Here is a 72,089-nt window from a genome sequence, read left to right on the forward strand (position 1 = left end):
CAATGGAGAGTGCATTGGACTTCTAGACCTTGATAGAATGAAGTCATTCAAAGGTTGTGGGTTCGAGTCCCACCAGAGTCATGTAACATTTTGATTCAACCTTTCAAAATCCTCTAGGGATTAGTGTTGATCAAGTCAAATAAAGGACTTCTTAAGAGTCCACAGTTGAAAATGAAACAGCAGCCACAAGAAACAAACACTGCAATCGCATGATAAACGCCATTTCTCATCCTTTCTCTTAGTGTCGGAGCTACTATTATATGCAAAGGAGGCAACGTGACAATGAAATCTTAAAGAAAGTCTTCATGAAGGTGTGCGTCGGCAAGCTCTCCACTGGCAATTGACTGGGCTTGTGAAGAAATCAATCTCATTCAACAACCATACAAATTGCACAGCTTAAGGCACATGAAGTGAAATCTGTGAGCAGATTGACACAAAACAATGTCACTTCACATTATCTGCAAAGTTGTTTTGCTTGTCTGACCACCTCTTCCTACTTTACAGTGAGCACATATATTTCAGTTTCTTTCTCCCATGTGGAGATGTATCCACTGCCAAAACTACTGTCTGATTATTAAAATTATCTGTAAAACTGTTACATGTCTTCATCTAATTGTAAATGTATAAGACGGTCTATGAGACATTTGTGAGAGTAGCTGAATCCCAGGACTGGTATGGAATCACACACAGACAGGTCATCTGTGTGATCTGAGTCCCACTGCTCAGAGCTACAGACTGGTCAAATGGTCACTATTGTAGACACGACCATCGGACCATCGGCTACAAATAATCAATATACTGATCATAGTGTCACTATTGGTGTTTATTACATAAATACTATATATAAATAATAAGATAATTCCACAGTCATATGTGTTATAAAACATTTATAAACATTTTGGGAGGCTGACATACAGTAAAGAAAGTAATACTGAAGGGCTGGAAGTTCTGGAAAGCGTTAATAGAACCATCTTGCTTTCGACCTGGATCAGAACCCACAACTGCCAAATCAGTGACCCCTGAGCCCAGTTCACAGAGAGGAGAACCAGGAGCTCTTTTATGTCTCTAAGAGGGCTGGGAGGAAGGATAAAATGGGGAAATGTGACATGAGTCCAGGCTGTTCTGTCTGATATTGTTCATATAGCAGCACTGATTGTCTGAATATCTTCTGGTTTGGGATTGTGAGGATAGAGAGCAGTACGGAGTTGAGATCCTGTCTGAGCTGTGAATCTGACTGAGAAGAAAATAATTTTTTTATTCTGCCTGAGAATTTTCCTGAGAATTTTTCTTCTTTTCCAAGTGGTTTTACATCTCCTTCAGATACTCTGCACAGACTGCCAGAGTGAGAGAAGAGGAGAGAGAGATGGACAGATAAGAGCACATACAGCAAGAGACACATACGTCTTGATTTACTTTGAAGCAAGTGTTCATTTCTTTACTGGAACAAGTTGTTTCTGAACTTCAAGAAATTCATACAATTTCTGAAAGATAAAATACAAATCTTGCTTCTCAGGACAGAAAAAAAGCTGCAAAAAAATGCCAGTGATTTGTGAAAAGCAACGGGAATGTGTCCTTGTGCAGCTGTTAAACAAAGGGCTGGTGGGTCAAACGCACTCAGGGATGCGCTTCAGATTGTGATGATTTAAACATAATCTCCGCTAAAAATTGAAGGGATTTCTTTGCAAACCCTCTTGAATGTTGCAGGAAATCTTCATGTTTTACTCGTGTGCAACTACAACAAGTAAACAATTAAGTACCTAAGTCAATGTCCAAGAAAACCATCTTCACGTGTGGAATTTAACTGGCTGTTGGGAGAATTCATTTATACACCCGTTGTATCCTTAGCAAAAATATTTTAAAATTAGAACACAGATTTGTTGGAGAACCTGACAATCCTTGACAATCATTATTAAATGAGCATTATACAAATGTGTGTTGATATTTTTAATATGTACCTTAATTGTAATATATATACATAATTGCTTTGATATGGATGTTCATTTGAAGGAATTGAGAAAGCTATGAAAGATCGCAGAACAACCAAAGATACACTTGGGCATCTGCTATTGGTAAAGATGAAAGAGTACCTTAAGTGTAAAGCTTGCATACACACAAGAGAAAAAAACAGTTTTAATGCACTTCATTAAATTGATGGTGTCCTTATCAATCGTGCATAAAGTGTACATAGCAGAGGATGGTTTCGATCCATCGACCTCTGGGTGATGGGCCCAGCACGCTTCCGCTGCGCCACTCTGCTGACAGCTGTTATGGGGTGATTCAACACAACTGCTCTATCTTTGCTTTCTAAAAGTGCGCCCAAGATGAAAAGTCTAAACGGTAAACGCAGACGTCACTTTGAGCACTTGGTCTTTTATAGTACAAAACATCACCCGCTGCTCTACATGGGCGTGTCTTCAATATCGTTGAGAACCAAACCTTCTGCTTTCCGAGGCAACTGATTCTTTCGTCGTTAATTCCCAAATCTTCAATGAGAATCAGTGAAACGAAAATCAATCACATGTACACACTCGCGTCCTAACCTGAAAGAAAAATCTACACCCACTTTATAATACTGAAAATGATTCAGGAAGTACAGCAAAGTACTAAAACCAGCGAATGCATCTGCATACATAAAATGTCAATTTTTCAAAAGTAAAATCTTCAGCTTTGAAAGATTGTCATCCATATATTTTCGTTTTTCTCTTTTTTTACATAACACGCTTTCGAGAAACAAACTGTCTTTTAATTAAGGCTTCATTAGAAAATGTGTATCTTGGTTTGCTAAGTTAAAATCGGCACATCCCAGTGGGCAAAAGATGTAGAATATACGACTATTAAACGCTTACCTTAGACGTGTAAATGTGCTCCGTAACTGGTCTAGAATGAAATTCTAATATACGTATATCGTTATACGTCAATTAGACATCTATGATTATATGTTTATTATACATAAATGGTTGGAGTTCTATTATACGGATAAATTTAGAAGACTATAATACATATATAGTTAAAGGTCTATTATACATCAAAGAAAGATTTTTATAGGTGTAGAAACTAGTAAAATAAAGCCAATGATTTATTTTAGAAATGTATTCTTAAAATATACAATTATTCACACCTGAAAAATATGTAGTTCAAATTATAGATTATATACAATATTGTAATCAACAAATGTCTAATCATCATAAAAAACACAACTAGTAAACTTCAGTTACAAATTCTAGTAACATGGCAATATATATATAGTAATGACAAACACAAACTAATTACATGAACACGCTAATATTTAACTCAAAACCACATTTCGATTCAAATATAAATTTTAAAATTTACAACTTCTTTATTTCCACAAAAATATTATTAATGTAGCACAAACGCTACTTTATAATAAAGACAGAAAGAAACTGTTTGTTTTGTGGCTCATGGTGATCCTCCTCTCGATACTAATGAAATGTTTAATATGATCTCTCGAGAAAAAAAGGAGTCAATTTCCGCCTGGAATGATTGATGCCCCATCAAACATTTTGTAATATCCCTGGTAGTTTATACAGTAGAATCCTGGTTCGTGGCTTAAATTCAAGGTAAACAAGACTAAGGAAACGAGTTGGAAACTTGATGTCGGAGTGGGATTTAAATCACCCGGAACATTTCACTACATTCGGCAGCATGTGCCAGAGAGCAATATCTGACATTCCTTCGATAGCTCAGTTGGTATAGCAGAAGAGTGTAGTAGAATCAGTGGCAACCCTTAGGTTGCTGGTTCGATTCTGGTGCGAAGGAAGGTGCTTTTCTGTACCTTAACCAAAGAGATAAAAAAGTGAATCTGTTTCATTCAGACATTGATCAAAAGCTCAATAAACGACGAAGCAGAGGCTCCTGTTCCGAATTCAGCCCACGTTTGATTGTTTTGTTTTGGCCAAGATCTGATCTTTGAATTAAGGGACTACACTGCATGCGTTGTAATTCAAAAATTCATACAAATGTCAAGTTTTTTTGTAGATATAAAGGTGTTCTCTGTTTTCAAAGGATAGTTACTTAATTGGCATAATGATTTGGTATTGATTTTGTATCGTTGTATTATAAAGTTTGTGCTTTCTGTGTTTTTATCGTATTGTGAACTTATTTTTTAAACAAATGCTTACAAAAGCAAACACGGCACACATCTGTTTATACCAGCGGTGAATTGTACATTTTTATTAAGTACAAGCTACTGTGCACTTCTGGGAGTATAACAGGTTCGATATAAAGTGGCAAAAATATAAAAGGGGAAAATACCCCACACTGCGTGTAAACCCTCGTTGTGACTGTTTTAGATAAAAATGGCGTACTGTGCACGAAATGTTGCAGAAACACAATCTGATATTTTGATAATTATTATTTTAATAATTTGATCAAATTGAGGCCCAGGATCCAAATCTTCAGTTCTGATTTTTTTAAGTGATATCTTTCCTTCCTGTCGTGGAAGTCACAAGATGTGAGCAATTGTTTTTTTACGTTACGATCCAAAGAGCCTCAGACGCACTGTAACCAAACCAGGATGGATTGTGCTGGGAGCCGGACTGAGCTCATTCTCACTCCCTGTGCTAAAAACAGAATTAGCTTTTCCCCGAACACCGTCTACAGCTGCTGGATGGTGCTCTGCGTCCTACTGCTCCGGCAATTACTTTGACGAAAGACAGCTCACTCGGGCGCTTTTAACCTTCTCGCAGCTACGGGCGAGATTGACGCTCGCGATATGAAGGCGCTGGTACACATTCTCTAACTTTCACAATCGCGACAGTCTTCGCTTTTTTAAAAAAAAAGTAGATATAGCCCTGAAAAAAGCATTAGCTTTATCAGTTTTTACATTAATCTATTTTGAATCAAAGTTTGATATTTTTTTTTATTTTTTATTGCATTTTACATAATAATAATAATTATTATTATTATTGCTTACACTTATATAGCGCTGTTCTGGATACTCCACTCAATGCGCTTTACAGGTAATGGGGACTCCCCTCCACCATTCTCCTGAATGATCGCAGAGAGTCAGGACCTCGGTTTTACGTCTCAGCCGAAGGACGGCACCTGTTTACAGTTTAGTGTTCCCGTCATTGTACTGGCGTATCAGGACCCGCATGGACCGCAGGGTGTGCGCCCAGCGACAGAAACCAGACGTGTGTCGGGCTCGGCTGCGAGCAGGACAATGACGTCACGGGGACAAAGTAGAGGAAATCAAAACGGTTCTATAAAAGACCTGTGTCAGCTGTTGGTTTGCAGTCTGGACTCTAAATCCTCCGATCCGATTTTAAATCTCTCTAATACCTGAGCTGCGGCTTCTTTCGAGTATTTATTCGTATACTTATTATGTGTAAGTGTATAGATGAAACCTTTCATATATTGTTCAGTTTAAATCAAAATGCTTTACTAATACAAGAGAGAAGTATAGTATGAAGGATGTGACAAATTTATGATTTCTTGAAACAAAACGGTTTTTATTTGCATTCGAAATGAAGCGGAATTTTAGCGCGACACACAAACCCTTTGTCTTTTTTAGAGTGATTTTTAAACAGACATAAATGTAGAAAACGTGTTTTTTTTAGTACTACAATTGCAGGGTCAGTGGTGTAATGAATAACGCGTCAGGCCTCGCGTCAGAAAATTATAGGTTGGACTGCCGTCTGGCTTGTTGAGTTTATACCACTTACATTCTTTTATATAAATGAACTGCACCTGAAAGCTATAGAAAACACTTTGGGTAAGTTGTCTGCAGTCTCATGCGAATTTCGACAACTTACCCAAAACACTGTACTGTCTGGAGATCAGCTCCAGCTCTGAACTCAATTGCAATGAAAAAAACATGTGTAACAAAACTGGAGAACAGCTGAACTTGTGCTCAGTTCGGTGATGAGGGTTCAGAACTGTCATTGCTGTAATTAGCACGAGCTGCACAGGCTCTGAATCAGACCATGTCAATTAGTCTGATCAGTGTAGGACACGTTAATGTAGAATTATTAATACGTTTATTAGTTAGTTCAGGTTTACCCACCTGAACTAATGTAGAATTATTACTTGGTCTGTCTCTTGTTTGTATATAAATGAATGTCTCTGACAACTTAATGTTAGTTTTACGATGTAGGTCAGGCGTTGACATATGCACGAGTATACGAAATGGCTCACTCCTGATTCAACTCATGTTCTATAGGAGATTGGCGATTCCTCCTGTTTCTCGTACAACCATATCAGAACAGAAGCCCGTGTCACCCAGCTGTGATTCAAGATCGACTCGCATCTTTATCCCTTTTTTGTTCGTGATCATTATATTCTTTAGTTATGATCAATATTGAACTTTTTCGAAATGAAATGACAATAATCAAACATGCAGGCAGATTTTTGAAAAGTATTCGGAATTGACAGGGTGCACCTTTGGAATAGTCGTCAGAAAATGTGAGAAAAGGAAAGTTATGTAAGCTCTCACACAAAGCATTGAAGATTGGAATCTTGAGTGTAAAAAAGCTACCCGTCTCCCAATGATAGGCAGGGATACACACCATGACACTAACTAGGAGCGCTTGTCAGCTGTTAGGAGGCATTTCCTCTTAACACTACTATTGTTTCGGGTTTCGGGTTTTACAACAGAATAACAAAACGGCTTCAATTACGTCGATTAGACTCAGCGAAACTTTAACACCTATGATATTACGAGTGCTTTGCACATGTCGAACTTCAAGAAGGAACTACTACAACAGTTGTGGACATAATTCAATACCACCGGCAAAGTCCAATGCCGGCAACGTCTGAGAAAATAATGTTCACTCATGGAATTTGGTCTTTGAATGGCTGGTGGGAAAATTCATTTATACTCCTGTTGCACCCTCAGCAGATTTGTTGGAGAACCTGACAAGAATTATTGGGATAGCACTGTATGTATTCTGGTTTATTAACTTTAATTTTAATATAAATGTAAACATGCATGCTGTATAATCTAATGTAATTTTAAAATATGTTAGCTGAGGATGCGAGGGGGGCTATTACACCTTGTGAAACACAGAAGGAACTGTAAAAAAGGCTGGTATTTGAATAAAATTGGCGATCACAAGAAAACCACAATTTATGTGGTATTATCATCAATATCCTTCAAAATCGACGTTCAAATGAAGGATTTGAAGAAACTATGAAAAAAGCAACAGTAGTAGCAAAGGATTTTGATTTTTGTTCTTGCATCACCGTAGAGTTGCACCCCTACAAACAGCACAAAGGATGAATCCCACCTCCTTTGTTATTGCTACGTTTGTGCCGGTGAAAGTAGCGTTTGTGCTATTGAAAGCATTTCGGAAGATGAAGGTGCAGTCACTTCCACATGTCATGATATCATTAGATCGGACGACAAGAGCTGATGCCCCCCAGTCCAAGCCAGCAATGTGAGAAAGATGAGGATGGAGGACAGTAGTGTGGCCGAGTGGTCTAAGGTGCTGGATTTTAGGTTCCAGTCTCTCTTGGGGTGTGGGTTTGAATCCCACTGCTGCCAAATGTTAGTATTTTAAGACCTGCAATACGATCAGTAAAAGCGCTTTTTGTTAGGCTGCGGGAGGTGCTTAGAGATAGACTTTCTAAAAGACAGGCTGTCAGCTTAACATCAAGGCAGAAGAAATATTTTGTTTTCTCAACAGAAATTCTCTTTGGCATGTTCAGCTTTATGTAGGGAACAACGTCTGCCGAGATCACTTTTGAGGCAGTGCACATGATAGTGTTCCGGCAAGCACATTTAATATTGGCTGTGGCGGTGAGCTGCTTTTGTCTGTGAAACTTTTAATTCTTAGCGCCGAATCGTTGGCAGGGGAAAAGCTTATTAAACCTTTTAACAAAGCGCTCCATCAGAAATACTTTGTTCATGATCAAAAGAGATCAGAGGATTAACTTCATGAATTCACATAGCATAACTTACAGGAAAGATTTAAAAGGGGAATTGATTGTGCTTCCTGATGTTGTTCCTGTGGTTTCTTTGGATACAAAGGTGAATGTTCTTTGACGTTCTGCTAGAGTATCCACTGGGTGGGCTTTATCAATTAGCTCGGATAGGTCATCAGTGCTCCATCTCCGGAAAATAATAAGCACTGTCGTTTTTTCCTGTGCTGTCTTTTAAAACATAAAAGATCACGAGTTTATAGATTTCTCCAAATAACAACTATACATTTTAACCCAGCAGTTAGCATTCCTTCAATCCAATAGTTTTACTCTGGGTAAAAAGCAGCGCAATATACAGAGAGATGATATTCAAATATTTCAACGTTCTTATTGGATTACCTGTATGGAGATATCGCTCAGAATTCCTAATATGATTTTGAGTTCAGTTTTGCTTTACTACTTTCAGAGTCTTTTATTGACCTTGCTGAAGCAGAGAAGTGACATAATCACAAATGCGACCTACCTGTGCTGCTGTTTCTGGTTAATAATGATTATTGCGAGGAAAAAAAAAACAGCTCCTTGCATTAAGAGCAAGAGCAACCAACGCGCTCGCTTGTTGAGTTGGGTTTTATTCCGTGGTGCTCTTCCTCAGATGCAAAGTTATTTGGCGAGCAAGGACCTCTGAGAAGGAGCCTGAATCCATCAAGAACTCAGAAATTCTAATATCGCACTGCCGTCTTGTGTACAGAGATCTGCTTCTTCCTTTTTGAGTGTTTTGGTGTTTAAGAGCATGCTTCCTACCTCGAATGTTTGTTTCAGGAGATGTGTTACCAGATCACAGATCATCTTGAAAAGATTTGGGATGCACTGGCTCAGTTATTTGAAGGAACCTATACCACCAACGCACTTCTGAGAAGCACCTGCACATTTTCGCAATCCTCTCTCTCACCTACAAAGTTATGAAGACACAGACGACCAACAACAACTGATTTGATTCACTCAAGGCTTCACTCTTCTGTTGTGATGTCGTTTTAATTAGTGTTAGCTGTGATGAGGTGTTGTTTCCGCCTCTTAAAGTTTAAGAGTCTGCTCCTTTCTTCCTGGTATAGAAATAACATGTTCCATCTTTGTTTACAAACACCACTGTAAATTATTTGTCCATCTCTAAAGCCTGTGTGTATTGACAAGGCAATTCAAAAGCACATATTAAATAAGAACACGATCCTTCTTGTTACCATTCACGTGGTTGGAGCGTTGTTTCGCCCTTTAACGTTCTTCTACAATATTTACAGACAGGGCTTTATCACTGGAGTTGTGTGCATCGGTCCATGAACATCAACTGTACTGGTGTTTTTCTATGCGTAATTTAATCGCAAGCACTTAAAAGATGCAAAAAGGTTTCAAGGAAAACATAATTGAAAGACAATCGAGTAAGGAGGTAGAAAAACGCACCCCCCCCCCCCCCGTTGAAGAATCAACCACCGTCGCCCATGTGACTGGATATAAAAATAAATTATTCATTTTGCCCAGTCTCTGGAAGCTTCGATGCGATTATTTTCCCTTCCTTATTTCTTCATTCCCATTAATTTACTTTGTAGTAGAAGAAACGCGAAAGTGGGAAACTGCAAGCATTCTTCGTGAAGGGTGGATTGTGTTCAGTAAACATATGAACATCTTTACGTCAGTTCCACCATCGGTAGGCTAGGGGATGTAGCTCAGTGGTAGAGCGCATCCTTCGCATGTATGAGGTCCCGGGTTTAATCCCCGGCTTCTCCAGGTGTCTTATGTTACTGTGCTCACATCGCAATCTTCTGGTGAGTGAGAACTCTTTGCTCGTGTTCATAGAGAGCCAGGTTTACACAATTAATTTCAGTCACACACGAAGTGCTACAGTGTTGCTCTGCTGTTTTAAATGTACCTCCAAAGCATTTCGTTCTGTTAACTACCAAATGATTTGAACTAATTTAACGTCATATTCAGAAAATCCAGAGAAGGTCATCAGACTTTTAGTGGCTGTTGAGATAACACCTGTTGAATCTTACCAGGGATTTCTTGAGAGATCATTCAGCGAGCGAGTCCTCCCTCTGGACTCCAAACATTTTTAGTTAAACTGTTATTCACATACTCTAACGAAGAGAAACGTTAGTGTCTTCCGGTGTGTGAGCCCATTTCTCAAAAAAAAGTTATATAAATTTAATTGTTCTACTTTTTAGGCTTGCATAGTCTTATTAATATTTCAGTTAAATTTTAACTGTAGTTTTTTTCTGTAGTAACATCAATTGATATTAATATTAGTCCTGATTTATATGTTTTTGTCATGGTTGATCTTAAGTAATTTTGTAATTAGTTTCAGTTTTGAAAAATCGCGCAGAGAAGCTACCAAACCTGGTAATGTTCATATAATGTGTAATGCAATAGCAGCATTTTGGGTTGAAAACAAAAAGTATATCTTGGTATGAATCCTAACACATCATAGGCAGTGTTCTAGGACTTCTCGCTTCAGATAAAGTTGTCAATACATCATAGATTTCTACTCAATCAATATCAGCAGTTTTATCGGTACCGAACGCTAGATATAGATCCTGGCAATACTTCGTGAGATCATTGTAAGAAAATCCAAAATACTACGGAAGGAATCAAATTTATACGTTTCTTTGGATCGAGAATATGATCATTATGAGACTCAAAACATGCCTGTCTTTTCTTTTTTCGAGGACAAATGGATTATTGAGGTGTAAAGATGGGTTCAAAACCAAAATCAGCTGCTATCGCTGCTGTTTCTTCAAATCCTTCAACTGATCATCGATATCGAGGAATAATATATAGTTTCTTCAAATCCTTCAACTAATCATCGACATAGAGAAATAATATTATACAACTTGTGGTTTTCTGTTAATTGCCAATTTGACTGTAATTACATCTTCGTTTACAGATGTCTTGCATGTATCACATGGTATAATAGTCGTCGTGCGTCCTCAGTTAAAATGTTTTAAAAAGTACGACAAAAGTACAACATTTATGGTTACATCCATATTAAAATGAAGGTAAATATACCAAGATATTAAAATACAATTGTACAGTTCTAACTTAATAATGCCTGTGAAGTTTTCCAACAAATCCGAACTGTAATTTTGAAATATTATAGCTGAGAATGAAAAGAGAGTACAAAGATCAAATTCAATGAGTGAAAATGCACCAGTAGTTCTCTAAACTGAGTTTCTTCCCTGAAATGACTCGCTAGCGAAGCACCAAGCAGCCTTGAACGGATCGCGGAAATCAAGTATACAGTACAGATGGATTCAGAGTGTGCTTTCCAACTTTTGTGCAACATTTTCCTTTGATAGGGCAGAGTTGTCTTCACAATCTGGGTTAAATAAAAAGGAGTGACGACAGTGTTAAACAGCTTTCCTTCTTGGGGAACAACGGTTGTGTTCCATATTTCTAATTATTTTGGTTTCAAGATCGCAATTTAGTGTGAAACATAAACGCCAGCTGGATAAGCTTTATTAATTTCCCTCACGGGATCAATAAAGTATCTATCTATAAATCTCTTACACGTCATTTACAATGGCCTTTCAACTAATAGCCCGTGCGGGGATCAAACTCTAGCTGTTCGTACAGTACGAGTTGCGTAAGGCTCTGTTACGCGCAGATGAGAAACTAACCTCTGCTTCTTCATTATACACACAGTGAGCTATATACGCGGGCTTACTGCCTCCTACGGGCTCTGTATTTGATTGCGGTACAAGACCGGCCGTGGAGTTAAAGTGAGACGGGTGTGTACATTAAAAGGCTCATAGCGTCCCTGGGAGGGCTCAACCCACCACCCTTTTGGTTAACAACCGAACCACAAAGACTCATGTACAGCTAACACTTCTCGGTCTCGGTGAAAGTGATACACTCCGTAAAATTTCCAGAGATTCATTTATTTTTAAATGAAAATCACCAACAGCGGCCGAGATCTACTGGAGTTTTTTCATTCTATACTGCGATTTCTGGAGGGTACCCTGTGGAAATACGAGTTTTGACGAGAAGGGATGGACATATAAGGTCAAAAGGCTTGGGGAATTGAACTTTAAGGTGAAGACTGCGGGTTCAGTAGCAGCAGAACCTGATCAGTATCAGTTGACTCCGATATACTTTGAAAATGAACTTGGGGATTTAGAGTCAGACGTGCTACCGTTGCACCATGGGGTACTTAATTTAAAAAAATAGGAAAAAAAATCAGTGTTCCTGGATCTGTAATTGAGAACAACACCTGCACAAGAGCTGCGCAGGAAGAATAAAATGTGGTCTGGGAAGAAGAGACTCTCTTCGGAAGAGCGGCGCTCTTAACGGATTTTTTTTTTGTCTCCTTTGGGGAATTCAAAGGCGCTGACAGATGTGAACTCGTGGCGCAACGGTAGCGCGTCTGATTCCGGATCAGAAAGCTGCGTGTCAGCTATTGGTTTTTCAGGTTCTGCTGGTCCTGAACACGGAATTCACACCATGCAGTTGAGTTCTATCTGTACACCACATAGATAATCTAAACAAAATAGAGCAGTACAGGACACGCAGTGTGGAGCTCACACAGCGAATAGCCTTGAACACAAGAGAAAAGGCACCGTTCACATCTGCTAAACATCACGTCCAACTTTAGAGACAGCTGCATCAGAGAATGGAATCCCGGAAGTTTCAGATAACTTCTTTTAATTCAGGTTCAATCAAACCTGAAAGTTAATGAGTTTCCGGACATTTTTGTTTTATTAAAAAAGTGTCTGAAGCCTGAAAATGTAATTTGAAAAAAAAAAACGCTATTGTACATTTGCAGGTGCTTTTTGTAACGATTTGCTATTTCATGCTGGAAAACAAAGGAAACAGACCCAACGTTTGCTTTCAGGTGCGGTTCATTACATAATAGACATCTATTACTGAGGAGCTTGAATATAATTTACACGAGCCAGGTAGAAGTCGAACCTACAATCTTATGATCCGAAATCAGACGCGTTATTTATTAAACCGCTGACATTTCACATAACCTGAATTCCCCCATAGTGTGCTCAGCGCCGCTACTAGTAATGCACCGCTCCGTCTAAAATTTCAAAGTGAAAAACATGTGTTTTCTGATTTTTATGAGTTTTAAAATATAATCTCTTTAAATATGACAAGGGTTTTATGTTTCGCACTGAAATTCCGATTGATTGAGAATTCAGAGAAAGACTGTTTTCTTCCACAACACCGTATAATTATCACATCCACCAGACTCTCCAACCTCTCCAGACCTTGCTGGGTGAGCAATTGCTCCGATAAATTAGGTCACGTATCATGTTAAATCATTTCTTCTCAACACATTTCCTGGTGCACGTTTTCTCTATGAAAAAAAGTACATTTTTCCCTTTTCACGATTTTTCGTTTTTATCAAAGCGTACAGAAAGAAAAAAGAAGAAGAAATAGTGTCGCAAAAGAACTCTGTCGCCCTTGGGAGATGTCAAACGCATTGGACATGAAAAATGCCAGATTAAAGCCAGTTCTCTTCGTTTCTCAGTGTCGGGGCTGCTATGTAAAAGAGGCAATTTGCTCGAAGAGCAGGTTCAGCGCTTACTAAACGCAGATGTCTCAGAGCGGTGTGTCCAAGTGGCTGTAAAAGGTGACGGTTGTCCTGTCACCGTAGCTTGGTTGGTTAAAGCGCCTCTTTATGAAACAAAAAAACCAAATTCAAATCCTAGCCGTGTCTTTCTTCCTTTCTTGTAGTACAGAACGTACCATTTTGGGCACTCACAAAGGGCTTGTTTTCGTTAAATGCATGTGTTCATTTCCTTTCTGGAAAACTTATTTTTGATTAAATTCACACAGCTTGCGGAAAATGAAATCCAATTCTTGGTTATCAGTGCAGAAGAAATATTACCGGCTGGCAAAATAAACGGTTAGAGATTTTTTTTTTTTTAATCGGGAATTTGTGATTCGAGAGAAAAACCTACATGTCAGTTTCTGTGGCGCAATCGGTTAGCGCGTTCGGCTGTTAACCAAAAAGTTGGTGGTTCGATTCCACCCAGGGACGAGTTTCTTTGGCGATGTAAATATTGTCTTCGTTCGATTGGATTTCTCAGCGAAACCATAGCCATTTTAATATTTGCAACAAATGCGAGTGTTTTACACGTGTCAGGATCACCAGGAAATGTCCAATAATGCCCAACATCGTAACTCCCCAGAAAACCATATTCACCCAAGAAAAATGATCGTCGAATCGTCATTTATACTCCAGTTGAATCCTCTGCTGAAATATATTAAAAATACAATGCAGGTTTGTTTGAGAACTTGACAAGCATTGTTACGATAGCACTGTGCAGTTGGATTTTGATATTTTGACATATTTACCTTAAATTTAAACATAAATACTATACAGTCTATTGTAATTTTAAAATATGTCAGCTGAGGATGTAAAGGGTTGAAAGGGAAAGGTCAGAGGGTATAGTAACAACAAGGTTAGGATTTGTGGAGGTGGTAGGGGTGTTGATGGTTTCTCTCTGTAGAGGATGATTGAATGTTTTATCCTTCTCTGAAGTGAGAAACTGGAAGAGTTGGGAGTTGAGAGATCTGATGAGGTTAGATATAAAAGGAAGTTGATGTGGAGCTGTTAGCAGTAAAAATTACTTAATGTCTTTGATGTTGTCATCAAAGATAAACTGTAGTCAGCAAAGATAAAAAGAAAATTATCTTTGCTTACTGCCCTGTCTTTCTCACACCTGAAGAAGGCTCCACAGCCGAAACGTTGTGATTCTTTTCTTCTCTTTTCAGCAGGAATAGTCCTTTACTTGTTCCTTTGCAGCCTACGCTTGCTGACACAGCTACTCACCTGATATTTAACATTCCTATAATCACAAATATGAATACCACTGTGGGTATTTTTTCCATAATTATTTATTCTGTCATTGAAGCATATTTTATATCATACCAAAGTGTCATAATCACTGAAAAAATATTTTTTTTCATTTAGAAAATAAGAAAATGATAAATCACTATGAATTGCATTTAGCCTGTTCTGATCTAGATATTCTATATACTTTAACATGCCATGTTCACAACGTCACAACTCAGAAATGCAACAGTGAAGTGTTGTAATAACAAATGTACATACTGTTGGTGACATTGAGATGTTTTGGTAATGAGGAAGGAGGGACATGCAATGTTCACAGGATCAAATTTAAAAAACAATACAGTAAAATTTCTTGTACTTCGGGATTATGAGAGCCTGTTACATTGTGTCTCACACCTCAGTGTCACAATTTTGAGACGTTTTTATAACCAGGGGGAAAACACTTTAACCAAATCAGCCAAGGTGCTGTCAGAGTATTAACATCATGTCTGCGTCGGTGATTACAGCTGACTATCGCTGGAGGACAGTTCACTTTGAACAAGTCAACCTCAACTGTTCTATGCTGCATTCTACCCTAGTGGTAAATATTGGTTTCCGTGCGTGTAATATTCCTTTTTTTGTCAAATATTTTCAAGCACAAAGTTTGCTGTTGAAAATAAGCCTTGTGGTTCTCAATGTTGTGATCCTTTTCCCCCAGTGTCACCCAAATTGATACATTGTGCTTTGGCAATTCTTCAGGCTATATTGTTTAGAGGAGCTCAGTTGAATTAGTTTGCGTAGATAAAGTATTTCTTTTCCCTTTAATCCTTTAAAACATATTACATTTTCAATACATTGTATCTTTCTTCCTACTAATTGTAGCGGCAATGCTTGTTAATAAGATAGAATTAAGTGTTGCTGTGCTTTCCCAAATAAGGCCCCATCTCTCTCTTCATCTCTGTGGTGCAGCCACAGAGAAACTATTCATGCAGGCTGATTTAAAGATGTTTTCTTTTGATAAGGGACAGCTCCCAAATGGGGATGCATTTAGCTAAGCCTGGCTATCATGATCAATGGTCATCCATTGGCGCCTATCTGTCTAGGGAGTGCCAGAAGGACATCTGGACTGCATTCCTAAGTGTCAGGAGTAAGTGACTCATATCTCACCTTGATCAACCAATCAGGGACTGGTAGGGCCGAGTAACCTACGTGGAATTCTGATGCCCATGGAACTTTCAGCCAATGAACGAGCTGAAGTTCCTCCAGGTAAAAACAGGCAACACAGAGCTCCCAGAAGGAGAATTTCTAAGGAGAATTCCAGGGGTGCAAGACTATTCTAAAGAATTCCAGGGAAGGACGGCCCAGGAGCAGAAAGGCTCCCAAGGGCAGGACATTCTCGCAGCGCGCCTCCTGACCATCCTGATACATTTTCAATACATTGTACTGAATCTTTCTTCCTACTAATTGTCATCATTTTTTTCTGGCTTGATCTTGTAATCAGAGATTTCAGAATATTCCTTAAAAACTAGTAAAAGAAGAGGGACAGATTTGTGCACACTAAAAAATATGAAAGGGTAGCAGGACACAGTAACCACCAAACATCTTATAGATTATGAATGTGCCTGAATTTTTTCAGTGATTTAGAGGGTTCTGCCATTTTAGATGTTATGCTGTTCCTGTGTGATGTATCAAATGTGTTATTTAAATCTCCAGTCATTACTATATCAGTCTTAAGGCCTTGCAGTATAGATTGCAATTCATCCAAAAATGCCAAGTTTCCCACTGGTGATACACACAAGGAAATTCATGTACATTCCCCCCCCAAATCAACCAATTTAAAATCAAATACCTCCCTCCTCATCTGCAGGTGGAGAGATTAATGTCAGAAGAAATACAGGTTTAAAAGTCAGGAGCATTGATAGTCCTATTTTAAAATTATGCTAAAATGCTCACAATATATTTAAAATGTTCTGTAAAATGCAAAAATAATTAAAAAATATTAAAATAAGGTTAAAAGAAATGATACACAGTTATAAAGCTCATGAATGATCAATTTGAAGTTACAATCCACTTACAATATGCCAAAAATGGCAAGAATATGTAAAACAGGTGTATAAAATTAAAAAAAAGTTAAAAATAAATACTTAATACTTTTAAAATTCAGGAATGTGATTGGTCAGATGCTTACGATGAGTGTTGCTGGTGTTTCGTGTGATTTAGCGAATTGAAACAAAATATTCAATTTAAAAACGGCAAGAGCTCGTATGAAAAAAAAGTTCGTAATGTAAGTATCTTTGTTGTAAGAACTGCGCCAGAACTAGTGACTGGTTTATATTCAGTTATGTGCATTGGGAACAAAAGGGAAACTTACTTGGATTTTATTAGGTTTTAGGAATCAGAAAATGTATTTTTACACGTTTATGCCTAAGAGCAGAAATAACTTCCTGCTTTCAGCGCTTTTATTGTTTCTGCTTGTAACCTCGAACAGAAAAACCCAGTACTGAATCACAGAAACGCCCCGGAGTTTCGGTGTTTCTGGGATTTAAGAGGGATGTATGAAGACAGTAAAGGGGAGTTTATTTTTCCCCGCTGTAGAGTATGAAGGCGGTGTGACGAGTCTGGAGGGAGGAGACGCACATTCCGCACGGAGAGCGCAGAGCAATGAGTTTCACCTGCAGCTCGCCGAGTCCTGTCCTATATAACCGCTGAGCCCGGGTACACAAAGTCTCCAGCCAGTGTTGGAGATTTACAGGGTTAAAGCCCAGAAGTTGAGAGTAGAGTTTGTGTACGATTATAAGATTAAGGGGATAGGGTTTGGTGCACAGAAGAGGCTTAGGTTTGGTTTTTGTTTAGTTTTGACACATTTGTAACGGCCATGGCGGCCTGTAGGGTCGGCATGCGCCGTTACTTTTGCGCGCGTTTGGTGTACAAGAGTGGTGAGGGCTCGGCTCACTCGGGTGATATTTCACGGTTGGACTTTTCAAGGAAGGTGTTACAGAAAGAGTTAAAGGTTAAGGCATTAGATGTCAATTGCTTAATTACTTTGCCGAAGGGAATTGGTTTTGACATTAGTTTCAAATCGGCAAAGTTATTGGAAGAATTTGGGAGAAAAATAGAGGAGAAAAAAGATGTGGGCCTGATTAGAATGTTTGAATGGCAGAAGCTGACGGATCTTTCTAATAGAACTGTGATTGTTCGCATGTTTAATGAGATGGTGATGAAGGAAGATATTGTGACATGGTTGTCTAAGTATTGTTTAGTGAAAGGTGAGCCTCAGAAAGTCTTGGATGATGATGGCATCTGGAACTGTGCATGGAGAGTACCTATTTCGTTGCATGAAGACAAAAATGGTTATGGTGGATTTAAACACATTCCTTCCTTGATTGGATTAGGTGAAAATAGAGGCCTTGTGTTCTACCAAGGGCAGCCAAAACTGTGCAGGAGATGTGGGGAGCTGGGTCACTTTGTGGATGCCTGTACAAAGGTGGTGTGTGGTAAGTGCAAGGAAATTGGACATGCATATACTGAATGTACAAGCGTGAGGAAATGCAATCTATGTGAGTGTGAAGGTCATGTGTTTAAAGACTGTCCAAATTCTTTTGCAAATAGAACAAAACTGGGAAGACCGATGCAAAAGCAGGAAGAGTTTGAAGAGGCATTTAGGGCTGGAGCAGTGGTTCTGGATCAGGAACTGGATGTGGTTGACGTTGAAGAAAGTAGTGGAAAAGAGAGCGAGGGTTCAGAATGGAGTGAAGGAGATGAGGCTGAGGTAGAAGAGAATGATGATAATGTGGAAAGTGAGGTGGACTCTGAATTGAGTGGTAGCATCTCTCCTGATCGTCTGCCACCTGTGGAGACTGAAAGCGCTCAAATGGAATGTATAGAACAAAGGGTGCAGGCTAAAAGGTCTGCTGAGACATCTGATATAGAAAGTGATCTAACTCCGAGTGGAAAAGTGAGGGAAGATCATTTTCAGAGTCCTCAGATGGCAGGTTCTCCCATGGGATTAGTTCTCTCCAATCCTACTGATCCAGCTTTAGAACTAGAGACTCAAGGAGGGCAGGTGGAGAACCATCCTATTGATGGTGGGGGTGGTGGAGGAGGAGGCAAGGAGAGCAAATGGAAAAAGAAAAAGGCCTGTATAGTAGGTGTCACAGACTGAATGATTCTAGCCAGAGTTTTTAGTCTTCCCTGGTCTAACATCAAGTATGGCTCTGAACATTGTGTCCATAAATGTGAGAAGCATTCGATCCAAGTTAAGGGCAAGGACTATATTATCATTTGTGAGTAAGGTAAATGCTGATATTATGTTACAGGAGTGTGGATTACCTTTTAAAAACAGCTATAAGGATATGGAAGAACTGTGGGCATTGGGCCCATCAATTTGGAGTGGGTCCAATGAGAATAAATCTGATGGTATAGCTGTTTTAATTAAAAATAAGATGGTAGAGGTACATCAGTACCTTGTAGTGAAACCAGGGAGAGCACTGGTGGTGTATCTGGGTTTCATGAATGTCAAATTTAAACTTTTAAATGTGTATTGTCCGAGTTGCCCACACGACAGATATGTCCTAATTCAGGAATTGAGAGAATATTTATTGGGATGGGAACCACTGGTTTTAGCTGGGGATTTTAATTCTCTTTTAGAAAGAGAAGGCAGAATGAGGGGTGAGAGACGGGTCCAATTTGATAAATCATCAATATTATTGCAAACTGTATGTAAAGATTTTAAACTGAAAGATGCCCTCAAACTTCATAGTCAGGGGAGGGCAGGTTTCACATGGCACAAGTCTAATGGGACCCAAGCCTCACGTATAGATTTTATTTTGATACGTGATTTTACTTGCACAACTGCAGGCTTAACCCCTGTTTTTTTCTCTGACCATTGTTTACTGTCATGTACACTTGCTATTCCAACAGTTGTTACTGTGGGGAAGGGTGTGTGGAAGCTGAATATTTCACTTCTGGAGGATGAGGAAGTGAGGAGCAGGTTCAGGGAAAGATATAAGGAATGGCAGACTTTGTACGACCTGTTTGGCACAAGAGCACAGTGGTGGGAGGAGGTAAAGGAGCGTACAAAAGCATTTTTCATAGAGATGGGGAGGAGAAAACAGGCTAGGATACGAAGGGTTGAAAACGGATTACAAAAGAGATTGCAGAGGTATGTTAAGTTATTAGAAGAGGGGTGGGACTTCAGTGAGGAAATCAAAGAATTAAAGAATGAGCTTTTAAATCTCTCTAGAGAAAAGATTAAAAAAATCATGTTTCAAAGCAAAGTGAAAGAGCTTGAAGAAGGTGAAAAATGTACAAGATTCTTTTTCAAGAAAAGGGTTGTAGGGAGGGGACTAATGTCTGCATTGAAGGGACGAGAGGGGGTTTTGCAAACTAGTATGGAAGACATGTTGACTGTAGCTGAGGATTTCTATGGGGAGTTGTTTGGAAAGAAACAAGTGTCTAAGGATTTGTTAGAAAAATTTGTGCAAGTCATTCCAAAAAGTGTAAAAGATGATACTGTGTTATCAAAAGGCCTTTCTGTAGAAGAGTTAATGGAAAGTTTGAAGACCTTCAAAACGGGTAAGACTCCAGGGTTGGATGGTCTACCCATTGAGTTTTACAGGGCCTTTTGGGATATTTTAGCATTGGATCTTTTAACCATTTTTAAAGAATTTGAGTTTTTAGAAGAACTGCCGGACAGCTTTAAGACGGGAGTTGTGATCTTACTATTCAAAAAGAATGATCGCACAGACCTGGCAAATTGGCGACCGATAACTTTATTGAATTGTGATCTTAAACTGCTTTCCAAGTGTTTAACGCTTCGATTAAAATCTGTCCTGAGTGAAGTCATTCATCCAGATCAAGCTTGTGGAGTGGCAGGGAGGAGGATCACGGACAGCCTGATACTGATTAGAGATACCATAGGTTATGCGAGAGAGAGGAATATTGGATTGGCGGTTTTAAACTTGGATTTTGAGAAAGCTTATGATCGTATCTCTTATGAGTATATGTTTAGAGTACTACAAAAGATGGGGCTTTCAACCAGGTTCCTCACTTGGGTAAGGTTATTATATAAGGGTATAGGAAGTAGAATAATGATTAATGGCAGCATGTCAAATGTGGTTAATGTGAGTTGCGGTGTTCGCCAAGGCTGTCCGTTATCCCCACTCCTTTTTGTTTGCTGTATAGAACCACTGGCACAAGCCTTGAGAATGGAGAATGGGATTGAAGGCATTAAAATCCCTGGGAGTGGGGCCCAAGAGGTGAGAACTGTACTATACATGGACGATGTAAATGTTTTTTGTACAGATTATAAGGGAGTCAGAAATAGCTTGGAGGTGACAACCCAGTTTTGCGGAGCATCAGGGGCCAAGCTGAATAAAAACAAATGTGTGCTGATGCAATATGGAAACTGGAGTGAAGAGGAAAATGTGGGAATCACAATTCGTAGAGATGAAATAAAGATTTTGGGAATAAACTTTGACAGAAATGGGATGGGGAGTAGGAATTGGGAGAGGGTGGTAGGGAAAGTCAAAAGCAAGATCGGGCTGTGGAGTTTACGGGAATTAACAATGGAAGGCAAGGTTTTAGTTGTCAAGACTGTAATTTTACCACTACTGTTGTTTGTCAGCGCTGTTTTTATGCCATCAAGGTCTGTTTTACTGGTTTTAAAGAGGGCTATTTTTTATTTTTTCTGGAGGTCAAAATGGGAGAGAGTAAAGAGGGTGGTTGTAGAAAAAAAGGTGGAAATGGGTGGAAAAGGCATGCCTGAACTGTTCACTTTCCTAATGTACAAATATGTATCATTACATTTGTCTTTAGCGGTAGGGAACAGGGGGAAAGTATCCTTTATGTCTCGCTTTTTGTGTGGTTTTTATTTAAGGACATTGAAAGTTTTAGAGATCCCTTTAACAGCACCCGTTGCTTTTAACCTCCCGTATTCTTATTTTATCATAAAGAAATTTTTAAGGGAACAGAATTTGGAGAATGAGGCACTGGATGTGTTGACAAGCGCAAGAAGGTTGGAACTTGTTGTGCAGGGTAGAGGTGCAGTATGTCACATTCGTGGCCTCGTGGCTGGGGATCCCAGCCATGTTTGGAAAAGGGTTGGCCACACAGTTTTGTTGAATAGACACAGAGATATGTGCTGGTTGATTGCACATGAAGTTTTACCAACAAGGGCTGTGATGCATTCGAGAGGCATGGGGAAGACATCAAGGTGTCCAGTGGAAGGATGCGGACAAGAAGAATCCATCCGGCACGTCCTGTGGGACTGTGGCATCGCAAAAGAGGTGTGGACATTGGCTAACAGCTGGATAAGGTGTTTTCTGGCTTGCGGTATAAGTGACCCCCAGGTAGTGCTCTATGGACATGGACTTGAGAAGCTATCAAAATCGGAAGAAAGCAAAGCCTGGCAGGTCATCTGTTGCCTAAGGGAAGCTTTATGGAAGACTAGAACTACATTGGTATATAGAATGGAAAAAATCCTGCCTCTGTCAGTGATACAGAAGGCTGTGTCTTATTTGAGAGACTACATTTTGATCCACCGGAGAAGATTTGGGGAGAAAGAGACTGAGAGGGTCTGGAAGTTGACATTATGGCCCAAGCATGTTGCAATCAAGTGGTGATGGATCACAGGTCATGTTTCAGCAGGTCATGTTGGAAACTTTTTTTTGTGATGCCTCTTGCCTTGCACAAAATCTGTCTAGTGTTTTTATTCTTCGCTTTTGTATTTTATTTAATTTTATGTAAGAACTTAATAGTGTAACTTGTTATTGCTTGTGTATCAATAAAAACTTTTAAAAGTTAAAAAGTTTTTTTAAGCAGAAGCCGGGATTTTTTCGCTGCTATTATTATTATTATTATTATTATTATTTTATTATTGGAGTTAGTGGTTACTGTGCTAGACTGGCGCGAATAGCGCTTCTATTCATTTTCTCTGCTCAAATACTCTGCTGGGCAAAGCTTAAATTAAAACCTTTTTCTGAAACATTGAGTGTGAGGGGTAACAGGTGCAGTTTAAAGCCAAATAAAGGGCTGTTTTGGATGAAAGCAGTAGATTGGGTCTGATCGAGCTCGTTACTGACCTCACTCACGCAAACTCCATACGAGGTGTTCGGGGCTACGATAAAGAGAACAGTACCTCCTTGTGATGTATCAAGAATACACATAATAATGAAGCCCATTTCTGCCAGGGAGTGAGAAAAAACCGCGCTATGGTATCTCATATTTGCGATTTCGAAATTATCCCCATATATTTCTGTCCTTTTGTTATTGTAACGGGTTCTAGGGTTTCTGTCCTTGTCGCTCCCGCCCTAGTTCATGCCTCACTGTATAGGCTCGAACCCAGGTCTTGCCAACTAAGCTAAAGACCTTCAAGTAAAAAAGGAATTGTACCAGAACTCGTTTTGGATAGGTTTGTGAAATTTGAGTTAGATACCTAACTCACCAGAGCTGTTTTTATAACAAAATATGGGAACTGGAAGAAAAGCAATAGGGCACTGCTGGAGTTTATAGACTGTGATGCAAATACAGTAATAACTAAGAGAGGAGGGACTAGTTCAGGAGCACAACCAGCTCTCCCCTGCCCAATCTCACAGCAGGGTCTGTTGTACCCCAACTTGAAATTCAGTATCTTGGAGCTCAGCTTTTGATCACTCAGCTGAGAGATGAGCCCTGGGCGTATGGGGCAAATACGGGAGACGCGTTACTCGAGGGAAAGTTTTTATCCCTAAGGGATGACTTGTTTTACAACAGCAGACAATATAATGAAACAAAACCTCTGTTCTGCTGCTTCAGGCTGGTTCCACTGGGAACAAGTGGGGCTAGGAGCTCGTGAACAGCAATTGGCCCAGTGGGCAAAAGATGTAGAATATACTTCTATTAAACACATACCTTAGACATATAAATGTGGTCAGCACAAAGCAGACAGAGCAGTCCCTGAATTCAAAGAACAGATTTGTTAAAATCCCTTGTACCACTTTAGATTGATCTCGGTTAGAACAAGACCATCAGACGTGAGGGGAATTCGGAACAGGAGCCTCTGCTTCGTCGTTTATTGAGCTTCTGATCAACGTCTGAGTGAAAATTATTTATTGTCTTTGATTAAAGTACACAAAAGGGACCTTCCTACGAGCCGGAGTCAAACCAGCGACCTAAGGATTCAACGCTGTTTCCACAACAGTCCTCCGCTTTATCAACTGAGCTATCGAAGGGATGACAGGAGTTGTTTCTTCACACATACTGCCCAATGTAGTGTCATGTTCCGGGTGATTTAAATCCCAGTTTAACATCAAGTTTCCAACTCGTTTCCTTAGTCTTGTTTACCTTGAATTTAAGACACGAACCAGGATTCTACTGTATAAACGTCCAGGAATATTACACAATGTTTGATGGGGCATCAATCACTCCAGGCGGAAATTGACTTATTTTTTTTCTAGAGGGATCATATTAAACCTTTCATTTGGATCGAGAAGAGGATCACCATGAGACACAAAACATACCTGTCTTTTTTCTTAAAATCGAAGAATTCTTGAATTTAAGACTACAACGAACTCAGCCTGCAGCTCCTTAATTAACCTGTTCTTAACTTCAAGGAACCCAATCCTGAGCCCTCTAGAGGTTACTGAAATAGAGGACTGATTGAAATGAAGAAATTCAGAAGCAGACTAAGCGGAACACTGGATCACATTAGAATATTACCCTTTATAGTGGGAATAAAACTGTCACGACATAATGAATTTACGCATCAGTTGCTTGGAATATCATTGTAATATTTAATTTGCTTTCCTGTCACACCACTTTTATTAATTATGAAGTTTATCAATACACGTTTATTTAAAACAATGTCATTTATTATTAATACAGTTTCATTCCGTCTTTATTAGAAGCTGTATCACAGATAATGCATATAAAGCTTTCAGTATGCGATTGTGAGTTCAGTTATCCCAGGGAGTGAAGAGAACTGAAATTAAGTAAAATGACATTTAAATAGAGTGTAAGTCTTAAAAGTAACCTCTCACTTCAAAATATTTACAAGACTCTACCAGGAGTGGGGTTTGCACCCACATGGACATTTGTCCATTAAGTCTTAAATCCAACGCCTTAACCACTCAGCCATCCTGGTCAACAGCGACTTTATCTCCGTTGTTTAACATTTCAATATGATTCAACTATTTAAAAAAAATAAACCAGGGCCCTGTCACAGAAACGTACCCCGTTCTGCCGCGCAACAAACGGGTACTTAGCACAGTACTAAAGAGGAGCTGTGTTTACTGTCAGCAGACATTTCCTCATTTCGAAAGACGTTTTCGCCTTCTCTCAGCTTTTTAAAGACGGTCATAAACGATCAAGAAGTAATTAATTTCAGTTTGAAGTCTGTTTCTTTTGTCTCCGCTTTTGATGAAGAAAAGCCGTGCGTGGGAGATCCCCTCTCTGAAGAAGTTTGCCGTCACCCTGCAAGAGAGAAGATCCATCAATCACCGAGGCAACCGCTGAGACAATTAACATTAAACACGTGAAATGCGAGATGCTTTCTACTTAGGGATTTTATCGTTTCTACTTTGTCAGAAGTAGGATTTAAACAAAGGTCTCCAGGAAAAGCTGCAACCTAAACGCAACACCTTAGACCACCAACCATCCAACCTGTGTCTCTTATATGGAATTATATTTTATTTCTTTCTACTTGTTGAAAATAAAAAAGTGAAATCATGTAATGAGGGAAATGTCTTTTTTCATGGGAAAAACTAGTACGAGCAAATGTAAAGTTAGAGCAGCGCTCAATAAAAACGATCAGAAACCGAAAGCGCTTCTTATGCGGATCAGTATATTCCGATGCCGGTGGTTCTGCAGAATAAGAAAAGCCGATCTCAAAGCAGTGTGTTGCCATTACGGCTACTCTGGCTGCAGCTGTTTTAAGATCTACTCAGCGGCACAGAAAGTTGTAGGAGGTCAGACTGGTTTGCGCTGTCTGAAAAACAGTATGCGAATTTAAGCTTATTTAAATAAGATTATTTACAATATAATACATGCTCCAAAAGCGTTAATCCTGCAGTGGCTGCTATTTGAAACGCCTTCATAAATGACGTGTAATAGAGATTTATGCAGCGGGCTTCTATGCTTCACAGTATGTTGCAATCAGGAAAATAAACCTATAAGAAATGTACAATACAAGGTCTGTTCCCAAACGTGAAAGCTGTATTACACTGATGTCGGTCTTTTTGAAATAATCCAGATTGTAAAAACGACTGCGCCCTAGCAGATCAAAATATTACAAGAAGGCTGTAAAGCACACTCTGAATCGATCCGAATATTTAATTTCCCGGTCCGTTTAGGCTACAACAGGCAATTTTACGTTTATCCAGCAAAGCATTTCTCAGTTTAGTGAACTACTGGTGCTTTTAAGAGATCTGAACGTAGTTCGTCAGGATGGCCGAGCGGTCTAAGGCGCCAGACTCAAGGGCTCCTGTCTTTCCATTGCTTGGGTGTTCTGGTCTCTGAATAGAGGCGTGGGTTCAAATCCCACTCCTGACAAATAATACATTTTCTCTGTCCTGCATTTTCCCTTCTTGTTGCGCTCGCTGACAATGACAGGAAGAAGAAAACGGATAAACCGGTTTGCGGGCACATGATGGGCAGGGAAATGCTTCGTGAACACTTCAATGTGATTAGCAGAAAGTCAAATAGGCTTCGATTCTCCCTTACGTTCGGGCTGCCTGTAATCGAGTAAAGATTTACTGCAAAGTATGTATTCCAATGTGAAAGACCGAAATATAAAGCCAGAAGAAGATTTATTAAAACATATCTGTTTTCCTTGTGGTTTATCCTTTATTTAATTAAATGTGGCATTGTGAAATCAACCTGTAGCCCTACCGAATGTAGTCACTCTCCCAGTGACAGCGGCAGGAGCAGAGAGATTATATCAGAGCTCGAACAGAGAGTTCGGAAATCGAGGGAAATTGATTTACAGAACATTTTATTAAACTTTCCTATCTGCTCGGCCTTACTGAAGTATTTTAGCTTTTTTTTGTCTATTTCTATACTTTACAGTTGTAAACTTAAACTTGTCCGTTTAGCCAGAGAAGAGAGATATAAGCGCTATACCCCCACGGTAACCTCCGATTCCAATAACCTTGACTAAAGCAGGAAGATCAGTTTCTGCTCGAGACAGCAGTTTTCTGAACTGTAAATCTCCAACAGTAGCTGGAGACGGTGTGTGTCCGGGTTCAGCAGCTATACAATTCACGTGTCCTCCCTCCTTTATTACCTTCATACACTCCTCTTAAACCACAGCAAACTCCCGGAATATTTCGGTGAACAGGTAGTGGGTCTTTCTTTCCGAGATCACAGGCAGAAAAAATAAACACGCTGAAATACATTTCCTAAAATCCAAAGAAATACAGGTACGATTCTGATGTATCTCAATAGTTTTGGCACGAATTTGCAATGCTAATCTATTGGGCTCTGCACGCGTGGGCTCGAATGCCACTCCCGTCGGTTTGAGCCTTTGTGTTCTGTTTCTGCTTTCACCTGATATTAATAGTAGTCCTGATAAACGGTTTTGGGACATGGCGCATCTTGAAAAATGTTCTTGTGAATTTCAGTTTGAAAAAAATGCACGCACCAGAAACCGGAACTGGTCGTGTTTACATAATACGCAATGCAATAGCAAAGTTTGGATTTGAAAATAAATCTTGCTACGAGTCCTTAGTTGTTACAAGAGGCCTTTTAGGACTTTTAGCTCATAAATCCATCTTCCATTTGTACTCCATCAATATTAGCAATGTTATCTTTACCTAGCACTAAATGTAGCTCTAAATAAATGCAAATTTTAAAATACATTTACAAATAAATGCTATTCCATATATTGTAACTTTGTGGTATTTAGAATTTTTATCTGAGGATGCAGGGGAAAGTATTATACAACTGTGAAAGAGGCTCGGATTTTAATACAATTTCGATCAAAAGAAAACCAAAATCCGTAAGATTGAATTTGACGTTCAGTTGAAATATTTGAAGAAACTCTCAAAGAAGCAACTGCAGTAGTGGAGAGATTTGATCCGATGTTCCGATGTTTGCAGTTCAATAATCCATTCGTCCTCGAAAGAAGCAAAGGCAAGTATGTTTTGAGTGTCACCATGATCCTCTTCTCAATTCAAAAGAGAGGTTTTATGTGATCCTGATCCCACTAGAAAAAGAGTCGATTTCTGCCTGCACCGATGTCCCTTCAAATGTTTTATAAGAACTATGGACGTTTATAGAGTAGAAGCCTGGTCCATTTCTTCTACTAAACGAGACTATGGGAGTGAGTATGTTGATATCGAACTGGGATTTAAATAAAGAGGAACACTACACTGCATTGGGCTACGCGTGTGACAAAACATTTACTTTCCGACCTCTCGATAGCTCAGTTGCTAGCTCTTAAGACTGTAGACAACAACAGCAGGCGTTTCTTATGTCCCTGGTTTGAATCGAGTTCAAATGATGGTGTTTTCTTGTTCCTTAATCAAAAAGTGAAAATTGCGAATTTGTCTTTCACTTTGATGTTCACCCGAAACCTCAGTATACAAAGAAGTAGAGGCTCCTGGTCTGATTAATCCTCAAGTCTGATTGTTTTGCTTAGACCTTTAAAATGTACACTGTTGACTGTTTGCGCTTCCTAACACAATTAAAAACCCGCCGACAAGTTACCGATCGGGAGTTTAGTTCAGTGATAGCGCGCACTTAAGACTCTCCGTTTTCTATCGCCGGCATCTTTGTATTCTTTTTAAACGCGATATCTTTTATTCTTCGTGTGTGAATTTCAGGGAGACTCATAAACCCTTTGTCTGTTTTAAAGATACATTATTTTAAACCAGACATAATGAAAGACGGAGTAATTAGACACACGTACAAAACACATGAATCTAATTGAGAAAATGTTGACCGTGGCGATGTACAGTATTACTAGCTGCTCTGAACTCAATGTGGTGCTGTATGGGAATGCGATGCAAACGCCAGTGGCACAATGGATAACGTGTCTGATTACGGATCAGAAGACTTTAGGTTTCTACTCCTTCCCGGTTCGTGAAGAAGCTTTTAAACCACGCTACTCAACACTGACATCGTAGTGTGTGCGGTCCTACACAACCTTACTATCAACTAGATGAGTCTTCTGTTCCATCCCGATTCTTTCCGCACATTCCTGCTATTTCACCACCGTTATTGTAGGATAACAGCCACAGACACGAGAAGATACACTATTCCGAACAAATGTCTTAAAAAATCACGTTGAAAAGGGTGACAATACGTTTTTTTTTGTTTCTTTAAGGTAACCTTACTTTTGCCTGTAAAGTTCACATTCTTTTCTGTAGCCGCAAATCCCCAATATTTCTGCTGTCTCCCGAGAAACACAAGCGTGGAGTCAAATCATATTAAATAACACAACACATCTATTAATTTAACACCCAGATGTGACAGAACACATGTAAGACTTACACTCAGCCTTTAATGTGCGATAGTGAATTTGCAGGTATCCTGGGGAGGGAAGAGAATTGATATTAAGGAAATACATATTTAAAGGGGATGTAAGTCTTAAATGTGTTTTGTCACATCTGGGTGTTAACTGAACAGTTTTTTTAGCATTATTTATTGTGTTTTGACTCTATACTTGTGTTTCTCAGGAGACAGCAGAAATATTGATGTTTACATTTATATTCACATTCCCGGTGATATTGACTTAGGTACTCAACTATTTACTTGCAGTTTGACTCGTGTCAAAAGTTGAAAATCTCTGCAAACATCAAGATGGCTAAGGACGTGAAAAGAAACTCAATCACATTTAGATAAGGTAATGTTTAGATCGGATTAATTCGAAGTGTGTCTCTGGGTGCGTTTGATCTACCAACGTTGTGTTTAACTGAAGGACACCCTGACTGAGTGTGCCATAGAAACTGACACACGTCGTATTTTTTCTACATTCACAGATTTTTGGCTAAAGTAAAAAAAAAATCGTTGTCATTTTCTTGCCAGCTGGCAGTAATTCTTTTGCACTGATAAGAAAGATGAGCAATTTATCTTTCGCAATGTGTGGATTTCTTGAAAAACAAGTCGTGCCAAAAACGAAATGAACATTTCATTTAAACATAATGCTGAAGAATATTGTCTGTAACAATAAACGGTGCGCGAAGACAGGAAGACAGGCACCGCTGGGATTTGAACCCAGGATCTCCTGTTTACTAGACAGGCGCTTTAACCAACTAAGCCACGACGCCGGCAGAATTCGCCTCTTTTACTTCCACTTGGACACACCGCTCTGAGACACCTGCGTTCAGTAAGCGCTGAGTCGGCTGGCTGAGCACGTTGCCTCCTTTACTTTCAATAGGAGCCCCGACACTAAGAGAAAGGTACAGAAATGGCTTTTATCGGGCACTTTTCATGTCCAATGCGCTTGACATCTCCCACGGGCGGCAGAGTTCATTTACGACACTTTTCCTTTCTTTATTCTTTCTGTACTCTTTGATGAAAAAAAACGAGCAATCATGTAAGGGACAATGTATTTTTTCATAGAGAAAACGTGCACCAGGAAATGTTGTGTTTAGAAGAAGTGAGTTAACATGAAAAGTGACCTAATTTACCAGAGCAAATGCTCACCTAGCAAGAGCTGCTTTGCTACAAGAGAGAAGTAGAGTAAAGACGTGATCATTTCACACCGTTGTGGAACAAAACGCTTTTTTTGTCAAGACAGAAAACCAGGCTGCTCCAGGTGAGGCTTAAACTTTCAACCTCGGCATAACTCCACTGATTATGTCATTTTACTGTACATGGCCTGAACCAGGAAGAAGATTGGAAGTCAAGACGTTATGGTGTTGTTTTAATACTTTCCTGCTCTTTTAATATTCAGGTTTAATCTTTTATTTGGGAGTACTTTCAATTGATATTAATCCTAGTCCCAATGAACGATTCTGGGCCATGGTGCATCTTAAATAATGTTCTTATAGATTTCAGTTCCGAAAACAACTCAGTAGCAGGCTATGCAGAACAAGTGAACACATTTCGAGCTGTTGTGAATGCAGTGGAAATAATTTAGTCACTAAATAACAAGCTTATGCACCTCTCGCTTGAAAATTGTTATATTTAACAAAAATTGCTTTCCAGACACCACAACTATTCACAATAATTTTATCAATACATGTCTTAATGAAAAGTGTAATTTTTTAATAATTAACTTTAATGTCCATCTTTATTAGTAGATGTATTACATGTACAGCCTTTAATATGTGATAGTGAATTTTCAGGTATCCTGGGGAGGGAAGAAAACTGAAATGAAGGAAATACATATTTAAAGGGGTGTGTTCTGTCATATCTGGGCGTTTGAATAGATTTGTTGTATAAGTTATTGTGATTTCACTCTATACTTGTGTTTCTCAGGAGAAAGTCGTTACATTGGGGGTTTGAGGGTATAGAAAATATGTTGTGCTGTACAGGTAAATGTAAGGATATGTTGAAAAAAATGTATTGTCACCTTTGTGAACGTCATTATTAGATATCTGTTGATCGTTTAGCGACCTAGGCCTCCCTCTGGACTCTGCACTGAGTTGAAAGCTACAGTAGCTCCTCACTGCTTGTCCTGTATTATTACCTGTGCTCTCGTCTGCATTATCGATGTGCAGCACAGCACCAAGAACACCATAAACTTTGTGACGGAAAGTGCTTAAGAGCATAAAAAATATTGAACATTTTAAACATTCATAGAACAACTTGAAAACTGAGGGACAAAAGACCATCTATTTTGCAGGTTCACAGTAGTTGCAAGAAAACCAGTCGCCTGACTAGTGACCTAGAGATAAAAAGTTCGATATTCTACTGACTGGGCTATTCCTGTCTACTCAGTTTCTCTCTGAAACAACGTTTTTCAAGAAATTTGCAAAATTTGAAATACAATACTTGCTTAAAAGTGCAGATTATTTTTTACGCAAAACTGCAAATGGAGAAAACAGACTCTTTGGAGTCTCTGTGGTACAATTGCTTAGTGCGGCCAGGTTGGGACTAAAATTATAGTAAGGTGATGGTTCAAGTGCATCCAGGCACACCTTTCTCACTGTTCCAATGTGAACATCTATGGAAAAATGGCATAAAATATTTAACAGATTATTGACCTAATTGATACCGATGTCTTACCACTTGGCCACCACGCCTGCAGTTCCACTTACTTTCCCATCAAGGCTAGCACGTTTTTTAAAAAACAAAAAAGTTCAATCTTTGAGCACAAATTGCCATGGTAGGAGGAATAAAACAAATATGACTGTTCAAATGAATTCTATTGAAACTGATTTAATCGCGCAGAATCTACAACAACAAAACCATGATTCTTAACAAGGAGATACTGGGCAGCAGTGGGATTCCAGCTGACGCCCTCGAAAAGATGGAGCTTTAATCCAGCTCCTTAGAGCGCTCGACCAGGGTTACGCTTGATAGCAGCTTTTCAGCACTTGTAGTCTGACTTTGTGGTGTTATGCTCCATGGAAGAGACTGCACCTCCTTTTTTCGAGATGCTTTCTCTCACTTGGTGAAATATTCACTTCTTTGGCCCTCTGAATATAGTTCTTCTGTTAAGCAAGCTTCAGACTCTGCTTATAGCGCCCGTGTAGAGATTTTATTTTTACAGGAAGACGCATTCCGAAACGTATCTCTGTAGTTTTAGAAAAGCTTTGAACAGCGCACAAACAGTATTCTAATTTCAACACGGCAGATCTGTGCAGCAATCGTACTCGATTTGACTGTGATTCTGAAATACTTCTAGCAAACATATTCAGGTTTCCTTGAACCTTTAATAAAAAAAAAATACTTTGCGATGTTCCGCAGATGTGCAGTGTGCCTTTCCTCTTGTCGTATTCAGGAGTACTCACTGCGGGAGCTCCTCACTGCGTGTCCTTTACTCTACTATGATTTCTTTTAATTTATCTACGTGGAGTGTGGTGAGAAGATCACCTTGAACATTTTCGGTTTGTGAAAGGAAACACTAAAGAAAATACAAGTGATGAACATTTAAAATAACCACAGTACAGCTAGTAGAGGGAAAGAGAAAAGATGGTTTAGAATGACATTCACAATAGATTGAAGAAAAGCACAACCACTCAAACAGGGACTTGAACCCTGGACCCTCAGATTAAAAGTCGGATGCTCTACCAACTGAGCTATCCAGGCCCCACAAGAAAAGCGATACTGTCGGGATTCTTGCAAGTCACGTCTCTTCTTGTTCCGAAGCGCAGTCGTACCTGACCCGTCTGGAATGACCACTGACGGACTTTATCCAGAAGTGACGGCGCCACTCCCAGTAGAATGAGAGAGAAATACAGTACGACACGAGGAGTCAAGGGACTCCCACAATTCATCTTTCCTCACATTACTGATTTTTTCACAAAGAATTTGACCTTTTCACAATCAGATTTTTTCACATTTAATAAGATCCTTTAATCAACAACATTTAAGAAAGAAAACAAATGGAACATTTTTTGGAACAATAATAAAAAAAAACCTTCAATGTCTTGGTTGTATACGTGTGCACACCCTTTATAAAGGGGGTAGCAACTGTGCTGAAATTTAACCAGTCACATTCCAGATCATGTACAAAGGTTATTTGCCTTTGCCAGACATCAATTGTATTGATTCGTATTAGTCCTATTTAATATCAGCTGATCACATACAGACGCAGCCATTCAAAGTGCGTGTTATAGACACGTACTGCAGGTGGCATCGCGCATTGTGACGCAAGATGATGCGAGGCACCGCAGTACGTGATTGGTTGACCGACAGGGGCACTCGTGGTCCGTTGGTCTGTCGTAGAAAGACTTACAGTAAACGTCTTTGCTGTGCCCGTTGTAGATATTGAATTTTACCACTGAAAGGAAATCTTAGTAGCTGAGCATAAAAAGAATAGGAGCATACTGTAACGCATGTGAAGGCCATAAACGATATTAATTTTGGAACATAAACATACAGTATATGGCTGGTCTTGGTACTTTAAAGAAAAAATACACACCAGTATTTCATTTCTCCCTAAACATTTTAAGCATCGAAGTCTTTAACTAAAGAGATACCGGAGTCAACAGGCATACTTTTAGAATTTGATTAAAAGGGAATATAATTTTGAATCGCGTATATATTTTATGAAAGCAAGATTGCTCAGCTGGACAAAAGTACACAACCTACCTTTATCAGAAATATTTATGCATCAAAGCCTTTACTGAAGATATTACTAATAGTATTAATAATGAATGACTTTGGACAAGCTGTATACTCAAAGTATAATTTCTTTAGCACATTTGTACAAGCACTTGAAATCTGTCCAAGCCATATTTTGTCAGGCATTTTGTTTTACTTTAACGGGCATAAAAACTCCCTTGCTTTTAACAGGGCATTTCATAATTTCTAACTACGAAAATGATTTAAAATGTGACACTTATCATTCAACTAGAGCTCAAAATATCACAAGGATCCTCAAGAGCACAGCAAAGACTGTATTAAAAGATACTTGTATGAGATACATGAGAATCCAGGCTTTTTTAATCAACGCTTTCTTTTCCGTATACCAGATTTTATGGAACCACTTCAGAAGGATGTCAGCCAGTCAGATTCCAGGAATCGGTACTTTAAAAGAAAAATACACACCGGTATTCCATTTCTCCCTAAACATTTCAAGCATCGAAGTATTTAACTAGCATGTGAAATAGCGTGTGAAAAAGTGGTAGTTTTAAGCTTTTCTGCTAATATAATATGGAATCGCGTATCTAAAGAATTTAATAACGATATGATTATATTCGTGTACTGCGACAGGGCTATGTAGGGCTGTTTCGCCTCCCTATCATGCGAGTTGTGTTGTAGCCTACTAGTCTACGTGCCTGATTAGCAATTTTCAGACTGTGTGTTCAATTCCAGCTGGTGCTGGACTTTTCTTTTAATAAACATTTCTTCGAAAAAATAGAATAGCGATATTATGGACAATCAATTGACTTTTATATTTCAAAATATCGCAACATGATCAATTCTAAGTCATTTTTGATAACAATGAATAGTCACCTTCTTCCCTTCTGACAACGGTCCCTGCTTCTGCTTCCTGCTTCTATTGTGTGTGTGTGTAATAGAGTAAATTTGTATAGAGAAATGGAGGCTGGACAGTATGCGATACAATATAAACATTTATATTGATTTAAATCGTGTTTTGATTTAAATCGCAAACGCGTGTTTAATTATATGTGTTTTTTTAATCATAATCAGGCTAATGCAACATAAATTGATACAGTATCTCTGTCTTATTTTTAGTAAATAAAGTGCATTTTTGCACACTATATGTGCAAACGTTTTATGATATGTCGCTGTTGTGAATGTCTGTGGACATGTGCTGGCTGGACAGGAGGTTCCACTGTACACAGAGATCTTAGAAGACAAAGATCAGACCTGGGCGCCGACAGTCAATCTGGACAAGACCAGTTATGGTTTTCCAGAAAAAAATCCAGACCCCAGGGAAACAGCTACAAATTCACACTTAACAACACATTAACACCTAACAACGGGAGCAGGGACGAATTAGGCCAGTACCCACTATTGTTAAACATACAGAAAAGGATATTAAAGTATTGAATATTAGTATTGGCTTTAGTATTAGCCATACAGAACATTAAAGTGCCCCTTTTCCATTCAGCGGGTGCCTGAGCCGCTGTGTCCTATCTTCTGACAGTCGCCGTTGTGAACAAACATTTCTTTGGAAAAATGAGATGTTTCCCTTTGTCAGAGATATAAATATATAATATATAAATAAATTAAATTTAACTAACATGTGAAATAGCATGTGAAAAAGTGGTAGTTTAAGCTTTTCTGCTAATATAATATGGAATCGCGTATCTAAAGAATTTAATAACGATATGATTATATTCGTGTACTGCGACAGGGCTGTGTAGGGCTGTTTTGCCTCTCTCTTCATGCGACTGTACCAGGAAGAGGATTTCTTTCTATTCGAAACGTGTATTTTAAAAGTTTAAGAAGTAAAAACCTGACACAGATTTCTAAACTGATCAGGATCGTTATCTTTGTCTTGCATAATAATGTTCACCGCTCTGTCCAGCAAATTAATAATAAACTTTATTTTATATAGCTTTTGAAACGAATAAGTAGTTAGATTGCTCATAAACCTAATCACTTGCTTTCTCTTTTTATTTAGGCTCAGATTTCAACTATAGATCGTATTATTAATAACCATAATAACAACCAACCAACAAAAACAACCATATAAACATAATACCAACCAAAAACATAGATAACGACCACAATACAAAATCAAATATATCAAACCATTATACTCTCGCAAATTCCTCCAATTATCATAGTCCCGCCCCTTATGCAAAACCAAACACTCCTCCCATCCCAGTTTCTCCTCTTTATCATAAACAAAATCCACCTCAATTTTCAACATAAAGCATTACTGCTTACTGGGTTTTTGAGTGGGGGGGGGGAGGTGTCTTTCGCTAGAAATCTCGCCTGCTTCTACTTTACGAGTACAACCCCCTCTCTGCAGGAGTGCTGGCTGTGACGAATTAAACCGGTTTCACAGGTATTTTCAAAGTAGGAAGTACAGTGTTAACTGGTAGCTGGGCTCCTCAATGAAATCGCTTTAACATGCTAATGCGTTGGTGTAACAGTCCGGGAGTGGCAAGCTTCTAATGTCAACTCGACTCGATTGGAAGACAATGAACATATTTTAGCCCTAAATGAATTAATAGCAAACATGGTTTACATAAAATACATTTTTCCAAGAAAGTTTATAATAATGCTATCTATAGTTGAAATCTGAGCCTAAATATAAAGGAAAAGCATTTTCAGAGAGCAATCACGCTGTGTTTATGTAGAAAAAGCGATTAGGTTTATGAGCAATCTAATTACCTATTCGCCTAAAACGCTATATAAAATAAAGTTTATATAGAGATGAATGATCAGTGTCGCAGTTTAAATAATTTTCGTAGGAGGGCTTGGACAGATTCCAAGTGCATTTTTGCAATTTACGTTGTAATACAGTTTAGAATACAGTTAGTCTAAGCTTTATCAGCTTTATTTATGGGTTGCAATTTAGAAAAAGTCAAAAACCGCACTCAAAATGCAATTTAGAGCTTTCTGGCAAGAGGAGACACCCAAATTATAATGTAACATGCCACTGTTTGTGCATGAACAAAGTTATACTGCAATTTTCCTTAGATACGCGATTAAAAAAAATACATTTTTTGAATCCCCGGCGGAACACACTCCATAAGAATCAGCGCTTTTATACAGTATATCGCCTTTAAACACATATATTTAAACACGCGTTTACGATTTAAATCAAAACGCGATTCAAATCAATATAAATGTTTATTTTGTAACGCATAGGTGACTATTCATTGTTATTAAAAAGACTTAAATTCAATCATGTTGTGATATTTAGAAATATAAATTTGTTTGGTGCGAGTGAGGTTTTATTTAATCTCTGACCAAGAGAAACGTTTCATTTTTTCAAAGAAATGTTTGTTAAAAAATAGTCATAGTTCCATGGGATTCAATCACAGACCATGTGACATGGGAGTCAAGAAACTAATACACAGCGCCACCAGATTTGATAACGCTATAAAAACGGTATAAAATAATGTGACTAGGCACAGAACAAGTTTACAGCACAGTACAATAATAAATGCTGACCATGACTTTAGAAGCATAAATTACCTTACACTCAATTTAAACACAAGTTGTCTTTAGCCCTCTAAGCTGGTTCATACAGAAACGTAGAGATCCAGGCTCAGAACACACAGCTTCATTAGCGAATACATATGCAGAACAACTAGAGAAGGTGTTTTACAGAGGATGGATTTTTAGAAACATCCCATCAGTGACATCACTGAAGTCAACTCCTAGGTACTGTAACTGTCGTGTGGATAGTTTCACAAGAATCAGACAAAGGTTTAAGCATCGCTTGTTCTAGATAAAACTGCAAAAAAAAAACAACAACCCATAATGTACTTCTTTGCGGCTCTGTTTGCCCAAATCATATATTCTCATCGTGAAATTTAGAAAATAATATTATGTAACCAAAATCCGCAATATGGAAACAGAACCTGTGTAATTGTTGATAGATGATGTACTCGTAACATTTTTACAAGACGAACTACAACATTTAAAAAATGACTTGTATGTACTTGATATCTCTAATCAATCCACGGCGACATTGTTAAAGCAGAGTCCCAGCACAAAACGAAACTAAAACGCCCTGGGCATATCGTTTCGCGCTTCTTATTAGTTGCTCAAAAGTAATTTGACCGTATGAAATGCATAATATAAACCTAGAAACATATACGTGAGCAGTATTTACGTACTGTAGTATCGGTGTTAAGACATACCTCTCAAATACTGTAAATCAAGTTAAAAATATCTCAAGACCGATTCTGGTCATAATGAAACCATGTTTCGTGTATGTTTTCTTTAAAGTACCGAGACCAGCCATATACTGTATGTTTATGTTCCAAAATTAATATCGTTTATGGCCTTCACACGCGTTGCAGTATGCTCCTATTCTTTTTATGCTCAGCTACTAAGATTTCCCTTCAGTGGTAAAATTAGATATGAATATTCAATACTTAAACGGGCACAGTTAAGACATTAAATATACATATACATACTGTACAGTATACAGTACAGTTTTTATACGGTAATATGTTAATGTTCCTAAATCAATCTCTTTTATGAGCATGTGAAAGGCATGGTGAATCGATTCTCAAAAATTACTGTACTTTGCATGATTGGAAACAAATGCGTGATTGTGAAATGCTGTGGTGTTATTTTTACAAAGACGGTCAATGAAAGAAAGAATGTTGACCAGGGCAATACTTTGAGTTTACACTTATAGCTTGTCCAAGGTCATTCATTATTAATACTATTAGTAATATCTCCGTTAAAGACTTTGATGGCCACAGCTCAAACATGAGAGGTTGAGCTTTATTAGCTCCACCTTGCAGAAATTCCGGATACTATTATTTAGCTTGTCGTATTATAGGAGAATTTACGGTAACTAGCGGTATTTACCGGTAACTCGCGGTATTTACCGGTAACTTGAGGTAGACTGCGTACAGCGTACCGGAAAATAATGCGGTATCGCCCGTGCATTTTGAATGGCTGCATCTGTAGCTTGTTGTTAAGTAATTACCACCCTGAAGATGTTTACGTGCTCCGTCAGTCTCCTCATGTGTGTGTATATTCTGTGTTTGGTTTTGTGTGGTTGATAAAGAATAAAGCTATCGTTTGGTTCATTTATCTCATCTCCATTGGTCCTTTGTCCTGAGAAGAACCTGTAAATGCTACATTGGTGTCAGAAGCGGGCAGGATGAACAAACCGTGGCAGACATTAACCGATTCTGTCAAGCGCTGGCTGACTCTAAAAGAGACAGAACCCACCGGCAGCGCACATATGGAGCCTGAGCAACTCCTGGGTGCGACAGGTGGCCACAGCCCTTACCAGGGCTACTCAGTAGTGGTTCTGCCGGTAGAATTGGGGCAACTGGCTGCTACTCCTGGCCAGCGGATACCCCAGAGAGAAGATATCCTCCCTGCCGGAGCCGACCAGCGATTCCCACACTCATCGGCGCGGGTGCGATCCGGTTTCTACGACTGGGAAGCACCTTGGGAAACCTAAGGCAGTTCCAGCTCGCGGCCCGAACGAATGGCTGGAACCGGGCAGAGATGGCCAGCCACCTGGCTGTGGCGCTGGAAGGAGCAGCCTGCCAGCTGCTCCTGGATGTCCCGGAGGAGGACAGAGGAGAATATGCAGCACTGGCAGCAGCTCTCCGGCTGGAGGTGGAGGAGGCGCCTGACCTGATGTGGGAGAGTCCGGCCCTACGGCGGCGCCGACCAGGAGAGCGACTGGGCTCGGTCGCCGCTGATGTCATGTTCCTCCCCGCCAAGGATACCCAGCTTTCCCCCAGGAGGCGCAGCGGGAGATGGCTCTCCAGGCCTTTCTCAAGGCCCTCTCACCTGAGGAGCTGCGGCACCACGTACAGCTGGCCGCGCCAGCCTCGCTGGGGCAGGCCTTGGCCCTTGCTACATGGGCTGAGGCCGTATTTGGGGTGGCTGGAAGCACCAGCAGATGCAGTGCGCCCTGCCGGCTGACCAACGGTTTTGGTTTTACCAAGGCTGTGGGAAGAGGGGACACCGAGCCCGGGACTGCCGGGCCCCAAAGCCTCGCACAATTACATCGGCATCGGGAAACGGGAACGGGGCGGCTCAGCGCGGGGACGGCCGCCATTGGAACACCTCAACCCCAGCTCCGGAGAGCGCTGTGAAGACCGGCGCCCTGCACGCCACTGTGGGGCGAGTCAGCTGTAGCCAGGGCCTGTACCTCCACTGCCGAATCGAGGACCAACCCTGCCTGGCCCTGCTCGACACCGGTTCATCGGTAACCCTACTCCGGCCTGGCGTCCTCCCCGACACCGAGGGCACCAACCCCCCAGGATGGGAGGCCTCCGGCCTGCAGCTGAAGACCGTGATGGGACAGCTTGCTGCAGTCCAGGGGAAACAGGTGCTTGCCTTCCGTCTGGGTACAGTGACGGTGCGCCACCCCTGCTACCTCGCACCCATCCAGGAGGACTGCATCCTGGGGCTGGACCTGCTGCAGCAGGCAGGGGCCAATTTGTACTTGGGCTGGCAGGAGTTGGTGTGGCAGGGAGAGCGACTTCACCTGGTGGAGGGCAGGCCCGGCGAAGGCCGAGGGACGCGGGCTTGCCGGAGCCGGGGGAAAAAGAGGCAGTGGCGGTGGCAGTCACCGGAACGGACCGGGCCTGCAAGCCGGGGAGCGAGTGTGCCGGATCGTGCCCCTGAATCACCCGGGGGGCCTGACAAGAGACTGGAGCTTTAATCCAGCTCCTTAGAGAGCTCGGCTGCGTTACTCTCGACAGCGGCTCTTCAGCTCTTGTTGTCTGACCTAGTGGTGTTATGAGGCATGGAAGCGACTGCAACTTCGTTTTCTGAGATGCTTTCTCTCACGAGGTGAAACCTCGACTTATTTGGCACCTCTGGATATAGTTCTTCTGTAGAGCAGGCTTTCACACCTCTGCTTATAGCGCCCTTCAAATCATTTTATTTTTATAGAAAGATGCATTCCAAAACGATATCTCCTGTTTTAAAAATGCTTTATGCGGCGTGTTTGATTAAACGGACAGTTTTCTTATTGTAGAATGCAGATCTGTGCAGCAATTGTACTGGATTTGACTGGGATTCTGAAATATTTATTGCAAAGGTATGACTTTCATGAACCTATAATAAAAAAACAGACCTGAAACTCCCTAGCTTCCAATCTCTGATGTTACTGTCCTGAAACTCGGAGGTGATGTTCTGCAGATATGCAGTGTCCCTTTACTCTCATTGTTTTCAAAACGACCTCTGTTGTCGGGCGCAGTTGAAGTGGAATTGGCCTGACTGCACAGGAAAGTACAGAATGATAAAATGTTTCTACGGCTCAAAATTTCCCTTTAGACCCTCGTCACGTCTCTGTTAAGAGTGGGCAGGTAGAGAGCTTTTACAGATGCTCATGATTACCTGTTGTAGTGTCTCCCCAGTGGGCAAAAGATGTACTGTAGAATATACGTTGATTAAACGCATACCTTAGACATATAAATGTGGTCTGTAATGGGTCTAGAATGAAATTCTAATATACGTATATCATTATACGTCAATTAGACATCTCTGATTATACAGTATGTCCATTATACATAAATGGTTGGAGTTCTATTATACGGATACATTTAGAGGACTGTTATACCTATGTAGTTAAAGGTCTATTATATATCAAAGATAGGTCTTATAGGTGTAGAAACTAGTAAATCAAGCAAATTATTTGGTTTAGAAATTTATTCTGAAAATATACAATTATTCACACCTGAAAAATATGTAGTTCAAATTATGCATTTTATACAATATTGTAATAAACATGATAATCATCATAAAAACACAACTAGTAAACTTCAGCTACAAATTATAGTAACATGGGAATATATATAGTAATGACAAACACAAACTAATTACATTAACATGCTAATATTTAACTCAAAACCACATTTCGATTCAAGTATAAGTTTTAAAAATTACAACTTCTATATTTCCACGAAAATATTATTAATGTAGCACAAACACTACTTTCTAATAAAGACAGAATGAAACTGTTCTGTGTCTCATGGTGATCCTCCTCTCGATACGAATGAAATGTTTAATATGATCCCTCGAGAAAAAAAGGTGTCAATATCCGCCTGGAACGATTGATGCCCCATCAAACATTTTGTAATATCCCCGGAAGTTCATACTGTAGAAACCTGATTCGTGGCTTAAATTCAAGGTAAACAGTATTCCCCACTTCCCTTCGATAGCTCAGTTGATAGAGCGGAGGACTGTATTGGAAATCGTGAAGCATCCTTAGGTTGCTGGTTTGACTCCAGCTCGAAGAAAGGTGCTTTTTGTGAACTTTAATCAAACAGTTAAAATAGCAAATCTTTTTCACTCAGACGTTGATCAAAAGCTCAATAAACCACGAAGCAGAGGCTCTTGTTCCGAATTAAACTCCCGTCTGAATGTTTTGTTTTGGCCAAAATCTGATCTTTGAATTAAGGGACTACTCTGTCTGCTTTGTAATTTAAAAGAATATACAAATGTCACGTTTTTTTTGTAGATATAAAGGTGTTCTCTGTTTTCAAAGGAAAGGATATGTACTCAATTGGCTTTATGATTTGGTTTTGATTTTGTATCGTTATATTATTAAGTTTGTGTTTTTTGTGTTTTTAACGTACAAAGGCAAACAAGGCACACATCTGTTTATACCAGCGGTGAATTGTACATTTTTATTTACAAGCTACTGTGCACTTTTGGGAGTATAACAGGTTCGATATAAAGTGGCAAAAATATAAAAAGGGAAAATACCCCAGACTGCGTGTAAAGCCCTCGTTGTGACTGTTGTTTTATTGTTAAATACGGCGTACTGTGCACGAAATGTTGCAGAAACACAATCTGATATTTTAATAATCATTATTTTAATAATTTGATAAGTATGAGGCCCCGGATCCAAATATTCAGTTCTGTTTTTTTTAAGTGATATCTTCCCTTCCTCTCGTGGAAATCACACGATGTGAGCAATTGTTTTTTGTTCTTTTTTTTTTCACGTTGTGATCCAAAGAGCCTCAGACGCCCAGTCTGACAGTAACCAAACCAGAATGGATTCTGCTGGGAGCCGGACTGAGAGTACCATCTACAGCTGCTGGATGGTACTCTGCGTCCTGCTGCTCCAGCAATTATTTTGACGAAAGACAGATTACTTGTGCGCTTTTAACCTTCTCGCAGCTACAGGCGAGACTGAAGCTGGCGATATGAAGGCACGCGCTGGTACACCTTCTCTAACTTTCACAATCGCGATAAACTTTTTTTTTAAAAGACCTTTGAAAAACTAGATATAGATATAGATAAAGATAAAACTAGATAAAAAACATGAGCTTTATTGGTTTTTACATTAATCGATTTTGAATCAAATTTGATCTTTTTACATTGTATTTTACATTGGAAAAAGCGTGCATACCTAATCCACCAACAGACAGAGCAATATTTTATGTTGCCTTCCGGAGCTTTCAGCGTGTGATGGATTTGTATGAGCGTCTGTATGATACCACTACAGCACTGGCGCAGGTGCAAAATCCACTTTCACACGACTTTTTCAGTGTCTTCTCTCTCAAATGGACCGAAGCACAGGAGCCAATATAAGAGAAAACGACAGGTGTTTAAACAGAGTATGTCCCAATGTCTGCGACAACGCATTGTGATTTTGTATAAACGCAAATGGTTTATCATTTAAAAGCCAACATCATTCTTTTTATCCCTGGCGCTAATACCCTACCACACATGCGAGCTGTTGTGTGAAAGAAAATTCATATGTGCGTAGGAAGGCAGAATAAAATCCAGAACTGTATTGGTGATATCGATAAACAGGGCTCATGTTCACAATAAAACTTTATTGTATAAAACGTTAAAATTCGTAAATATTTGTTTTAATCATGCAAAGTGTCTGTTAAACCATTCATGAAGGATTCTTAGACAGAAAAACACACCATTATATGAGAAAATATATTTACTATATGTGCATTTAACTTACTTTTTAACAATTTTAGTTTCAAGGTCAATGAAAATTGTTGCCCTGATTTTTTGTCATAAATACACAAGCTTGTTATGTCTTGTGTCAGAAATAAACTGCATGAAATTTGCTAAAGCAACAAAACGTAAGTGCGACAAAGAAGACAAACATTTGCGTTCATAGTGCAATGTTTTCTCGAGCCTTTAAAATTACTTTAAACGCAATTTGTTTTTTCTCTGTAGCTCTAAGGCTTTGTCATTTAGGTGTGCTGTTTTTTTTTTTACATGTTGAAAAAAAGTCGCTAAATCATACGAAACATAAAAACTCCAATTGTAAACAACTGACCATTCATATTGCTGAATTTTAAACCTATGGAGTATTTATACCTTGACTTTGTATTTGTGCATATTACAGAGCTCCTTTTCAAAAGCTGTCAGTATAGAATAGTGCTTAGGTTTCCTGTTTTTTACCCAGGTGGTCCAGATAAGACTCTTGGTATAGGAGCGCGTCTGTGTTGCCTTCTGGATTTCAAATGAGCAGCTCAGTGCAGAAAAGAACCCTGTAGATCAGCATGTACATTTGCATGGACAGTAGATTTTTCAGAAAGTGTAATTGGATTATAGCACGTGCCCCTGACGATGTTGTTGATACGTCATATGTGATCTTTTTTGTATTATATGTATTTTTGTTGTTCAAATAAAAAAATATAAAAAAAACTTTCAGGATGCTTGCTGCTGTAAAAATAAAATGACATCAAGGGCGCTGTACGCAGAGGTCTGAAACCTGCTCCACTTTATCCAAGAACTTTATCCAGAGGTGTTAAAGAAAATTGATTTATTTTCCTGACTGCAATGTATGGTGAAGCATAAAATCTAGCTGCATAAATCTCTATTACGTGTCATTTATGAAGGCGTTTCAAATAGCAGCCAGTGAAGGATTAACGCTTTTGGAGCATGTATTATATTCTAAATACTCTTACTTAAATAAGCTTAAATTCGCATGCTGTTATTTAGACATCGCAAACCAGTCTGACCTCATACAACATTCTGTGCCCGCTGAGTAGATCTTAAAGCAGCTACAGCCAGAGTAGCAGTAATGGCAACACAGTGCTTGGAGTTCAGCTTTTCTTATTTCTTCTGCGGAACCACTGGTATCGGAATATACTGACCCGCATAAGAAGCGCTACCGGTTTCAGATAGTTTTTATTGAGTGCTGCTCTAAACTTTACATTTGCTTAGACTTGTTTTCCCCATGAAAAAAGACATTTCCCTAATTACATTTAACTTTTTTTTTCCCTTATCATCAAGTAGAAATAAAACATATCATTCCATTTAAGAGCCACAGGCAGGATGGCTGGTGGTCCAAGGCGTTGCGTTCAGGTTGTAGTTTCCCCTAGAGATGTTTGTTCATATCCCACTTCTGACAAAGAAGTTAGAGTGGAAACGGTAACATCCTTAAGTAAAAAACATCTCACATTTCATGTGTTTAATGTTAAGTGTCTTGGTGGTTTATGGCTCTTCTCTCTTGCAGGGTGATGGCAAAATTCTTGAGAGAGGGAGTCTCCTACGTAAGGCTGCTCTTCGTCAAGAGTGGAGACAACAGGAACAGACTTCAAACCGACATTAATTACTGAGAGCAGGCGAAAACGTCTTTTGAAATGAGGAAATGTCTGCTGACAGTAAACAGAGCTCACGCTGAGCTGCGGACAAGCGCTCCTCGTTAGTACAGTGCTGAGTACCCCTGCTTGTTGCGCGGGAGACCGCGGGAGATCGGGGTACGTTTCTGTGACAGGACGCTTTTTTTTTAATAGATGAATCATATTCAAATGTTAAACAACTGAGCAGCATATTGCTGTAGACCAGGATGGCCGAATGGTTAAGGCGTTAGACTTAAGATCCAATGGACGAAGTCCACGTGGGTTCGATCCCCACTCCTGGTAGTGTTGTACTAAGTTTGAAGTGACAAAACATTTTGATGATTTACACTCTATTTAAATATAAATTCACTAAATTTCAGTTCAGTTCTCTTCACTCCCACTCCCTGGCATAACTGAACTCTCACTATCGCATACTGAAGGCTTTACATCCATTAGCTGTGATACAGCTCCCAATAAAGACGGAATCAAACAGTTTGTTCTGTCTCTCATGGTGATCCTCTTCTCGATCCAAATGAAATGTTTAATATGATGCCTCGAGAAAAAAAAAGGAGTGAATTTCCGCCTGTAATGATTGATGCCATCAAACATTTTGTAACATCCCCGGAAGTTTATACAGTAGAATCCTGGTTTGTGGCTTAAATTCAAGGTAAACAAGACTAAGGAAACGAGTTGGAAACTTGATGTCGAACTGGAATTTAATCACCCGGAATATTTCACTACATTGGGCAATATGTGCCAGAGAGGAGTACTTTAGATCCCTTCGATAGCTCAGTTGGTAGCGTGGCGGACTATATTAGAAACAGTTAGGAATCCTTAAGTCGCTGTTTTCACTCCAGCTCGAAGGAAGGTGCTTTTGTGAACTTTAATCAAAGAGTTAAAATAGCTAATCTTTTTCACTCAGACGTTGATCAAAAGCTCAATAAACGATGAAGCAGAGGCTCTTGTTCCGAATTCAGCTAACATCTAATTGTCTTGTTTTGGCCAAGATCTGATCTTTGAATTAAGAGACTACTCTGTCTGATTTGTAATTCAAAAGTAGATACAAATGTCACTGTTTTCAAAGGATAGGTACTTAATTGGCTTTATGATTTGGTATTGATTTTGTATCGTTATATTATTAAGTTTGTGCTTTCTGTGTTTTTTATCATATTGTGAACTTCTTTTTTAAACAAATGCTTACAAAGGCAAACACAGCACACATCTGTTTATACCAGCGATGAATTGTACATTTTTATTAAGTACAATCTACTGTATTTTTAGAAAAAAATGGCGTACTGTGCACGATATGTTGCAGAAACACAACCTGATATTTTCATAATTATTATTTTAATCATTTGACAAGTACGAGGTCCCGGATCCAAATCTTCAGTTCTGATTTTTTTTTTTGTGATATCTTCTCTTCCTCTCGTGGAAATCACAAGATGTGAGCAAATGTTTTTTGTTCTTTTTTTTTCATGTTGCGATCCAAAGAGCCTCAGACGCACAGTCTGACAGTAACCAAACCAGAATGGATTCTGCTGGGAGCCGGACTGAGCTCATTCTCACTCCCTGTGCTGAAAACAGAATGATCTCTTCCCCGAACATCGTCTACAGCTGCTAGATATTGCTCTGCGTCCTACTGCTCCAGCAATTCCTTTGACCAAAGACAGATCACTTGTGCGCTTTTAACCTTCTTGCAGCTACAGGCTCTTTGATGGTTCATGCTGATCATCCTGTGGATCCAAAAGAAAATTTTAAAGCTGATACATTTTCGATTGTAATTTGCATCTAGCTACAACGTCCCTGGAAAAGAGATTTTATTAGTTGCGTGCAATCGGTATCTTTTACTTGACGTATGGTAGTAGAAATAGTTTGAAAAATGTTTTCTTAAGAAGATTGTATTGCCAGGACCTGCCTTTAGCGCTCAGTAGCGATTTCGCTGTTGATATAGATGGAGAAGAAATGTAAGATGAATGGATGATCTAAGCTAAAATAGCCCTAACACCCCTCCTGTAACAGTGTTTGTATTCATAGCAAGTAATATTCTTTTTCAAACCCGACCGTTGCTTTTGCATTAAGTGTTATGTAACCATTAGCGGTTTCGGTAGCTTCTGAAGAGCGCACTTTTCCAAACTGAAGCCTATAAGAACATTATTCAAGATGCACCATGGCCCAGAATCGTGCATCGGGACAAGGATTAACATCAATTGAAAGTACTCCCAAATAAAAGATTTGACCGAAAAATTATAAGAGTAGGCAAGTATTAAAACAACACCATAACTTCTTGACATAACTTCCAAACTCTTTCCTGGTTCAAGCCATGTAAAATGACATCATTAGTGGTCATGCCGAGGTTGTGAGTTTAAGCCTCACCTGGAGCAGCCTGGTTTTCTGTCTTGACATGTAAACAGTGTTTTGTGTTATTTGCTAAATGGAGAGAGGATTCTGTGTTAATTGTGCTCCTCCTTGAAGAGGTCAAGATGAGATGTTCACGAGGCTGGTGGTAAATATCCTATCCAGGAATATTTTTTGTTCTTTATTGGGGAATATCGAATATCCGGGCTGTATATCGGGGCTGTAGGGGGTCAGATATATAGATGTAGTAAACACATTAGTGGAGACGGTGTGTCTGCTCTCTGTGAGAGAGACTGGCGGGAAGAATAATCTGTGGTCTGGGAAGAAGAGACCCTCGTTGGAAGAGCGGCGCTCCTCACAGGAGAGAATGAAAAAAATCTTTTTCAGGGACGCTGATTTTTCTCTTTGGGGGAGTTAAAAGCACTTGTGGCGAGTGACCTAGTGGTGCAACGGTGGCGTGTCTGACTCCAGATCAGAAAGTTGTGTGTTCAACTCACGTCGAGATCAGCTGATGTGTTTGCAGGTGCTGTGTTGCATGTGTTTGCCGAACCCGGAAATTACACCACGCAGTTGGGTTTTATCTGTACACCACTTAAGTAATCTGAATGAAATAACAGAGCAGTACAAAACACCCAGTCAGGAGCTTATGCAGCGAATCATCTTGACCACGACAAGAGAAAAGGCACACTGCACAAAAAGCCTGATTTAAATCACAAAACCCCGGGAGAAGTCGAATCGACAATCTTATAAAACGAAATCAGACGCGTTATCCATTAAACCACTAGCCCGTCACGTAAATGAATTGCACCATGGTGAGTTCTGCGCCGCTACTAGTAATACCCCACCCCCATCTTAAATTCTAAGTGAGAAACGTGTTTTCTACATTTTTGTCAGTTTTAAAACTAGGAGTATATGGCACTCTGCACAGTGTACGAAGTAAATTATTTTCGCAGTAATTAATTTATTTATTATATTTATTAATAAAATAATAAAATAAATTTACTTCGTACACTATGCAGAGTGCCGTATACTCCTAGTTGCGGCACACACGATATATACAGTAAAAAGCCTCAGGCACTGTGTTAGATGTGTTTTCGACGTTATATATGCGTTTATTAATGTCGTCAATTTTACGGTTGCAATTCGACGTTGATTATACGTCGCAACGACGTATATATACGTATAGCCGTAGTTTCGCTGTGAATATACGTATATTCGACGAATCACCGCCCACTGGGAATAGGTTTATTCCATGCTGAAAAGAGAAGAGAGAAAACATAACGTTTCAGCTGTGAAACCTTCTTCAGGTTTGTTTTCTCTCTTCTATTTTCAGCATGGAATAAACCTACAGTATTACTTGTTCCTTTGCAGATTCGAATGCTGACGTAGCTACCCACCTGAATATATTAAACGTGTCATCTATATGATTAACATAATGTTCTCCTGAATAAATACTCGAAAGAAGCCGCATCTCAGGTGTTAGAGATATTTGAAATTGGATCAGTGGATTTAGAGTCCAGACTGTGAACTGACAGCTGACACAGGTCTTTTATAGAACCGTTTTGATTTTCTCTACTTTGTCCCCGTAACGTCATTGTCCTGCTCGCAGCCGAGCCCGACACACGGTACCGTCTGGTTTCTGTCGCTGGGCGGGTCTGTGTGGGTTCTAATGCCCCAGTATTATGAGGGGGACACTGGACTGTGAACAGGCGCCGTCCTTTGGCTGAGACGTAAAACCGAGGTCCTGACTCTGTGGTCATTAAAAATCCCAGGTCGTCTCTCGAAAGAGTAGGGGTGTAACCCCGGCATCCTGGCCAAATTTCCCATTGACCCTTACCAGTCATGGCCTCCTAATAATCCCCATCTCTGAACTGGCTTCATCACTCTGCTCTCCTCCCCACTAATAGCTGATGTGTGGTGAGTGTTCTGGCGCACTAGGGGAGTCCCCATTACCTCTAAAGCGCTTTGAGTGGAGTGTCCAGAAAAGCGCTCTATATGTTTAAACAAATGTAATAAAAATATCATGTTTGATGAATGTAAAAACTGATAAAGCTAATGCTTTTTTCAGGGCTATATCTACTTTTTTTTAAAAAAGAGAAGTCTGTCGCGATTGTGAAATTTGGAGAACATGCACCAGCGGGTGCCTTCACATCTCCAGCTTCAGTCTCGCCTGTAGCTGCAAGAAGGTTAAAAGCGCACAAGTGATCTGTCTTTGGTCAAAGGAATTGCTGGAGCAGTAGGACGCAGAGCAATATCTAGCAGCTGTAGACGATGTTCGGGGAAGAGATAATTCTGTTTTCAACACAGGGAGTGAGGATGAGCTCAGTCCGGCTCCCAGCAGAATCCATCCTGGTTTGGTTACTGTTGACTGTGCGTCTGAGGCTCTTTGGATCGCAACGTGAAAAAAAAACAATTGTTCACATCGTGTGACTTCCACGAGAGGAAGGGAAGATATCATTTTTAAAAATATCAGGACTGAAGATTTGGATCCGGGGCCTCATACTTGTCAAATTATTAAAATAATAGTTATTAAAATATCAGATTGTGTTTCTGCAACATTTTGTGCACAGTACGCCATCTTTATCTAAAAATAAAACAGTCACAACGACGCCCTTACACGCAGTCTGGGGTATTTTTCCCTTTTATATTTTTGCCACTTTATATCGAACCTGTTATACTCCCAAAAGTGCACAGTAGATTGTACTTAATAAAAATGTACAATTCACCGCTGGTATAAACAGATGTGTGCCTTGTCTGCCTTTGTAAGCATTTGTTTAAAAAATAAGTTCACAATACGATAAAAACACAGAAAGCACAAACTTAATAATACAACGATACAAAATCAATACCAAATCATAAAGCCAATTAAGTAGCTATCCTTTGAAAACAGAGAAAACCTTTATATCTACAAAAAACTTGACATTTGTATGTATTTTTGAATTACAAAGCAGACAGAGTAGTCCCTTAATTGAAAGATCAGATCTTGGCCAAAACAAGACAATCAGACGTGAGCTGAATTCAGAACAGGAGCCTCTGCTTCATTTATTGAGCTTTTGATCAATGTCTGAATGAAACAGATTCGCTATTTTAACTATTTGATTAAAGTACCTTCCTTCGAGCCGGAGTCAAACTAGCAATTTAAGGATTCCCAGCTGTTCCCACTACAGTCCTTCACTCTACCAGCTGAGCTATCGAAGGGATGTCAGGTGCTGCTCTCTGTCACATACTGCCCAATGTTGTGCAATGTTCCGGATGATTTAAATCACAGATCGACATCGTTTCCCACTCGTTTCCTTAGTCTTTTTTACCTTGAATTTAACCGACGAACCAGGATTCTACTGTATAAACTTCCGGGGATATTACAAAATGTTTGATGAGGCATCAATCATTCCAGCCAGGCAGAAATGGACTCATTTTTTTTCTCGGGGGATCATATTAAACATTTCATTTGGATCGAGAAGAGGATCATGAGGAACAAAACTAAGTTTCAGTATGTGTTTATTAGAAGCTTTATCACAGCTAATGCATATAAGCCTTTAGTATGCGACAGTGAGAGTTAAGTTATGCCGGGGAGTGAAGAGAACTGAAATTTAGTAAATTCATATTTAAATAGATTGCAAATCTAAGTGTTCTGTCACTGCAAAATTACAGGAGTCTACCAGCTGCCAGACGTGCTTGTTTTGGGACTATTTCCAATAAGTATCACATTAGTAGTTGTGTGTCCTTTCTGGTATATTTTAAACTGTGAGGGACAAACGAGACAGAGACACAGTAATAATCCTATTTTACAGTGTCCTGCATTTTAATTTACTGATCAGATAAATTGAAATGTTCTGATTCAGAACCCCTGCAGTTCGTACTAATTAGAACTCAACAATGCTCCTGAGTCCTGAGCACTACACTGAGTTCAGCTGGGCTCTGACTTTGTTCAGCATGACATGTTGTTGCATTTGAGCTCAGAGCTGGGGATGATCTCCATATTCTACCACACTAACTAGTCCGAAACTTAGAACACAGTACACACTTTCTAAGTGAAGTCAGGTTGTTAAAAAATTAAACCAGCGCCCTGTCACAGAAACGTACCCCGGTCTCCCGCGCAACAAGCGGGGGTACTCAGCACTGTACTAACGAGGAGCACTTGTCCGGAGCTCAGCGTGAGCTCTGTTTACTGTCAGCAGACATTTCCTCATTTCAAAAGACGTTTTCACCTGCTCTCAGCTTTTTATAGACGGTCATAAACGCTCAAGAAGTAATTCATTTCAGTTTGAAGTCTGTTTCTGTTGTCTCCGCTCTTGATGAAGAAAAGCCGTGCGTGTGAAACTCCCTCTCTGAAGACGTTTGCCGTTACCCTGCAAGAGAGAAGATCCATCAATCACCGAGGCAACCACTGAGACAATTAACATTAAACACGTGAAATGAGAGATGTTTTCTACCTAGGGATTTTATCGTTTCTACTCTAACTTCTTTGTCAGAAGTGGAATTTCAACAAACGCCTCAAGGAGAAACTGCAACCTGAATGCAACGCCTTAGACCACCAACCATCCTGCCTGGGGCTTTTATATGGAATTATATTTTATTTATTTCTACTTGTTGAAAAGAAAAAAGTGAAATCATGTAATTAGGGAAATGTGTTTTGTTCATAGGGAAAACTAGTACGAGCAAATGTAAAGTTTAGAGCAGCGCTCAATAAAAACGATCAGAAACCGAAAGCGCTTCTTATGCGGATCAATATATTCCGATACCGCTGGTTCTGCAGAAGAATAGCCGAACTCCAAGCACTGTGTTGCCATTACGGCTACTCTGGCTGCAGCTGCTGTAAGACCTAGTCAGCCGGCACAGAAAGTTGTAGGAGGTCAGACTGGTTGGCACTGTCTAAATAACAGTGTGCGAATTTAAGCTTATGTATTACTATTTACAATGTAATACATGCTCTAAAAGCGTTAATCCTGCACTGGCTGCTATTTGAAACGCCTTCATCAAAGACGCGAATTAGAGATTTATGCAGCTGGCTTTTATGCTTCACAATACATTGCAATCAGGAAAATAAACCAATTAGAATAATGCAAAACAACGTCTGTTCTTAAAAATGATAGCTGTTTTACACTGACGTCGCTCTTTATGAGATAATCCAGATTGTGAAGACGACTGCACCCTAGCAGATCAAAATATTACACAAAGGCTGTAAAGCACACTCTGAATCGATCCGAAAATTTGATTTCCGCGAACCGTTTAGGCTCCAACAGGGAACTTGGCGCGTCTCCTGCAAAGCATTTACTTTACTGGTGCTTTTAACAGACCGTTTTATCTAGCTCGTCAGGATGGCCGAGTGGTCTCAGGCGCCAAACTCAAGAACTCTTGTCTTTCCTTGCTTGGGTGTCCCGGTCCTCTGAATAGACGGGTGGGTTCATATCCCACTCCTTACAGCTACTATCTTACATGTTTCCCGACTGTTGTGCTCGCTAACACGGAAAAATGGAGAAACCAGTTTGCGGACACATGATAGGCAGGGAAATGCTTCGTGAACTCTTCAATGTGATCAGCAGAAAGTCAAATAGGCTTCGAATTCTGCCTTAAGAACTGTTTGGGCTGCCTGTAATCTGGAAAGATTTACTGCAAGGTATGCATTCAAATGTGAAAGACCGCAATAAAAAAAAAACAGAAGAAGATTTATTAAAACATTGTTTTCCTTGCGGTTTCTCCTGTATTTCACTAAATGTGGCATTGTGAAATCAACCTGTAGCCCTACGGAATGCAGTCACTCTCCCAGTGACAGCGGCAGGAGCCGAGACGATTACAGTATATCAGAGCTCGAACAGAGTTCGAAAATCTAGGCAAAGTGATTCATAGAACATGTGTATTAAACTTTCCTATGTGCCTGGCCTTACTGAAGTATTTGTAGCTGTATTTCAGCTTCTGTCTATTTCTATACTTTACAGTAGATAGTGTTTAGCCAGAGAAGAGAGATACAAGCGCTATACCCCCACAGTAACCGTCCAATAACCTTAACTAAAGCAGGAAGATCAGTTTCTGCTCGACACAGCTGTTTTCTGAACTGCAAATCTCCAACACAGGCTGGAGGCGCTGTGTGTCCAGGCTGAGCGGTTATATGAGAAAAGACTCAGCGAGCTGCAGGTGCGGCTCATTACTCTGCGCTCCCCATGCGGAATGCGCGCGTCCTCCCTCCTTTATTACCTTCATACACTCCTCTCAAACCACAGCAAACTCGGTGAACATTTACTGGGTCTTTCTTTCCGAGATCACAGGCAGAAACAATAAACACGCTGAAAACAGGAAGGTATTCCTGATCGTAGGCGAAGATGCGCAAAAATAAATTTCCTAAAATCCAATAAAGTCCTGTCACGTTCAGTTACTATTCTGATGTATCTGAATAGTTATGGCAATGTTGTTAAAAAAAGAGATAAATGAACTTTTTTATTTCATTCGAGCTGTAAATTTGAAAATGTTTTATTTTCAATTATCTAAATAATACAAAACACAATCACTCATCGTAAGCGTCTGACCATTGATATTCCGGAATTATAAGCCCGTACACAGGCATTGCGAAATCACACGCTGACAAGCAATTCAACGAATATGATGCCTTTCAGGGGCCGAATATTAGACACGAGTCATCGTGCGGAGTTTTTTCCTCCACTACCGCAGTCTTTGCTTCGGACCACCCCTCTTGCCACATTTGCGCTTTATTTTCGATTTTCTGTATAGAACACCGAATATCTTGAGGAAGTCTGGCAAGCGAAGACTGCTGGATTATTGACGTGCAAACATTGGTTCAAAATCAACATCCTCTGCTATTGCCGTTGCTTCTTTGATAGTTTCTTCAAATTCCTCATCTGACTTTTAATATCGAGGGATATTGAGCATAATACCATACTATTTGTAGCTTTCTTTTGATCGCCTGTTTTATTAAAATGCCAGCCTCTTTTACAGTTATTTTAGATGTTTGGCAAGGTGTAATATCCTCCCTCGCATCCTCAGCTAAAATATTTTAAAAGTACAACAAAATTACATTATATTGAACAGCACTAGGTTAACATTTAGAATTCAAATTAAGGTAAATATACGAAAATATTAAAATATAACTCCGGCGATCTGTCGTTTTTGCTTGTCAAGTTCTCAGATAATTTTGCACTGTATTTTTAATTATTTTAGCTGAGGATGCAACAGGAGTATAAGTGAATTCTCCCGCCACACATTGGAACATAAATTTCCATGGGTGAATACTATCTGCTTGGAAGTTGCCCTTGTCGGTAATTATTGGAAATTCCCGGTAATGTTGACTCTATCGCAGTCTTTACCTCTGACCAACCCTCAATTGTTTACTACTGCAAATATCAAAATAGTTAAGGTTTTGCGGACAAATTAAATATCTGTGGTGATGATGTTTACTATGGGAGGAAGTGCGTCCCTGGGTGGGCTTAAAACACCCAACGTTGGGTTAAGAGCCGAACACGCCAACCAAATGCACCACAGAAACGCTTACCCGCCGCTTTTTGGCATTTACATACTTTTGGTGAACACAAAATTCGCTCACATTTCATCTTTCATAAGATATATGATTTAAAAAAGTTCCACAAAGGAAATGAATACATGCATTAAACCAAATCAAGCCCTCTGTGAGTGTCCCAAATGATCTGTTCTGTAAAACAAGACAGGAAGAAAGGTTACGCTAGAATTTGAACACAGAATTTCTTCTTTATTAAACAGGTGCTTTAACCAGCTAAACCACGGCGCCGGCAGAGCACTATGCTTACAGCCACGTGGACATACCGCTCTGAGACATCTGCGTTCGGTGTGCGCTGAGCCTGCTCGCCGAGCAAGTTGCCTCCTTTTCATGCACTAGCAGCCTTGATACTAAGAGACAGGATGAGAAATGGCTTTTATCTGGCACTTTTCATATCCAAGGAGATCAATGTGCTTTCCGTGTACAACAGGGTGTCCTCTATACTCGCCACTGAAGCACAGGACACGCCTGGTGGATTGACATCACTCAAGCAAAATAGTGAAATGGCAGGTGGAAGAGGAAAATGACCATCAAGAATGAAGAAAGATGATCTTGAGCGCGCCAACTCATGTCCGAAGGGGCTGACTTTCTCGACGAGGTGGCCGAGTGGTTAAGGCGATGGACTGCTAATCCATTGTGCTCTGCACGCGTGGGTTCGAATCCCCTCCTCGTCGTCTTGAGTTTGAAATGACAAACTTGTGATCCATTTCTAAGTCGGGTTTGTGCACTTTTGCTACTGTAGTAGAGCAGTAATATTTCTAGCGTTGGCTGAACATGGCTTACAACAGTAGCTGACAGACAATAGTCTCTTAATATTTAGGTTACACTTATGTTTTGTACTGCTTTCACCTGATATTAATAGTAGTCCTGATGAACGGTTTTGGGACATGGTGCATCTTGAAAAATGTTCTTGTTAATTTCAATTAGGAAAAACTGCTCTCCCCAGAAGCTGAAACAGGTCGTGTTTAAATAATATGCAATGCAATAGCAACGTTTGGAGTTGAATCTAGATATGAGTCCTTACCTGTTACAGGAGGCTTTTTAGGACTTTTTTTTACCTCAGATAAAGCTATCAATTCATCTTACATTTCTACTACATCAGTATTAGCAACGTTATCTTTACCTAGCACTAAATGTAGCTTTAAATAAGAGTAAATTTTAAAATATATGTAAAAGTAAATGCTATTCCATATATTGTAACTTTGTGGTATTTAGAATGTTTATCTGAGGATGCAAGGGAAAGTATTATACCTTGCGAAACATCCAAGACAAAGGTAAAAGAGGCTCATATTTTAATAAAATTTTCGATCAAAAGAAAACCACTCTGTATATCATCGTTAATATCCCAAGATATCGACGTTCAGTTGAAAGATTTGAAGAAACTCTCCAAGAAGCAACTGCAGTAGCGGAGTTTTGATTTGAACCGATGTTTGCACCTCAATAATCCATTAGTCCTCGAAAGAAACAAAGGCAGGGATGTTTTGAGTGTCAACATGATCCTCTTCTCATTTCAAAAGAAAGGTTTTGTATGATCCTGATTCCACTAGAAAAAGAGTCAATTTCTGCCTGCACTGATATCCCTTCAAACGAATTGTAAGATCTCTGGTAGAATATACAGTAGAATCCTGGTCTATTTCTTCTACTAAAAGAGACTATGGGACTGAGTATTTTGATGTCGAACTGGGATTTAAATAAACAGAAACAGTACACTACATTGGGCTACGCGTATGACAAAACGTGGGCGTTTTAAGTTGACCTTTCCATAGCTCAGTTGCTAGAGCGTAAAACTGTTTAAAAAAAGCAGCGGGCGATTATGTCGCTGTTTTGAATCCGGCTCGAAGGATGGTGTTTTCTTGCTCCTTAATTAAAAAGTGAAAACAGCGAATTTGTCTTTCACTTTTACGTTCACCAAACGCTCAGCAAACAGAGAAGCAGAGGCTCCTGTTCTGATCTATCCTCACGTCTGATTGTCTTGCTTTGACCTTTAAAATGTGCACTGTTGACGGTTCACTCTTCCTAACACAATTAAGGACCTGCGGAAAAAACTCGGTATCGGGAGTTTAGTTCAGTGGTAGCGCGCACGTACTCTATGAAGCTTCGTTTTCAATCGCTGGCGTCTCCACTCCCGATTCTTTTTAAACGCGATATCTTTCCTTCCTCGTGTGACTTCCCTCGTGTGTGAATTTCAGGGAGACACATAAACCCTTTGTCTGTTTTAAAGAGACATTTTTTTTAAAACCAGACAAAACGAAAGACGTAGTAATTAGACACACGTAAAAAACACGTGAATCTAATTGAGAAAATGTGGACGGGGCAATGCATTACTAGTAGCGGCTCTGAGCTCACTGTAGTGCAGTTGACTAAAGCGACAGTAGGGTTAGTGGCGCAATGGATAACGCGTCTGACTTCGGATCAGAAGATTGCAGGGTCGATTCCTGTCTGGCTCCTGAAGCTTTTAAACCACGCTACTCAACACTGTCCCCTAGTGTGTGCGGTCCTACACAACCTTACTATTGACTGGATGAGTCTCCTGTTCCATCTCCAGTTCTTTCCACACATTCTGCCTGTTTCACCACCGTTGTTGTAGGACAACAGCCACAGATATGAGAAGAGATACTGTTCCGAACAACTGTCTTAAATAATCACGTTGATAAAGGTGACAATAAGTTTTTTTTCTTTAACGTAACCTTACATTTGCCTATAAAGTTCACACTATTTTCTGTAGCCACAGATCGCCAATATTTCTGCTGTCTCCTGAGAAACACAAGTATAGAGTTCAAACACAATAAATAATACCACAAATCTATTCAGTTAACAACCAGATGTGACAGAACGGATGTAAGACTTACACCCCCTTTAAATATGTATTTCCTTAATTTCAGTTCTCTTCCCTCCCCAGTATACCTGCAAATTCACTATCACATAATAAAGGCTGTACATGCATTACCTCTAATACAGCTACTAATAAAGATATACATTAAAGTTAACTATTAATAAATAATACTATTATTCATAAAGATGTGTTTTCATAAGATTCATCGTGAATAGTTGTGGTGTCTGGAAAGCAACGCCAGTGGGCAGTGATTCGTCAAATATACGTATTGTAACGCCCTCTCCCGGTTGTGAAGAGGAAGCGCCCCTAGGCGCTCATAGTACCGCTGGGCAGGCTGGGAGTTGTAGCCGGGGAGAGTCTGAGGGTCAGCACGATGACCAGCAGCTGACCCTACCTGTGTAAATAATGTCATAGTAGTTCTAGTGTCCTGTGTAGTCTTATAAGTGTATAGCTTGTTGTTAAGTAATTACCACCCTAAAGATGTTTACATGCTCAGTCAGTCTCCTCATGTGTGTGTATATTCTGTGTTTGGTTTTGTGTGGTTGCTAAAGAATAAAGCTATCGTTTGGTTCATTTATCTCATCTCCATTGGTCCTTTGTCCTGAGAAGAACCTGTAAATGCTACATTGGTGTCAGAAGCGGGCAGGATGGACAAACCGTGGCAGACATTAACCGATTCTGTCAAGCGCTGGCTGACTCTAAAAGAGACAGAACCCACCGGCAACGCACATAAGGAGCCTGAGCAACTCCTGGGTGCGACAGGTGGCCACAGCCCACAGTACCAGGGCTACTTAGTAGTGGTTCTGCCGGTAGAATTGGGGCAACTGGCTGCTACTCCTGGCCAGCAGATACCCCAGAGAGAAGATACCCTCCCTGCCGGAGCCGACCAGCGATTCCCACACTCATCGGCGCGGGTGTGATCCGGTTTCTACAACTGGGAAGCGCCTTGGGAAACCTAAGGCAGTTCCAGCTCGCAGCCCAAACGAATGGCTGGAACCTGGCTGTGGCGCTGGAAGGAGCAGCCTGCCTGGTGCTCCTGGATTTCCCGGAGGGGGACTGAGGAGAATATGCGGCACTGGCAGCAGCTCTTCGGCTGCGCTTAGGCGTGGAGGAGGTGCCGGATCTGATGCGGGAGAGGCTGGCCCTGCTGCGGCGCCGACCAGGAGAGCGACTGGGCCCGGTTGCCGCTGATGTCATGTTCCTCGCCCGCCGAGGATACCCAGCTTTTCCCCGGGAGGCGCAGCGGGAGATGGCTCTCCAGGCCTTTCTCAAGGCCCTTTCACCCGAGGAGCTGCAGCGCCACGTACAGCTGGCAGTGCTGGCATCGCTGGAGCAGGCCTTGGCCCTTGCTACACGGGCTGAGGCCGTGTTCGGGGTGCCTGGAAGTGCCAGCAGATGCAGTGCGCCCTGCCGGCTGACCGAGGCGGCGACGGAGGAGTCCAGCGAGGGGGAAGAGGAGCCAGCCCATGCAGCGACCACCGCGGAACAGCCCCGCACGCTGTTTTGCGACCGCTGCGGGAAGAGGGGACACCGGGCCCGGTACTGCCGGGCACCCGAACCTCGCACTCCTCGATCGGCATCGGGAAACGGGAACAGGGCGGCTCAGCGCAGGAATGGCTGCCCGCCCTTGAACACCTCAACCCCCACTCCGGAGAGCGCTGTGAAGACCGGCGCCCCTCACGCCACTGTGGGGCGAGTTGGCTGTAGCCAGAGTTGGCTGTACCTCCACTGCCAAATCGAGGACCAACCCTGCCTGGCCCTGCTCAACACCGGTTCATCGGTAACCCTACTCCGGCCGGGCGTCCTCCCCGACACCGAGGGCACCACCCCCCCAAGATGGGAGGCCTCCGGCCTGCGGCTAAGGACCGTGACGGGACAGCTCGCAGCAGTCCGGGGGAAACAGGTGCTTGCCTTCCGTCTAGGTTCAGTGACGGTGCGCCACCTCCCAGCCATCCAGGAGGACTGCATCCTGGGGCTGGACCTACTGCAGTGAGTGGGGGCCAGTTTGGACTTGGGCCGGCAGGAGTTGGTGTGGCAGGGGGAGCGACTTCACCTGGTGGAGGGCAGGCCTAGCAAAGGCAGAGGGACGCGTGCTTGCCGGAGCCAGGGGAAAAAGAGGCAGTGGTGGCGGCGGCGGCAGTCGCTGGGGCGGATTGGGCCTGCGAGCCTGAGAGAGAGCGTGCCAGATCCTGCCCCTGAGTCACCCGGGGGGCCAGACAAGGCGGCGGTGGCGGGGGCCAAGCGTTGCGTGGAAGCTAGGCGCACAGTTGAGGACCTCTACCAGCGAAGCTGCGAGGGCCTCGATTGGGACCAGCGGCAGTGGCTCCAGGCACTACTCACCCAAAACGAGGACCTCTTTGCAGCAAAAGTGACTGAGCCCTCCGTGAGCCTGTGGTCTGCGCCAGCTGTACTAGTCCGAAAAAAAGACAGCTCATGGAAGTTCTGTGTAAACTACTGCAAGCAGAATGAGGTCACCCGGAAAGACTCCCACCCCTTGCCAAGGATAGACGATGCCTTGGACTACATCACTGGGTCGACCCTGGTTCAGCTCCCTCTGGCTCCCTCTCCCCAGGGCCTCTGGCAGTTTACTGTCATGCCTTTTGGCCTGTGCAATGCCCCGGCGACTTTCGAGAGGCTGATGGAGAGGGTGCTGGCATCGGTCCCGTGGAACCAGTGTGTGCTGTATCTGGACGATCTGCTGGTTCATGCCCGGTGTTTCGACCAGGCCTTGACGAACCTCCAGTTCCAGAACCGTGCTGGCATGAGGCTCAACCCCCGCAAGTGCGAGCTCCTGCGGCGGGAGGTGACCTTCCTGGGACATGTTGTTGGACCGCGATGGGTGGCTACAGACCCAGGTAAGGTCGCTGCAGTGAGGGGTTGGCTGACTCCCCGCATCGTTGCAGAGCTGCGCAGCTTTCTGGGGTTGGCTTCGTATTACTGGAGGTTCGTCCGGGACTTTGCCAGCATCGCTGCCCCGCTGCACCGCCTCACCGACAAGGGCTGCCGTTTCGACTGGGACTCGGGCTGTGAGACAGCGTTCGGCTGGTTACGTGAAGCTTACGTGCTGGCCTACCCCGACTCGCGGTTACCGTATGTCCTAGATACTGACGCGAGTAACTCGGAGGTAGGTGCGGTGTTGGCGCAGGAGAGGCCAGATGGGGAGCGTGTAGTTGCCTACTATAGTTGGGCTTTGACTAGGGCTGAACGGAACTACTGCGTGACCCGTCACGAGCTGCTGGCGGCGGTCCACCACTTCAGGCCGTACCTGTTTGGGACCCGGTTCCGATTGAGGACCGACCATGCGTCCCTCACCTGGCTGCTCCACTTTAAGGAGCCGGAGGCGCAGATGGTGCGATGGATAGAGGTCCTGCAGGAGTATGACTTCACTGTTGTGCACCGTGCGGGGTCTCGCCATCTCAATGCCGACGCTCTCTCGCGGCGCCCCTGTGAGGCCGCGGACTGCCACCACTGCGCCCAGCAGGAGCAGCGTGAGGGGGCTGTCCGCACCGTAGCCATGGCCCTGGAGGGGCCGCTGGGGGTGGGCCTGTCAGACCTGGCACAGCGACAGGCAGCTGATCCGGATGTGGGGCCGGTGCTCCGCTGCAAGGCAGCAGGAGCGCGGCCTGCGCGAGAGGAGCTCGCCCCACACCCAAAGTCCGTCAAGGCCCTCTGCGCCCTGTGGGAAGCCTTGGAGGTAAAGGATGGGGTGCTGCGCCGGGGGTGGCGGGCACCCTCCAGTGGTGAGATACGGTGGCAACTGGTGGTGCCACAGTCGCTCCGCGGGGCTGTGCTCCGAGCGGTGCACAGCCAGCCAGGCATGGGGCATTTTGGCTATAAAAAACCCTTTTTATTGGGGTCTTTGCCACCAGACGTGGAGCGGTATTGCCGAACGTGTGCAGTGTGCGTGGCCCAGAAAGGGCCCCCCTCCAACAACACCAGGTGGGGACTCCTATGGAGCAGGTGGGGGTGGACGTTTTGGGCCAGTTTCCGTGCACTGAGGCCGGAAACCGCTATGTCCTGGTGGCAGTGGACTATTTTACAAAATGGCCGGAGGTCTATGCCCTCCCGGACCAGAGTACCCCCACCGTGGCCGATGCACTACTGGAGGGGATGTTTGCCAGGCTAGGGGTGCTGGAGGAGTTACACAGTGACCAGGGGCGTAACTTCGAATCCCAGGTCTTCGCCAGAGTGTGCCAGCGTCTGGGGATCTCTAAGACGCGGACCACCCCGCTGCATCCCCAGAACGACAGGTTGGTGGAGCAGTTCAATCGGACTTCAATTGGTTTGAAGAGTTCTGCTGCGTTTTTGTGGTTATGGCGATGGACTTGAAGTCCATCGGGGTCTCCCCGCGCAAGTTCAAGTCCTGCCAACTACAACAATCTCCTTATGTCATCATGTGCCTGCATAAAAATGGAAACGTACTGCTCTACTTTTAAAACGCGAAATTGCTTGAAACCGCTGCCTTGGAAATAAATTTTTAATCAGCGTCCACGAATGACATTTCGCAGCTGAAAGCAGATAAGGATGCTTTTAGCGTTCGCGTGTCTTGTGCCCTACTTCCAGCCTTTGAAAACCTAATTAGTAAAACTGAAAGAACCAACTCCATGGGTGTTGGTCGTGCACAAGGAGGAGCTGTGACAATAGCAGAGCAGGAGTGAGGATGGCGCAGATGGAAACTCGTTTTCATGCGCTCCTATGAAAATAAAAGTCGAAACCCGAAACAGTAGTAGCCATAAGAGTAAATGCCTCCTAACAGCTAGCAAGCGCTCCTAGTTAGTGTCATGGTATGTATCCCTGCCTGTCACGCGGGAAACTGGGGTTTGATTACCGACGGGGAGACAGGTAGCTTTTTTACCATCAGATTCCAGTCTCTAATGCTGTGTGTGAGAGTTTACGTAACTTTCCTTTTCTCGCATTTTCTGACGACTATTCCAAATGGGCGCCATGTCAACTCCTAATACTTTTCAAAAACCTGCCTGCGTGTTTGATTATTTTTATTTAAAAAAAGTTCAATATTGATCATAACTAAAGAAATTAATGATCACGAACAAAAAAAAGGGCTGAAGATGCGAGTCGCTCTTGAATCAGAGCTGGGTGACACGGGCTTCTGTTCTGATATGGTTGTACGATAAGCAAGAGGAATCTCTTCTCTCCTATGGAGCATGAGCTGAATCAGGAGTGAGACATTTCGTGTGTTCGTGCATATGTCAACGCATGACCTACATCGTAAAACTAAAACTAAATTAAAAACTAACATTAAGTTATCAGAGACATTAAATTATATACAAACAAGAGACAGGCAAAGTAATAATTCTACATTAAGTGTCCTACACTGACCAAACTAATTGAAATGGTCTGATTCAGAGCCTGTGCAGTTCGTGCTAATTAAAACGACACCAGTACTGAACCCTCAGCACTGTACTGAGCACAAGTTGAGCTGCTCTCCAACTTTGCTACCCACGGGTTTTCGTTGCAATGGAGCTCAGAGAAGGAGCTGATCTCCAGACAGTAGTGTTAAGTTGTCTGCAGCCTCATGCGAATTTCGACAATTTACCCAAAGTGTTTTCTATCGCTTTCAGGTGCAGTTAATTTATATAAAGGAAGGTAAATCGTTTTAACGCAACAAAAGCCAGGCAGGAGTCAAACATACAATTTCCTGATCTGAAGTCAGACGCGTTATGCATTATGCCATTGGTCTTACATCGCTCAATTGCACCATAGTGACCTCAGTGCCACTAATAGTAATACATACTGTATTTCTGATTGAGCGCTGAGTGCAAAGGTTGAATAAGCTTTGCTCCTGCCAACGATTCGGCGTGAAAAAGCACAGCATTAAAGTTTCACAGACAAATGCAGCATGCCGACAAAACCAATTTCAAAAACAACTACGGCACACTACGATTCGCACCGACTCAAAAGTGATCACGGCAGATGTTGTTCCCTGCATAACGCTGAAGGGACCAAAGAGCATTGCTGTTGGGAAGACAAAATGAGGCTTTTTTCTGCCTTGATGTTAAGCTGACAAATACTATCTTGAAACACCTAGTTCAGTTTCTCGACAGACTGTCAAGCAAAGTTTTTACCCATTGAACTCGCAATAGAAGGATGGTCTTAACCCACAAACACTTAGCAGCAGCGAAATTCAAACCTACACCTGCGAAGAAATTTTTGTACAAACCCAGCAACTTAGACCACCCAGCCACACTCCCAACACCTTACTTTTTTCCGAGAACGCCGGGTTCAGCTCTTGGTGTGCGACGCGTGAAAACGACTGCACCTTCATTTTCCGAGATGTTTCCTATCACTTCTTTGTCAGCTCTGAATATAGCTCTTTTTTGGAGCAGGCTTCAGACCTTTTATTTAATGTATAAAGGAGGGCGCATTCCTAAACGTGTAATTCCTGTTTTAGAAATGTTTTGGGCGGTGTGTTTTATATAACACACAAACAGTGTTCTGTTTGTATTCTGTAGACCTCTGTAGCAATCGTACTGGATGTGACACGGATTCTGAAATGTTTCTTGAAAAGGTATTTAGGGTTGCTTGAATCTATAATAAAAAAGTTACCTGAAACTTCCTACCTTCCAATCACTGATGTCGCTCTCCCTATACCTGTACGTGATGTTTTGCAGATGTGCAGTGTGCCTTTACTCCTGTATTAAAAACGACCTCCGTTGTCGGTCGGAGTTGAAGAAGAACTAACTGCACAGAAAAGTACGTAACGATAAAATGTTTCTACACTTCAGAATGTCCCTATAAATCCCTGCTCACACACGTCGGTGTGGGGAGCGGGCAGGTAGAGAGCTTTTACAGATGCTCATGATGTTTCTCACGGGGTGTTACCTGCGGTAGTATCTTTCTCTGCGCCTTTGGAAAGAAAAGAGCGGCTCCAGTGCAAGGTAAGGTCAGAACAGCCGGTCTTCTTGTCTTACAAAACAAGAAATTTATATCAACAGGGAAATTGAACAATACAGAAATCAGCGCAGTATAAAATAGGAAGCAATCAAACAAAATGCTCAGAAAAAATCGTAGTTGAGTAAATTGGTGTAAAAAAAATATTTGTAAGCAAAGGAGAGCCCGCGCTGCGCGTGAAACACATCAATCGTTCAGCATTTCTGAAACGTTTAATTGAATTGACAAAGAAATCCTCTCCTTAAACTTCGAAAAGGATTATCTGTTGAGCCAGCAGGCATAACACTGCAGTTGCCCGTTTCTCACAGGTGTTTGAAGTTGTGGATAACTTTTAGCAGGTTTGGTGCCGTGGCTTAGCTGGTTAAGACGCCTCACTGAAAACCAGAAGACCCTGGGTATGAATCCCAGCGGTATCTATTTGTAGACAACAGGCCACTCATTGTCAATATTTATGGAGCTCAATTTAGAGACAACGGGAGAAGCATGAGTTACAGCTTTCTGCAGCTGTTTTATGTAACTTTGTATCTGTTGGCTCTGTGACGCAATGGCGACCATGTTGGACTTTTATTCCTTGGTAGAATTAAGTCATTCAAAGGTTGTGGGTTTGAGTCCCACCAGAGTCACATACCATTTTGATTCAACCTTTCGAAATCCTCTAGGGATTGGTGTTCATCAAGTCAAATAAAGGACTTCTTAAGAGTCCACAGTTGGAAATGAACCAGCAGCCACAAGAAAGAAATTAGCACTGGACTGTGATCACATTACTCCTGTGCTGGAGTCTTTTCTAAACTCTTCAAATCCACACTCAAAACCCTCTTCTTTAGAAGAGCCTTTAATGAACTATTATTTACCCCTCTGTTCCTACTGTATTTAATACCACCATCTATTGTCTCCTCTAACTGTGTATTCTCATCCTGTTTATCTTGTGCTTTTTGTTAACTTTATTGTTGTCATTCTGTAAAGCACTTTGAAAAGCCACCTTTAAAGGCACTATATAATGTAAAGATTATTATTATTATTAATAATGAACAGTGCATTTAACACTGAGCACATGCAGTCCTTCTTTGCAAAGGATTGCAAAAGTTGGGAATTAGCTTTTCACTCGTTTTGTTAAAGACCGTATCCTGGCTTTGTTGCAGGAAATGTCTGGATGCCATCACTGGATCAAGGAGAGGATCAGGGTTTTGGGAAGTCTTTTTGATGCCTCACACTGTGTGTTGTAACGGCTGTCACTCTTGACCTAAACAACAGAGAACACTGTTGAAATCGCAGGACTGCCTAGCGGACACTTTGTTGCCTTCTTCTGACCTGTATTTAATGCGATTCTCTGAAAATGTGGCACGTTATATCTGTGCTACCTTTATGGAGGGTGAGCACACTCATAAGAATCATAGATTCGATCACAAGCATCTAAAAACGAGCATGAGAAAATGACATCACGCTATAAGGCTGAATGGCACAAATTCTCCTGTTCCTTCTGCAGCAAATGTGTGTTTTTTTTGCTTCTTAACACTGAGATAGTTGGAGATAGTTGGCAGCAGTGGGATTCCAACTCACACCCCCAAAGAGACTGGAGCTTTAATCCAGCTTTAAACTAAAAACTGGGTGACTTGTAAGGGCTGGTAGGAGAGGAAAGTAATAAATGCTTCTTTTTTGGACAAAGTCTTTATCTACTAAAAGAAGGAAAGAAATATTTGATTATTAATTTTTCACCAGTTGTTTTGATCAAATTATTGTAACGTGGTGCCATATTAAGGTATAATATGTACATGAATGTCATGTCTGAGACGGTGATGGCAGCTGACTATCGCTGAAGGACTGTTCATCATGAGCGTGTAATCCGGCATAATGAGGGAGAAGAGATTGGCCTCTGTGTCGCAGTTTTCTAGGCAAATGTAAGGTTTCTTTCTTGTAAAATATTTGTGCATCTTGAGTGCATTTTTGTTGCTGAAAATTGATCTTGTGCATTTGAATTAATTCTGATATTGTCACCTAATTCTATACATTTTATCAGCCTACATTTAAAGGAGCTTAATTGCATCAATTAATTGCATAGTGATAGTATTTCTTGCCTTTTAAATACTTCAGTGTTAATGATGTTAAGTGACATCATTGCAAAGGCGATATTTTCTGATGGCTGTTCCGGTAATAATGATTTGCGTGGGAATTACTACTGTCATTACTACTAATAGTGATAAAAAAAGAGCATTCACAGATCTCTGGATGTTGGTCTGGACTCTAGAAAGTGTTTAAATTCATAGGCGACTCTGGACCTCAACACCTGTTGATGGGTCACTTCTGTCAGACACACCAGTGGAGCCCAAGCCCACTTACACACACATTCACGCACACTGATAGATATACACCTACACTCTCACATACATTTACACCCACAGACACAACACACAATATACACAAAATCAGACACTCACAGATACACACCCACACACTTACTCACACACATTCACAGACACACAAATAGACACTATATACACACATAGACACCGCATCCACTCTTAGGTACAGATACACTATAACTAACACTAATGCAGATACTGCCAATATTACAACACTAACACTATCATCAAACCCTATCATTGTTACTAACACTGACAAAAACAACTACTAGACTAATAATATGTATAATAACAGTAATACTGTCATGAAACCTAACATGATGATGAGTGTTAATACACTGACACTAACAGTATAATTATCACTAAATTTAACATGAAAACTAGCATTAAAACTAAATTTAAAAGTATCTATCATCACAAAGTCACATGTATACTTGTATTATTAGTAAAACTACCAGATATACTCTCACTAATATTAACATGAATACTAGCATTAATACTGAAACTATCAGTAATGCCATGATCATTAATACTCACATAGACACTTCACACAGTCTATTTCCCTGCACTATTTCACTCTTGCTTCCTTCCAATAAGGACGGAGCTGCGGGAGAAAGGGCGCTATAGAGGATCGCTGTGGAGAGCTGCTGCTGTGCTTTGACATCTGAGCTCTGTGGAAAACGATCTCAATACAATTCTGAAAAACGCGACTCCCAGAACGCCACCCGAACAAGTCTCCACAGCCGAAGCTGTATCTGCTGGGCGGCGCAGTCGTCGTGCACAAAGAAGGCTTTGAAAAGCATCAAAAGCATGTCATTCCGAGTTGGTCGTTTGTGTTTTCCGTTCAGACGTGAAATACCGGGAGACAGAGAGAGCGATGTCTTCCTCGTTAGAGACCGTGGTTTGATTCCCCGACAGCGAGTTGCTCTCCTTCTATCTCCTTAGAGAAAGGACTGCCTTTCACTTCTCTGCATTTTCTTTCACAGCGTCATGCACCTTTTCATTGCTCTCACTTTCAGAGCCTGTGCACAGCACACGACTCGACATCAGGATGCGCATTGAAGTGACAGCAGGAAGCTTTGCGACATGCACTGTGCAGATCCCGTAGATCCCCACACTAGGAATCCCCAAACAGTGAGCGTGGCCACTGTGTTTCCACCCGGTTTTGAACCAGGGACCTTTCGCGTGTGAGGCAAACGTGAGAACCACTACACAACGGAAACGATGGGAAACCATGCACAGTGACCCAGTGCTGAGCTTCGCCAATGCTATTCAGCTGCTTCCAGTGCCTTCGTTGGAGTGCGCTGATTGACCGTGCTCACCAGAGACCAGCACGCCTGTCATGGACGGAGCAGGAAAGGCGGCGCCACATTCTACAGCCCTCTCCACGCAATCGACGCAATCGGGCTACTGAAGTGGAGAAAATCTCCTCTCCAGAAAGTGCAAATATCATCTTGGAGAGTATAAATTCTATTGCTGAAGGTCAACACTATCTACCAGAGTCACCCCACCCACCTCCTGCAGGTTTCCGAGCTGCAGTGATGATCACTTCGGCTCACAAGCGAGAGGTCCTCGGTTGGAAACAGGCGCCCCTTCTTCTTGTACGTTTTGCACATGATCAAGTGGTTTTAGTGTGGCTCCTTCGTACACGGTGCTGATCTTTTGGAAAGCAGGAGGCAAAACTGACACGTTCCCATACCGGGAAATGAACCTGGCCCACCTGGGTGAAAACCAGGAATCCTAACCACTAGCCCATATGGGAGCACGCAGCCTTCTTCCGTGTGTCATGCAAGCAAACTGTAATTGCTGTTTGCACTTAGAGTGTCGAAGGGTCGATGTATACTGGGGCTCAGTTGAAATGCAACATCAGGACTTTTCCGACTCCTGTCACACGAAGAGGGCACAGACTTTTCTGCCCCACCGCGTGTGTCTCGGTATCTCGCCGTGATTGTATAGTGGTCAGTACTTTGCGTTGTGGCCTCAACAACCCCGGTTTGAATCCAGGTCACGGCAGAATAGGGGTGTCTGCTTTTACTTCTTGCATGAATGAAGGCAATAAAAAAGCCAATCGATGTGAACTAACGAAGCTTTACAGAGGAGTACTGCCTGACTGGATCGTTGATGAATGACAGAGGCCACTCCGACCTCTTCTCGGTTTTCTTCAATGACTTACTAAGGATCTTCTTCACATTCGCCCATGCAGGGGAAGCCAGTTACACCAAAGCAAATGCAGGAAAGTGCATTTCAAGCAGAGACCAGTGCATTTCAAGGAGGGACCTGTTTACACCGAGAGTGGTCGGAGTATGGAACAATGCGCCGAACGCTGTTGCTGGATACAATTCTTGATGAGATCTTGGGCTCACTAAGCAGGTAATGGCAGGTACCGCTCGCTCCCGATGCTCGCTCGAAGACGGCCTTTTCCATCGGCCAGGGCCTCTGGCACTTTACTGTCATTCCCTTTGGCCTGTGCAATGCCCCGGCGACGTTCGAGAGGCTGATGGAGAGGGTGCTGGCATCGGTCCTGCGGAACCAGTGTGTGCTGTATCTGGACGATCTGCTGGTTCATGCCCAGGGTTTCGACCAGGCCTTGACGAACCTCCAGGCAGTGCTGGCCTGCATCCGCCGTGCTGGCCTGAGGCTCAACCACAACAATTGAGAGCTCCTGCGGCGGGAGGGGACCTTCCTCGGACATCTTGTTGGACCGCGAGGGGTGGCTACAGACCCAGGTAAGGTTGCTGCAGTGAGGGGATGGCCGACTCCCCGCACCGTCGCAGAGCTGTGCAGCTTTCTGGGGTTGGCTTTGTATTATCTGAGGTTCGTCCGGGACTTTGCCAGCATCTCTCCCCCACTGCACTGCCTCACCGACAAGGGCCGCCGTTTTGACTTGGACTCGGGCTGCGAGACGGCTTTCGGTCGGTTACGTGAAGCTCTGGTGGGGGCCTCCGTGCTAGCCTATCCCGATCCGTGGTTACCGTATATCCTGGATACCGACGCAAGTGACTTGGGGGTGGGCGTGGTGCTGGCACAGGAGGGGCCAGATGGGAGCGGGTAGTTGCCTACTACAGTCGGGCTTTGAATAAGGCTGAACGGAACTACTGCGTGACCCGTCGCGAGCTTCAGGCCATACCTATTCGGGACCCGATTCCTGTTGAGGACCGACCATGCGTCCCTCACCTGGCTGCTCCACTTTAAGGAGCCGGAGGGGCAGATGGTGCGATGGATAGAGGTCCTGCAGGAGTATGACTTCACTGTTGTGCACCGTGCTGGATCTCGCCATCTCAATGCCGGCATTCTCTCGCGGCACCCCTGTGAGGTTGCGGATTGCCACTACTGCGCCCGGTGGGAGCAGTGTGAGGGAGCCGTCTGCACAGTGACGGAGGTGAGCACCTCGGCCACAGCCCTGGAGGGGCCGCTGGGGGTGGGCATGTCAGACCTGGCACAGCAACAGGCAGCTGATCCTGACGTGGGGCCGGTGCTCCGCTGGAAGGCAGCAGGAGCGCGGCCTGCGCGAGAGGAGCACCCCCAGCACCCAAAGTCCGTCAAGGCCCTCTGCGTCCTGTAGGAGGCCTTGGAGGTAAAGGACGGGGTGCTGCGCCGGGGGTGGCAGGTACCCTCCAGTGGCGAGATACGGTGGCAGCAGGTGGTGCCACAGTCGCTCCGCGCGGCTGTGCTCAGAGTGGTGCATGGCCAGCCGGGCGTGGGGCATTTCGGCTGTAAAAAAACCCTGCAGCGTCTCCGAGGCCATTTTTATTGGGGTCTTTGCCACCGGGACGTGGAGCGGTATTGCCGAACATGTGCAGTGTGCGTGGCGCAGAAAGGTCCCCTCGAGTGCTCTCGGGCCCCCCTCCAACAACACCAGGTGGGGGCTCCTATGGAGCGGGTGGGGGTAGATGTTTTGGACCCGTTTCCGCGCACCGAGGCCAGAAACCACTATATCCTGGTAGCAATGGACTATTTCACGACGTGGCCGGAGGCCTATGCCCTCCTGGACCAGAGTGCCCCCACGGTGGCCAATGCACTACTGGAGGGGATGTTTGCCAGGCTAGGGGTGCCGGAGGAGTTACACAGTGACCAGGGGCATAACTTCAAGTCCCAGGTCTTCGCCAGAGTGTGCCAGCGCCTGGGGATCTCTATGACTCAGACCACCCCGCTGCATCCCCAGAGTGACGGGACTGTGGAGCGGTTTAATCGGATGCTCCCCACCCAGCTGGCCTCCCTGGTGTCCTGTCACCAACGGGACTGGGACCGCCACCTCCCCCTCGAGCTCTGGGCTTATCGGACCGCAGTCCAGGAATCTACCGGGTGTACCCTGGCCTCACTCATGCTGGGCCGGGAAATGCAAACCCTGGTGGACCTGGTCTTCGGCCTGCCGCCCGGAGACGAGTCGGCACCACCAGCTGGACCGGACTACGAATAGGACCTGTAGCAGTGGATGTGGCGGGTGCACAGCTTTACCCGGACCCATCTGACTCAGGCGGGAGTCTGGCAGAAGCGGTACTACGACCTGCGCTGCAGGGGGCCTGCCTTCCTGCCCTGGGACTTGGTTTGGGTGTACAGCCCGCACCGCCGCAAAGGCCTCAGCCCTAAGCTGGCGCCTTTGTGGGAGGGGGCCGCTGAG

The 72,089-nt window shown here is 41.9% G+C and overlaps 6 non-coding genes across 6 annotated transcripts in view; 5 read left to right on the forward strand and 1 right to left on the reverse strand.

The window, feature by feature from the left end:
- trnar-ucu (transfer RNA arginine (anticodon UCU)) overlaps positions 1-81 on the forward strand; it is a 93-nt gene extending 12 nt beyond the window's left edge. The window contains exons 1-2 of the tRNA in view: positions 1-25; positions 46-81. The exon at positions 1-25 is cut by the window's left edge and continues 12 nt beyond it. This is a non-coding gene — a tRNA (tRNA-Arg). The remainder of the gene's footprint in view (positions 26-45) is intronic.
- A 9,507-nt stretch (positions 82-9,588) lies between these two features.
- trnaa-cgc (transfer RNA alanine (anticodon CGC)) lies at positions 9,589-9,660 on the forward strand. The gene has a single exon. It is a non-coding gene; the product is annotated as a tRNA-Ala (tRNA).
- Positions 9,661-26,131: 16,471 nt separating this feature from the next.
- trnal-caa (transfer RNA leucine (anticodon CAA)) lies at positions 26,132-26,242 on the forward strand. The gene is made up of 2 exons: positions 26,132-26,169; positions 26,197-26,242. It is a non-coding gene; the product is annotated as a tRNA-Leu (tRNA).
- Positions 26,243-29,887: 3,645 nt separating this feature from the next.
- On the reverse strand, positions 29,888-29,961 carry trnat-agu (transfer RNA threonine (anticodon AGU)). The gene has a single exon. It is a non-coding gene; the product is annotated as a tRNA-Thr (tRNA).
- Positions 29,962-45,716: 15,755 nt separating this feature from the next.
- Positions 45,717-45,798, forward strand: trnal-uaa (transfer RNA leucine (anticodon UAA)). Its single transcript has one exon. It is a non-coding gene; the product is annotated as a tRNA-Leu (tRNA).
- A 10,166-nt stretch (positions 45,799-55,964) lies between these two features.
- trnas-gcu (transfer RNA serine (anticodon GCU)) lies at positions 55,965-56,046 on the forward strand. Its single transcript has one exon. It is a non-coding gene; the product is annotated as a tRNA-Ser (tRNA).
- The last annotated feature ends 16,043 nt before the right edge of the window (positions 56,047-72,089 follow it).

The sequence above is a fragment of the Atractosteus spatula genome (genome assembly GCF_055471065.1).
Source record: "Atractosteus spatula isolate fAtrSpa1 chromosome 10 unlocalized genomic scaffold, fAtrSpa1.hap1 SUPER_10_unloc_7, whole genome shotgun sequence".
Lineage (NCBI taxonomy): Eukaryota > Metazoa > Chordata > Actinopteri > Semionotiformes > Lepisosteidae > Atractosteus > Atractosteus spatula.